This window comes from Platalea leucorodia (genome assembly GCF_965183815.1).
Source record: "Platalea leucorodia genome assembly, chromosome: 2".
Taxonomy (NCBI): Eukaryota; Metazoa; Chordata; class Aves; order Pelecaniformes; family Threskiornithidae; genus Platalea; species Platalea leucorodia.
Window position 1 is genome coordinate 70787199 of NC_138824.1, and position 63854 is coordinate 70851052.

At 43.4% G+C, this 63854-nt stretch overlaps 3 protein-coding genes across 3 annotated transcripts in view; 2 read left to right on the forward strand and 1 right to left on the reverse strand.

Annotated features, from left to right (window-relative positions):
• The window catches only part of LOC309602555 (histone H2A-like), a gene marked incomplete at both ends in the record, with an annotated part of 414 nt that extends 127 nt beyond the window's left edge, over positions 1-287 (forward strand). Inside the window, one exon of the mRNA XM_082336216.1 lies at positions 1-287. This exon is cut by the window's left edge and continues 127 nt beyond it. Within this exon, the coding sequence (XP_082192342.1) occupies positions 1-287 (287 nt within the window).
• A 17279-nt stretch (positions 288-17566) lies between these two features.
• NMS (neuromedin S) lies at positions 17567-23840 on the reverse strand (the record flags this gene model as incomplete). Its single annotated transcript, XM_082336227.1, has 8 exons — positions 17567-17640; positions 17709-17739; positions 18690-18731; positions 19175-19210; positions 21949-22008; positions 23102-23152; positions 23579-23634; positions 23774-23840. The coding sequence occupies 8 exons, from the start codon at positions 23838-23840 to the stop codon at positions 17567-17569; spliced, it is 417 nt and encodes a 138-aa protein (XP_082192353.1).
• Positions 23841-40653: 16813 nt separating this feature from the next.
• On the forward strand, positions 40654-58880 carry CHST10 (carbohydrate sulfotransferase 10). The gene is made up of 6 exons (XM_082337956.1): positions 40654-40732; positions 45927-46061; positions 48875-48972; positions 51658-51892; positions 54539-54644; positions 56531-58880. The coding sequence occupies exons 2-6, from the start codon at positions 45962-45964 to the stop codon at positions 57066-57068; spliced, it is 1077 nt and encodes a 358-aa protein (XP_082194082.1). The 5' UTR covers positions 40654-40732; positions 45927-45961; the 3' UTR covers positions 57069-58880.
• The last annotated feature ends 4974 nt before the right edge of the window (positions 58881-63854 follow it).

Consider the following 63854-nt stretch of genomic DNA (forward strand, 5'->3'; position numbering starts at 1 on the left):
ACAGGATCAGTCCTGGCGCTGCCATCTACCTGGCTGCGGTGCTGGAGTACCTGAGCGCGGAGATCCTGGAGCTGGCAGGGAACGCTGCACGGGCAAACAAGAAAGCCAGGATCCTGCCCAGGCACATCCAGCTAGCCGTGAGAAACGATGAGGAGCTGAACAAGCTCTTCTCTTGCGTGACCATCGCTCAAGGAGGGGTGTTACCTAATGTTCTTCCTGAACTTCTTCCTAAGAAGACCATCTCTCTTAAACCGCCCCACAAATATATCCAGTCGCAGGAGTTCTAGCTACCACCAGGCTCCTGACCTTGTGGTGGTGTTAACGCTGGCTTTCTCAACAGCTCAGAGTTTGTTTGTTTGTTTTTTTCATGCTGGTTGGCATTTTTGGTCTAATTTCATGTGTATACCTGTGCACATGTCTGAAAAGCTGCTAAAGACAGGGTTGCTAGTTAGGTTTCCCTAGCTATGTCCTTCAAAAGCAAAAGTCAGTAGATTACTTCTATGTCCATCTTAATCAATTCTAGAAAATATTTGTTGCACCAAACAGGTTTTTCTTTAGCAGTGCAGTTATCTAAGGAAACCTGATCTATGATCTTTAAAGCTTGTGTCTCCATGTGCATGGCTGGAATCTCCTTATTCAGTATGTGTAGAAGTCTGCTTCATCTGACCACTTCAGACTTCATCATGGGCACAGTTAAATATTCAGGATAAGTAGGTGCACCTGAGAAATTTAACTGGACTGCCTTATAATGATGGTAAAGCTGATTGATTGCATTATCTTCTCTAACATTTGGATACAACAGAGGTAGGGCTGTGCTGTAACTTGAGACTGTCACTGCACACACCTTGGTCCAAAGATGGTGTTGGAGTTGTCCTCTGAGTTTCTGCATTGATGGAGTGCAATCCAAGGAGTCTTCTACAGACAATATATAAACCTTGTTAGTGCTTGAGCCTTAAAGATCTTCTAGAAACTCTTCTTAAGAATGAATCCAAATATAATTTCTACCTTTCTGGTACTGAGAATCTCTTTAGCAGCTTAAAGGCTTGTTCCATTAGGATCCAGATCAAGGAAACCTAAAAGGCAATCCAGGAAGTGGCCTTTTCCAGGACCTTCCAAAACTCTTGTCTTTCACCTATGCAGCTTGAAAGACTACCTAAGCACTGTTAGATTTGCATTCTGGATTGCAACATTACAGTGGACACACATTAGCATTCATCTGTTTGCTGTGCTGCAGAAGATTTTGTTCAACAGCTTCACCAGCAGGATGCCACTGAAATTTCAGAGCCTTATAACTGCCCTATTAGGTGTTTGAATTACTCTATTCATAACAGAACAGGAAGGCCCTGATGTCCACCATCTTCAGATATATTAATCCAGCCAGGTAAAAAGGCTATTTAGAGTACTGCCTCAAGACTTGACCCTACCAGCCCAAGGTTTGGGAGCCTCTGTTTCCCATATCTATCCCATAGTAATCCATGCTATGCCACTGCTTTCTCTAGCATAACTCAAATATCTCCCTGTTTTTCTGGTCTTGTGAGCATTGGGACCTTTTGAAGAATGGGCTGCAGAGAGTTCACCTCTCTGTATAGGCAGGCTAGGGGCATTTAAACAAAGGGCAAGAAGCCAGAAATGAGGTGTTGTGGGACTGCAGCCAGAGGACTTTCTGTATGTGAAGTCTCTAACGTGTGCATAAGCTGCAAACACCTCCTAGAGGCCATGCTGTGAGAAGGCAGAGAGAGAAGAGTGTTGGTATCAGGTCAGTCTTAGTATAACTGGCTCCTATAGGCACTGGAGACAAGTGATTTATAGTGTGGATAGTAGACAAATGTTGTTTTGAGGGCAGCTATAAGATCAGCCATTGCTATCTGTGTAAACATGGCAACTTTTGGCTAGGGATCTGGAGGGTGAAACAGTGCTGAAGTGCTGACCTGCACCATAAACCAAACCTTCCAAGCTGCTGTCTTGGAAAGCAAGAGCAGCTCCTTAGGGGGCTGCTGCATGTTTTTCTACAGCAGTTTCAATCAACACTGACTACATGAGCTGCGTTTGAAGAAAACCAGTCTTGTTTCCCTGTCAAGCTGATGATTACATTTTGTGCTGTGTTGGCTCAGAGGGTTGCTCCTGGCCTGTCTGAGCCAGTTGCCCACAGCATGGGTGCCCTGCAGGAGCATGGGCTTGAGCAGCTCCTGCCATGCTGCACCATTCTCTCTGCTGTGCCTACACAGCTGCTTGCAGTGCCTGCTGCGAACCAGGCTGCTGCTGGGCTCATGTGTTAAACCTTTTTTTCTTTTTAAAAAGCAAAACTCACATCAAAATACTTGTGTGCCTTTCACAGCCGTGCTGGCACAACTCAAGGGTTTGCATGGGGGCAGGAAGAAGATACCGAGGGTGGGATGATGGCTAGAGCTGCTGAGGCAGAGATTTCTTCCAGTGCTTCCACAGCGTGGGCTGTGACTCTGAAGCCGCATGAGAATTTCAAAGGTCTCTGCCTGGAGCGAAGCTGTATCACACCGGGTACATGAGTTGAGATGACTCATGGAACAGGAGGTTTCAGCAAACCCCCGTGCCTATGGAAAAATTACCAAAAAATGGGAAAATTAATGGAGATCTTTTCCCCAAGTCTCAGCTCTTCTGCAGGGGAAGCAAAGCTTGACCCTGGCTTGTGTAAGGGATTGCTCTCCATCTCGAGAAGCTGTGTAGCCTGTGCTGGGACAAGCTGGCCAAGAGGTGCTGCTGCTGCCCAGGGTACAGGACTCAGCCTGAGACCCAGTCAGAGGGAAAGTAGCCATCGGGGTGATGCTGGTTGGTCTCTGTTGCCAAATAACTAATTTAATACATCTTATATTAAACTCACCTAGCTTTACCAGAAAGTTTATGTAGGTTTAAGCGTGACTGCAGGGTGGCTGGCAAGCTCGAGGCATCCCATTGCTCCAGAAGCAGCAAGCTTGGGAAGATGTGGTCTGTCACGGCTGAGTGCCCAATAGGTGCTCTGGGGTCTGCAGCCCACATCTGCTAAACTGCAAGGAGGGGAGAGGCATCACCTTTGGCGGTGAGCTCACTTTCTTGGCAAAACTCAAGAAATGAGAACAAACTGGAGGTATACTGGAATGGGGAGAGGGCACGGGGCACTGACAGGTCCAGGGAGAGTCACAGGGAAAGAGCATCCCTGGAGTATGCAGGAGTCCCAGCAGCTATCATACAGCTCTGCTCTGTCTCTAGTAATTAGAGCTGACCTATAGACATACTGGTTCCTGAAATATGCCTTGCTGTGGCTCTCCTGGTCTCTGTGCTCACTGCTGCAGCTTTTCTGTTGCACTTCTAAATGTAGAACCACCAGTGCATTCATTTCTGCTTTTTTGTGAAGTCTCAAGACAATTGAAAAGATAATGCCCAATATTAAGATATTAATTTTGGGGAACTCATTAATTCTTTTTCTCTCCTGCAGCTGTGAAGCCTTTTTTGTCTTTCTTTTTGAAGATACATATGCTTATAACATTATGCATGCATTTTAATCTTTGATTAAAAAAATCCATTGTCAGTTTAAACATACAATAAAGCATATATTCAGTCTTCTTGCATATCCTCAGCCCTGTTCGTTACCAGGTTGTGCACTACTCTGCCCCAAATAAATACTTTGATAATATGTGAAGCACATGGTTTGTGAGGGCTATCCTAGCAGCTGGCTCAGACTCTGCTCCTGTTTCCACCACCGCTGCCAGCTTTGCTTCTTTCTCAGTCTCTCTTCCTCAGCTCTCCTTGCTGTCACAACCTACGTACTTCCTTGACTTCAGGGGGCAAATTGCTTATTAACTAGCTAATGTTCATTGACTATTTTGAGGCTGTTGAGTGTTAGAACTACTGGGAATTATTGTTTTGTTTATACAAGCAGCTCATTAGACTCCCAAACAAGGGGTTATATGAAGAGAGTGCATGGGAGAGAACAGCACAACCCTATCCAGCATTGTGATGAAAAGTGTATTCTTTCCAGCTTGCTCCAACTATCTGTGTGGCTTTCTTTGCAGTGCTGTGCGTAGCATCTGTGAGAATATTTTTGCCAATAGTATCGTGGTGGTGTTCCTTAATCATTCTACCCAAAAAAAGACAAGTTCACTTAAACTCAGCTAGTAACCACTTTAACATTTATTATGCTTGCAACAACTTGGCAGCTGGGGAGAGGAATCAGTCATGCTCTTAGAAATGGGTAACCAATGAACCAGCAAAATGTGCAAGCTGACCCTGTGTTATCTCTTTGCTCGGATCTCCCTTGAGAGCAGGGAATGGGGGAACATGGTCACTAGGCTGAGTTAGATTTTAAATACATTTGTCAAAGTGGCAGACCCAGAAAGAGCATTCGCTGCATAAACTTGCTAGCTGCATCCTTTGTCAGAGTGCAAGCTCTCTAACTGCCAAACCAAGGAAGGTGCACACACGTTCTCAAACATTGCCTGGTCTGGGTGTACCTGTCTTCTTCCAAAGCACCACAATTTAGGCATCTTTCTATGCATGCCCCTGATCCAGGAGGTTTTCGTGAAGCTGCCTAAGGCTCAATTTGGCTGCTATACTTCCTTTCAGACTTGCTGCTGTCAGCCCAAGGCGTTAGCAAGCTCTGTTGCTAACAGCCTGCCCTGCAGCTGTGTTATCCCAGCACCTTGCTTTGCACCACGTGTTGAATCTAGGGCTCTGAACTGCCATCAAGGACTCATGGTAAGTGAAGGTACCACGCGGAGCCAGCGCAGCGACAGACAGAGGGAGCCCGACTCTGTTACTCAGCGGTTAGGTAAATCAACAGGAACAGTGACATTTCTTTTTTCCTTTCTTTTTTCAATGTCTAGTCCAGATGTGATCTCAGCCCATGAGTACGCTTCTAGGTATCATGCCAGGTAGCGATAAAAGGCAGAGTCAACAGGTCTACCTTGCATAATGCAGAACACAGAAGTGCAACTTAGCAACCTGAAAATAGCTGTTCTTCATCTAGGTCAGAGAAGAAACTTGGCTCTTTCTCTTTGTAGCATGCACTGAATCCAGGGCACTGGTTAAGCTGGAATTAATGACACAAAGGAGCAAACAGTGAGGGGCTATGTCAAGCCGTCACAGCACTTGGCCGACTTTTTCTTCTGAAACTCAGATACAGCTGAGCCTTTCAGACATGCCCAGAAGACAGTGAAGATTGCTGCTTGAACTAGGAAACAGAATTTTTATGAGCTTCTCTATTCATTCAAACATCACGCAGTTGCTCGATGAGGCTTAGATCATACTTCGCTAGCTGATTTCACCCAGGAAGGCACTTGCTGCTGTAAGGGAACTCAAACATAGCCCATGCATCCGTTGGGGAAACATTAAGCATCTGTCACATATCCCAGTCCCTCTCCCTTCCCAAGTTTTAACATCCTTACTTATTTCAGATTTACTTTTCCCTTATTGATCTCTCCTATCAGGGTCATTGTAATGCATCAGATAATGTACCTGGCACCCATCTTGTCTAGAGTTCCCTATACATGTACCCTGCTCACTGGGACACCATTCAGTAGTAGATGGGGGAAGCTTGCTGCAATGTGCTTCCTATTTACCAGTCTGGGAGCTTCTTTCTACATGTTATCACACAGGCCCGATTCTCACTATGACTTAGGTTTAAATCTCTTTGGATTGGTGGAGATACACTGGTGTGAAACTGTTTTGAGATGTGGATCATGGCCTACTTCTCCCTGAGCACTTCCCTTGTGCCCTCCTGATGGGCCTAAGAAGACGATGGCAGCAATACTAAATCCCAGTAAACTAATACCCTTGTAAACAACTGAGTGCTTCACCATCACTTAATATTGCCAATTGAAGCATTCTTCTGAGAAATCCAAAGATGTGCGCATTGGGACTCCTCATGTCTTTAAGCTGTTTCTCTTTGAAGATCACTCTTCAGATAGTCTTCCTTCCTCTGAAATCATGGGAAAAGGTCCAGAAACTGGTGAAGCCGTGTCTTCTCTTTTAACACAGATTACGAATCCAGTACTGGTCCATGGTAGACATGAGTATGCAAGTTATTAAGTACTTAAGAAAGGCTCTACTCCCCCTTCCATCCCCTGTAATCCATCTCTTTTCCTCCATGGATCCATAATTTTTTTTAATAGACATCTTTGTAATTTTTAAAAGAGTAAAATGACTCTTCCACATCCAGGAGGTTTTAACTTATTTTCACTACATTAACAATCTACAGTTTCTCTCAAAGGAAACTTGCTCTGGAACCTGCTTCACAGCACGTTCCTCCTCAGAGCATATCCTTTGCCTCCTTCGTCTGTACCAGGACACTCCATGGCAAGGCAAACGGAGGAGGAAGGGCTAAAGTAGAAGTTGTTGTTGGGAGAAACACTGCTGAAGTGGTGAGAAACTACGAAATGGGAGAATGGAGATGAAAATGCTGTAAAAATAGAGAGACGTAGACAGTGAAGGAAAGAGCAGCATAAATATCAGCAGGAAGTGAACGTAAAATTTATTGTGTGAAGTAGCATTTCATGATCGAATAAAGCAAAACAAAGAATAATTCCCTTCGTGGCAGGAATTACTGGGTGATGTTCTTTCGTTTATGCTATAAAGGTTGTCAAGCAAGATGAATGTCAGGGTACTTTCCAGCCGTTCTGGTGTGCATTTATACCTACTGTCCCATTACCTACTCAACAGGACCACTGATATTTTCCAGACGTATTGTTCCTTCCACAGCACTTGTTAAAAGTGAATGCAGCTCGTTAAGCTTCGTACCAGCCCTGGCAGGGGCCACCAAGAGATCAAACATCTGCTGCTGAAGAGGAAACAAACACAGTTATGACACTTCACTGCTGCCTTATAACACATCAGCAGAGAAATGATACATACTCAGAAACCTGGGGATAGAACAACAAGAGAAGTTTTTTTCATTAGAGGTGTTACCAGCCTGAACGGGACAAAGGCAGAAGTGGGCTTTGGCACCTGGTTTTGCAAAATGTACACTGAGTACTTAAACATTTCATAGAATCATAGAATCATAGAATGCTTTGGGATGGAAGGGACCTTTAAAGGTCATCTAGTCCAGCTCCCCTGCAATTGGCAGGGACATCTTCAACTAGATCAGGTTGCTCAGCGCCCCATCCAGCCTGGCCTTGAATGGTTCCAAGGATGGGGCATCTACCACCTCCCTGGGCAACCTGTTCCAGTGTTTCACCACCGTCATTGTAAAAAATTTCTTCCTTATATCTAGTCTGAATCTACCCTCTTTTAGCTTAAAACCATTACCCCTTGTCCTATCGCTATTGGCCCTGCTAAAAAGTCCGTCCCCATCTTTCTTATAAGCCCCCTTTAAGTATTCAAAGGCCACAATAAGGTCTCCCTGCAGCCTTCTCTTCTCCAGGCTGAACAACCCCAACTCTCTCAGCCTGTCCTCATAGCAGAGGTGTTCCATCCCTCTGATCATTTTTGTGGCCCTCCTCTGGACCCGCTCCAACAGGTCCATGTCCTTCCTGTCCTGAGGACTCCTGAGCTGGATGCAGTACTCCAGGTGGGGTAAATTTACTGGAGTAGGGCTAATTACACTGATAAATAATGATGCATTAAGGTAATAAGAGAACAGCTTTTATTGGAGGATAAATTTAAATGTAAAGATAAATTCTCTCATTTGATTAGAAGGTAAACTCTGTGAACAAATATTACTAGCCTATTACAGTAATTAATGTCATTATTTATTCTAGACATAGTGATTGGGAACAAATTCAGACAAATATCCGTATCATCAACATTTGACTTCCTTGGAAGGTCAGGGTTTTATCCAGATTGATTAATAGACACTCTTGAGGATTTTGAAGCTATTTCTGAACAGAAATGAACTGGGTATCATGCAAAACTTTGAGGCTAAGTAACCACACCCTTGTTTCACAAAGCGGGAAGCTGAGTCAGGTGGAAAGGTGCCATTTCAGTAGTGCACATGCTTAACTTCATACCCACGGGTAAGCCCCTGTTCAACAAAGCGCTTGGTATGTATGGGAATCATGCCCTTAAGTGGTTCAGTGAAATGTAGGGTTACCGTTACATATCAAGAGAGCCAGAACTAGAGCTCAGACATCCAGTTTCCTATTTTATGCCCTCTCTACTCAGCTGCCTTACTCCCTTCAGTTTTTGGCCTTTCTCCTAAGAAAACAACATTTATGGCAGCACACCACTTGCTTGCTAATCCATCTGTCCTCATCTATTAACTTCTGAATCTGCCGAGCTGTTCTAGGCAAGTATGATGGAGACCTGAAACCACAAGCTGATTCCTACCAGTTACATGGAAATGGGTAGCTCTGTAAAGGAAAGAGCTCCAATGTATGCCCTGACAGAAATAAGGGTCACAGCATGAAATTATGCTAATGAAATGGTAATAAAAACTATCTTTCATTAAATACAATATAGGAGATCCTCCTCGAAGTACAAACCTGATTGATAGAAATAACTTTTCTAGTTCTGTTGATCACAGAAGTGCTCATCTACTTTGGTAAAACAAGACATTAATCGCATGGTAGTTTTGCACATGACTAGTTCTCTCATATCCCATGCTACAGATTTCAGCTTAGGTCTAGTCATGTAGCTGAGGCTGGTACGTGACTTAGTTGTAAAGCAAAGCAATGAAAAATTTCAAAGCACAGCTCCTCTGGCACCTCTCTTGTTACCAGTGCTGCAAAACACGTTTATCTTGATGTAGTGTTACTTTCCTAATTCAATTGTGGTATGGTGCAATTGTCTGTCAAGGAAAATGGATGTTTTCAATAACATGCATTAGAAAATGTGTGTACACGGTACTCCACAATTCAATGAAGCTGTGGGCAGATGGAAGCATGGAGATGAAATGATGCCTGGAAAAGCTCTTCTTCTTTTACCTGCCTAGAGGACTGATGTTGCTGATGGATGTCTCAGTTGTGCAGAGCGCCTGCAGTTCACTCTGCACTGAGATTTGTGTGCTTATAAGCTTGCCATCTTCTGTCACCTGCACTTTCTTTGTAAAGAGAGGAAACACCCCAAGTGATGGCCTCGGAGAGCTTTGTCCAGGTGAGCACAAGGGATGCACAAAGTCTGAACTCATTTGTTACCCGAGTGAGGAGCAGACCAAGCACAGCGTACCAGTGGCTGCTGCTCAGCAGAGCGTGGTAGGGCCTGGTGTGCCTCTGCTTTGAGCATCACAAATTTGATATTGGCGTTGCCCTCTGCTGACCGGTCCCAATATTGCAATGCTAAACATCCTTGTCCTCTTGAAAGTCAAGGGCGTGCTCTATTGCAAGTCACAAAATAGTGAATTTGGGTTATCTTAGATTATACATAGTCTGTGGAACTATACAGACTGTACACAGCTGTGGAAATTAAGTTTAAAACGTGGTATAAGACTACCAAGTTATAATCAAAGGCTGTTTTTGGTGTTTATTTACGCAGCGGAGTCTCTGGTGTAGTCCCCAGAGAGGCCACACTGCCCAGCAGGGTGGGTGCCTGTGGCACGGCCTTTCACTCCGGGGTGGTGGGAGGAAACGTGAGTTCGGTCCTACGCTGCATGAGGCTCCTGGGTTTTGCTGCTTTTCTGGTGGGTGACAAATGATTGCCGGTCCTTTGTGCTCTGAGGGCAGTTCATGTGTGTTCTGCATTTTTGCCTTTTCTGTTGGAAGTTCTAGTCCATATTTAGCTCTTTTGCTGGTTGATATTTAGATAGCTATACTCCAGAAGCAGGTATTTATGTGCATGCATCCCCCTCATGCAGTAATTCAGCAGGCATTACCTGAACTGCTGTACAGAAACCCCTGGGTGCAGAGGCTTTGTGGTACAGATATTCAAAACTTTTTTCTTTCAAGTTTGCCACATATTCTCCTTCAGACTTTCTCTATTGATCTCTTAGCAGGTTTAAGGCTAATAGATAGATGATATTTGGTGTACAAGGTTCTTTCTCTGCTCCAGAGAAATGTCAAAATTTTAGATGGTGAATCATAACCAGCTATGAGATCAGTCACATTTTTGTTTCTGCACTGTGGAAAAAGTAGATCCAGAAATGACTGGAGAAGGAGACTTGGCAGCTACTTCTAGTTATTCAGTGCAGAAATCTATCATCAGGGTAATAGATGTTTAGATTAAGACAGTTTATGCAGTCCAGCCCTGTGAAACATATGCTTTTACCCTGTTTAATAAGATAGAGGGGTTGCAATTGCAATGTGTGAGTTGTCTGGAACAGACAAGTAAGACAAGTCTTCAGAGCGATCTCCACATAAGCATCCATCTCAGCTGCCAGTAAAGATCTTGCAGTCACTGCTCAACTATATATCCCAGCAAAGAAAACAACAGTTTATTGCTGTGTTTGGAATAATAAGCATATCCATCTTGTAGCTGAGTTTGTTCGGCAGCCTCACGTGCATTAGGAAAGCTGGAACGGGACGCTGGCAGCTTTTGTCCAGCCTGTCAAGCAGCTGCGTATCATCTGCCAAACTGGCTATGTTAAGCAAATGGTTTTAAATCTCCAGCAGGTAGATTTGCAATTTCTGCAGCTACTTCTGTCTCATTACCTGCTGAGAATTGTGAAGATGAGACAAACAGTCAGCTGACGTGTTTTTAGTTCCCAGATGGTATTTCATGTCATGCATACATGGCAGTTATCTCACTGGGTGTTGGTCAGGCCTCATGGCCAGTCATCTGAATCCTCTCTGCATTTTCAAAGGACTCCAGTTTGTGTGCAGTCTGAGTTCGCAGGTCACAAATGGGCTTTTCCGTGTTTTCTGTAATCCATATGCTTCCTTTTCCAGGCCAGGATGTTTTCTCCCATTTTACACAAGCGTTCCAGAAGCAAAGACAATGTCCTTCCCAGAGCCCTGCAAGCTGCCCTGTGGCTCTGGGGACATACAGCTCAGGGCGTCAGGTGCCACTTGTCACAGAAGTTAGTAACACGAGGTAAAAGCATGTAAAGTGCTGGGCTCTCTAAGGCTGAATCTTCTACTTCTCCAGAAGCGGCCAAAGCAACCTCTATCTGAAGTATGCTAGATATTCAAAAAAACAATGGTACTAATCTTTCATTAAATGAAACAATTAGGAATAAACATTGCACCATGATGAAGAAGAGATTTTCTGAAGAGAGAAAACGCTGCTTGCAGTTATTTCAGAGCTGGGACTTTTGTAACTTAGAGTCCAAGTGAGGTGTCAGTCCCCCTGGAGAATTTTTATGACCAAGAAAAGGTAACTCCGCCTATCAGCCAGTGCTTCATTCTCCTGATTGTCAGATTTAGTGTGAATTTTTCTTCATTTTAAGCTTACCCCTCCGGGCAGTACCCATCCATGGGCATGATGGATATTGCCAGAAGTGGTAAGCTTAAAATGAAGCATTTCATCATTCTCCTCTTCAAACTTTCCTTCTCACAAACCAACCCCACTTCATTCAGGGCACCAGCTTTCCTTAACTTCTGTCTTTCCTCTCTGCTGGGCTCTCTCCTGTTGGTCCCCCTCTTTCTTCCCCAGTGCTACTCTGTTCATGAAGTCTTCCCTACAGCCAGTAGTGTGACACCTCCCACGTCAGAGTCTCTACAGCTTCTTACTCATTCCACATCGTATTTTTGTGTTCTCCCCAGCACTGTGCTATTTGACTGTCTACAGTTACCCATCCCCTTTGCTGCAAAGCTGCAGTTGATTATTCTTCAGTACGTGTAATACCTTCCTTTCATCCTCAGCGAGCCCTACGTATTTTTTCCAGATGTATCTTGGCCAAGACCATTCTGAATGCTGACTCTGTCCTCCAGCACTTGCCGTCCCTCCCAGCTTGCCATCGCCTGGAGATTTAGTAAGTGTGCTCTTCCCTGTGGGAGCCAAGAAGGGAGTGAGGCTATCCAAGGCACCGGAGCACGAAGGGACCGGAGAAAAAGTGAAGTAAAACACCAAGAGGGTTTTCCTCTCATGCTTCATGCTCTGGGTCTTTGGTGAGCGGCACATCGTGAGGCCGGGCAGCATTCACTCCCCCGCCGGCAAGCGCATTTCCAGGTCCCTCGCTGTGCGCTCTGTTGAGCAATGCCTTGCTGAGCCCAGCTCCAGCAGGCCAGGCTTTTAACACAGGAGGTCCTGGGTCAGCCTAAAATGATTTTCGAGGCAAGTTAGGCGGCACGAAGGTATGCACTCCTGAACGTGCCTGCCTTCCCAGGAGCCGGCAGAGCTGTCTCTAACCTCATGCTCTAAGCTGTGGCCACTGGTTTCAGGAGGTGATTAAGTGTTAGAAAAAAAATTCGCCTTTGCAGCTTAAATGTATTGTCTCTCAGTGTAACTGAGTCTCCCTCCTTGCTCCTCTTTATTACAAGACGATGGATAAGGATTGGATTTACTCTTCTAAACACAGTCATTACTTTGTAAACCTTGTCATGTCGCTCTTTATTTGTCTCTTCTCTTGCTGACAATGGGAACTGAGCTTTCACTTCTTTTTCTTGCAGAAATTTTTCTGTGCTTCTAATTGTTTTTGTCACCTGTGGCTGCGCTCCTCAATTTCTGCTGTGGGTTTTGCAGTGGGATGTTCAGAAAGAGTTTCAGGCCAGGGATGACCTTTACATTTCAATATTATTAATCATCTCTCCTGTTCCACAGGTGACATTTGTGTTGCTCCAGGGAGCAAAGGTTTCCACTGAGCAATGAACAAGAGCCCTCCTGTTCATTTTACAGAGGAGCCACAGTTACTACAGAAATATGGCTAAGGAGCCTAAGCTAGTTCCTCACCGGCAAATGACCACCTATTTGTCAGTCTTATTTAACCAGTTTCAAGGTCCAAATAGATGTTGTTCTTGAAACCTGTCATGGGTGGAGGAAGCCACTGCTGACTGTGAGAGCACAGCATGGGTTGCCTATGGTACAGTATTGCTAGGGGTTAACCCCGGTAGGCAGCTCAGCCCCACACAGCCGCTCGCTCACTCTGCCCAGCGGGATGGGGGAGAGAACTGGAAGGGTAAAAGTGAGAAAACTCATGGGTTGAGATAAAGACAGTTTAAGCAGTAAAGCAAAGTAGAACAAGGAATTCATTCACTACTTCCCATGGGCAGGCAGGTGTTCAGCCTTCTCCAGGAAAGCAGGGCTCCATCACACTTAATAGTGACTTGGGAAGACAAATGCCACCACTCCGAATGTCCCCTCTTTCTCCTTCTTCCCCCAGCTTTTAGTGCTGAGCATGATGTTATATGGTACGGAATAGCCCTTTGGTCAGTTGGGGTCAGCTGTCCCAGCTGCGTCCCCTCCCAATCTCTTGTGCATCCCCAGCCTCTTCACTGGTGGGGTGGGCTGGGAAACAGAAAAGGCCTCGAGGCTGTGCGAGCACTGCTCAGCAATAGCTAAAACATCCCTGTGTTATCAACACTGTTGTGGTCACAGATCCAAAACACAGCACCATACAAGCTGCTATGAAGAAAATTAACTCTACCCCAGCCAAAACCAGTACAAATATTTATGCAGAACTGAGTAAAACTTGATACTGTTCAGCTTAGACCTCTGAGATGAAACAGGCCAGAAGTGCCATTGCTGTGCTTTTGTTGAAGAATTTTCACCAGAAAGTGGGTATCTCTAGGTTTGCTTTATTAACAACTCAGAGCTGGGCCATCACCTCAGTGAGTGGCAACTAAGTGTTACAATTGTCAAATTGTAACACTTAATCAAAGTGCACCTAAGGTTTCCACTGTGTTCTCAATACATCATTCTTCTGGTCAGCAGAAAGTTCTTTGTTTTCCATCGGTAAACCGGTTCTTTGCTTTCCGTTTCAGTTCTTGTTTATTGACCACGTAGACCACTTCAACCACTGGTCCGATGCAAGATCATAAAAGTCATTTATTACCCTTCTATGTCTAATTTCACAATGCTCTTTTAAAACTGTCTTTAAATTCTAAGAATCTGACCTGTTAAGTTATATTATGAATGCTTACCTTACCCTTATTCTCATCATCAGTTAAAATGTCTTAATCAGCTGTTCAATTATTCATCTTTTCTTACTACATCTATCTTTATCTACTGATTAGCTCGGCTGGTGATTAATCCAGTCATGGGATAGGGCTATACAGGGACAAAATGAGCAGTGTAGCATGGACTTAGATTAATATAAAACACCTGTAGTTATACAATTCATGTAATTTATCTTTTCTAAATTACCCTATAAAATAACTATTCTTAGATGCACAATAATATTCAAGGCCTCGATTAGCTATATGCTAACACTTTTGTATCATTATCTCGTATTTATTTGCATTAACACGGTGCATCCCCGCCACTTGCATTTGACTTAGCTGGTTCCTCTAGAGGGGCACCCTAGCTGGCTCCAAATACTTGAGGAGCCAGAGGAGCCAGCATCCCTTTGGTAGTCTTTCCATGGGCTAATCATTTCCAACAGGAGCTGACAACACAGTGAACAGCAGCAACAGTGTGCCACAAGGGCACAAATAGGCCTTAATTGCCCTGAGCAGCCTCCCTGGGGACCCCCCACCCCACCAGCACTCTCCACCCAGGTGGAGGCACAGTAGCTACTATTCAGCCAGGGCTTGACCCTGTTAGAGGCTGAAATATGTAGTATGAAATTGTACTCATGTCACAGAATAACTGAGGCTGGCAAGGACCTCAGGAGGTGTCTAGTCTGATCCCAAGCAGGAATTCGGACCAGGTTTTGTCTACTCTGGTCTTGAAAACCTCCAAGGACTGGACGGCACAACCTCTCCAGACAGTCTGTTGCACTGCCTGGATGTCTCAACCCCTCTTGCTTCAACTTATGCCTGTTGCTACTTGTCCTCCCACCCCACACTATGAGAAGCCTGTCCCCTTGATGACCCCTCGTAGGCACTGGAGGGGCTGTTAGGTGGCCCTGAAGGCATCCCTCCTCCAGGCTGAACCAGCCCAGTTGCCCCTGCATATCCCCATGGGGCAAGTGCTCCAGTCCTCACCACCTTGGAGGTCCTCCATGAGCTCGCTCCAGTTTGTCCATGCCCATCCTGTATTGAGGGGCCCAAAACTGGACACTCTTTCCTAGATGTGGTCTAACAATTGCCAAATAACTCATCACTTCTATCTACCAGCCAAACTTCTGTTAATACAGCCCAAATGGGGAAATTATCCAGTCAAAAACCCCTAAAAAAAATCCCACGTTTCTCAGCGTTTGTTTTTAAAGATAGAGGAGTTCCCAAATCCAGTTTACCTGTGGCTGTGCGAGCGTAACTGAGACAGTACCATGCCATGGTACTAGGACTGTGTAGCCAAGGAGGGAAAGGAGCAATAACAAAGGGCTTGAGGAAGCCAATGCTGTGGGACAGTGTGTTGAGGAATCCCAACCTGGTATGTATCCCCAGATCCTGGCTTTTACTATGCTCTTTTCTTCCCAAGGAAGTAACTGCTTAGTACTTTAAGTTTTCCACACATAAACATCTCCACCTAGCAAAACACATCACCCCACTCCATACAGTGCAAGCACAATTGGCTGCACCATAGGTTTAAATGCATGATTTCAGTAAAAAGGGCAGATGTTCAGAATATCTCCCTTCAGAATAAGTGACTTATTTGTGCTTCATGATAGCCAGTAAGGCAAAGCTGAAAAAAAAATACATCATCTGATCAAATAGTGCCTGTGTGTTACCACCGTACTTGTTCCACTTCTTTCAAAGTGCTTTGGATTCATCGATTACCATACTCAACCCCTTAGTTATTCAAAATAAGAATTAAACCATTAAAACGTCCATGACAATTTTAATATCTTATCATGCTGTTTGGTATGCATATTCTGAAATGCTGGCAAAATATATTATCTAGCCAAAGGGGCAAGCTTATCATTCATGACCCCATTAAAGATGATGTTCTAAATATGAAATGCACTGTTGGATTTGAAAAATATAGATATTCAGGTGATTGATTTCCTTTGAATACAGTCAGAACCAGGCAATGCTACACTACAACCCACTGAAATCTAGTACCTGCTTCAATAAAAAAGGACAAGAAGAATTAATGATTGCAAGTTTATTACATGGAACAGCAAACTCCAGACAACTGAGTCACATAACAGACAATCAATGCAACGGGAAGTCTCTTTTCTTTGTATAAACCAAGCCATCAAGCTGGTAAATTGACCCATGAACTTCATATTCCATGGTACTCTGAAACAAATTAACACAGTATTTTATGTTGAGATGTTGATCTGAATATGACTTTGTATTCAGTTATGTATGTCTGGTCCTTCCCAAAGTTAGAAACGAAATATTTCAAATTCTAGCAGATTAAGAATTCTAGCAGATTCAGAAGATTAAGATGGATGAGAGTTTGGAAATTTGGAGAAGTGCCCAGGTCTGTTATTTGCACTCAAACATAAATCCTCCCTCCTCATACAGGTCTCTTTCCACCTTGTCCTAACTCCACTGTCCTTTCAGTGTATGGAGGCATGGTGTGCATCTTGCAGCCGGGTTGGCTGTGGATAAAATTTACTGCTCTATGTAAGGCGAGGGCATCATCATAGAGTAGTGGCTTCTACACTAGCCATTTAATGAGATCTGTTTGATCTGTTCTGCTAACACCAGAGTACTTCACATAGAGTACTGTGAAGCAAGTTTACTCTAATTGGTTTTGAACTGTCTTGCCCAAAAGCTATAGGGACTCTCTTTCTCTCTGTTTGGCTTATCTTAGTGGTTGTCAGCTCATGCTTCCAGTTTTTCTAAACAGCTCTGGGCAGCACTACCTGTCCTTACAGGTTTCATAGCTATGAAACATTTCCCACACACGTGTGTACCTAACAACACAAGAACAGCTGCACTGTCTCAAAGCAGAGATCCATCTAGTTCCTCATCTTCCTTTCATCCATGAGAAGCAATGGACACCAGGGTAGTGCCTAAGACCAGAGCAAGCAAGTAATGATGCTGCTTTACAACACTCTCCCAAGTCTTTGGTTCCTTTCTTTCTCAAACGGTTTAATCCTGAATATACAGCAAAGGTATTCTTTGCTTGAGTTTAATTTGCAGTTTTAGTTTCCTATCCTTCTGTCCTGTCCAAAAAAAAAAACCCCAACCCTTTCAGTCAACAGCTGAAAGCAATTCTTATGTTGCAAACAGAAAATGATGATCTTTTATTGTGGGGTAAAAGATTGGAAAAGGAGAGATGAAGGAGGAGACACATGTACATTGACTGTCTTGTCCATTTCCCATTAAAGCTCACTAAGACCTTTAATAGAGACTTTCAAAGATGCATATGCAAGTGCTAGGTAACATTATTAGATCTCACTGTCTTCCTTCCTTACATCCCCACCCCTGCTCTTTCTAGTTAATGTTTACCTCAAAACAGGTCCTAATTCTGATGTGAGGATGACTCCCACCTGCATGTAGAGATCTGTATTGGTAGGATTAGGTGACTGAAGGTCTCTTGGAACAGAGAGGAATTTAGCTTTTATGTTCCAAGTACAATTTACACCTTCTGTTTTTAAACTTTATAATTTCTGTACCATTTCTATCATTTTGCAGAGGATGAAAACTCCTCCTTACTGAACCTTAAAGAGAGAAGAAAACAATCCTTTTGTCAAGAGCACACTGTAAGTCTCTGAGCATGAAAAAATGCATTTCTGCCCAGACATCTCCTAGTGACCATATGAAACATCCACGTGGGTATCCAGGTTTGTACTAGGTTTGTAATACTTCTCAGTAACTCCTCCTGTCACGAGGATCATCATTACTGATAAAACCAGAACGAATTCTTGTCACTTTTGGATGCCTACTTACCACTGCCTTCGATAGTTCTTCCATTTCGAGGCTGAAAAATATAATAATTAGATGGTTGTGCAGAAGTATTAGATGCCAGATTTATAAGCACACCAAAATACATCTCCCATCATGCAGACAGAGTACATAAGAAGGCTGCAGTAAGATTTTCTTTAAAGGGACAACACATCAAATACTAGGGGATCCATGCAGGGTGGGTTTTGCCTTTGAGAAATATTCATTCAGCCTCTGTCCAAATAGCTAAACAGTCTGGCTTTAATTATGCTCATTAAGGGTCTTGATCCCAATTCATTGGGGTACTATGTAGATGCCTAAGAAAGAGCATATAAATACCAGCACTGAAAGTACCTGGCTGGACACACTTGAAGTGAGCTAAAATGTAAATGACAGCTGAATTGGCACTCTGGTTACTTGCTACGACCTACTTCATAACTTTATTTTTAATGTGTTGAACATATTCTGCATTAGATCATGCAAGCCTGCATTAGATTCAGCAAGCCAATGGGTGAAAAACATGAGAGAAATGATGATGATGTCCAGAATTTTGCTTTGGCTTTTCACCCTGTTATGCAGTGTGCCATCACGTACTGGCAAGACTTTTCAGACCAAGCGGACATTCAGCTCACGCACACGTTTTATCTGGTGAATTTAGTATCAGTGCACCTTGGCAGTCTCAGAGATACACATCACGTACTGCTTCTGTCTTCAGATGATTTCGCTCAAGATAAAAACATTTGCAGAGTCACCTCTTCAAATAAAAAGTGTTTAATCCATTACTACCCCAGATCTCATTACCTTGTCATCTTTTAGTTGAACTAGAGCTTTTTAAGCAAATGGCTCCCTAAGCTTTCAAGCAAGGGATATTTAGCCTCTACTGAAAATAAATGCAGCGAGAATTTGTGAAGGGAAAGAGCTGCTTATCTATGGCTATATAACATTGTCTGTGATTCACAATTTTTAAAAAGTAAGAGATTCAGATACCCTGAAAAGGAAAAAAGGCCGTCCCAGAGTCCCGTGACTATCCTGTAAAATAAAACACAAACAATAAAATACTTTAAACTCAGTTCCATAGATCTGTTGACAAGTTTTGGTGTCATTCCATCAGAGTATCAATAAATTCAGGACCTTTTTCAGCAGCATGCAAATAACAAGACGTTGATAGTCCCCAATGCCCATTCATCTGGAATGCTGATTAAAAATTAATACCCAAAGGGTACTGTCAAGAACTATCCATTCTGTCTAGTGTAAACATATTCAATTACCATAATTAAAGATTCACAGGCTTTAGAAAATGTATAAAAGCTTTACACATGGTGGATTGCTTTGCAGAAGCAGGGTCAGCACAGCTCACTTCCCAACCACTGAAAAAAAAGCAAGCTGACTTTAAAAAAAAAGCAGCAAAAGGAACAGGGAAAGGGCTGTACTTCCCTGTCCAGTGCTACTTGCTTGTCTTCCCATTTACATACCTTCTTTGTAAACTTTGCAGCAGCAATCTGTGATTCCTGCAAGTGGACAGTGTAAGTTAATCAAGATGCTGTCATTTCTTTGGTTTGTTACAGTAATCCTCCATCACTGATGGTGTTGCTCCACTCCACGTGAGAAGGGAGAGTATTACACATATCACAGATACAAGAACAGCAGCAAACGGATCTTTTTAAAGACTGATTTTAATCCTGCCTTAACCAATGTTACCCCACTCATTACCATCATTCAACATGCTTCCCTCGCTGTACAGCAAAGCATAGCCGTGCTCTGGCAGGGGAAGCAGAGCTCCACCTGGAGTGAACGCAGCAGCTCCATTCCTCAGGCGTGAATTGTACTGACAGTCCTTACCTTGTTAAAATGTGCCTGCTCTTCACCTTTCAGACTGCCCTTGGTTTTAACCCAGGCATGATTGCTGGTTTTAAGCCCTCCCCTGCACCCTTTATTCTTCAGGAAATTGCTCATTTTTCTACTCAGCCTTACATCAAGGAATAGAAACTTCCCCATGACTTCACAGGAGCAGACTGAGCTCAGAGTCTAACAAAGTCCTGAACCTGCAGTCTGGTACCTCTAGCTTGGCAGCCCTCCTGCCCGCACGATCCCGGCTAGGGACAGCTCTGAGTGCTGCAGCTGCGGTTACATCAGTGAACTGGTTTAGTTACCCGGGGTGGGCTTGAAAAACCAGCACATATAATGAGCAAGGATGTGAAGAGAGGGGAGGAGAACACAGGGAAAGCATGTGGATGGGAAACTGGAGTGGAGGAATTTAAAAAGACAAAATATACAAGGTAAAAGGAGGGAATCAGGATTCATGGTATGAGATGAGGATTTCCTCTTGTTAAACTGTTCTTGGTTCAAGCCTCAAGGCAATGATTTATGGAACAACTGATATCAACTTACAGGGCTATGAAATACTATAGAAGAAAAAAGTGCTTGCTCAGTCAAGGTGCTTTAAAGGATACAAAGGAGGAGGCTACAACAAAGAGATATTGTGAACACTAGTTTTGTTCCAAGATGATTATCGCATACCAAAGACAGACTGACTCATGACAGCCTGCAGTTTCAAATATCCTAGCTAATTTATAACAGATGAGAGTTTACTACGTGGAAGAAACATGGTAAAAACTGAGCTTCTAGATAGTGTGTTGGCTTGACTTTAGGATAGAAATTTCAAGCTCTCACAGAGGTTGGGTTTAGATATTTAGTTCTTTTTGATTCCTTTGAAAGTGACATCTGCAAGATTTACCCAAAGATTAGACATTGAAACTAAATAGTCTGTTAGCTCTCCCAAAAGTTCCCCAGATGGAGTTCAAGTCCCATTAATGCTAAAATTGCTACCTACTTTGCCTTTCATAGTGCTGAGGCATCAATCCTTCTCTTGAAACACTGTCTACCTTCTCTGCATAATCTATAACTCTGACTGAATCAAATTTTTTTTTTTTATTTTAAATCCACACAAATACGGGGTCATGCAGAAAGTTGAAGTTCAGCTGAAGTCAGTAGGATTTTGTAACTGTTTTATTGGGTGCACTACATGTGCAAACTTATGTTTGCAGTGTCTTCTCAAGATTCTTCATGGGCTGAGAAAGTACAACTTCATGTTATAAGAGATTTGACCAGCTAGGTAAAAATTTGTACTTTTTGCATAGCTTTTTTCCATATCTCACATGTAGATTTGATCTACCACTTAATCAGACCAAACTGAGAAATCATATTGCAGATACGTAGCCAATATTAGTCATATCTCTTGAAAGGATATTGTATGAGATCCAGCTCCCAATCTTGAGGATGCATAACAGAGTGAATTTTTTGCAAAGTTAGCAACTGAAATAGTAACCAGGAATAGGGCTCCATTCAAAGTTACCTGATGACTCTGGATGTCCCCTCATTAACTAAGCTGCAGAAGTATAGGAGTCAATACTGAACTCAAAACATTTATTAGACATTTAAAACTGAAATGCTTGAATTTTTTACACAATCAACTTCTGTAGAGTTTTATGGCTGCTTTAGGAAAGCATGCTTAGAGTTATAATAAGCTAAAGGCACTGGAAAGAAGAGATATTGAAATACATACCAAAATACCTTCTATTACTGTCTTGAAGGCTCTACTCGTGATTTGAAAAAAGAGGACTCAAATTCCAGAAGTAAACTGGCCTTCTTAACACACCCAGGGGCTGAGTGAACTTTATGGGAAAGGCTCTTAATAAACTGCTGATTAATAAAAAAGTGATATAAAGCAGAACTGACATTGAGCTAGGTCCTAGTATGACTACACCAATGAGGAAGAGCTATACTCAATAACTCCTCAACTTAATCTTTTGGATCTGACTCAGAAATACAAAAAACCCAAGCTCAAGTAGGGTATTAAAAATCAGTAAAGCAACTCATATGCCTCCATATGCTGTGGATCCAAAGTTGCATATATTTTTAGCATATGTAACCCTGTATTATTCAAAAGTGAGGGTCGGGCTGGAATACTGACCCCACCTGTAAGTGGATGTTTGGTTCCTGAGCTCTGAATTGGTAAAAAACGCAGCAATTTGATATATAATTTAATGGAGTTAAGAATTACATGCAAACTACTAAGGGAAAGAAAAAAATCTTTTATAGACTCTCCTACATCTCCTAAACCATGATGATATTAGATTATACATTCTTGTTTGGAGAGAAACGTCAAGAAGTTGGTTTTGGAGGAGTTACTTTTTAAGTTTAAGTAGCGAGAGGATGCTTTGAAGTAAAAGAAGCAATTACACCTTACCTCATTTGTATGCATGCTGTTGAATATGGAATAACAAAGATCCAAAACAGTGCTGGAGATCTGCAAAACCAAACAGTACTTTAATACATTTAGTGAGAGGATGTGGTGTACATGGTTTGACAGAGAACAGGCTTGATTCTCATCCCAGCGCAATGTAAATTGAACACAGTTCCACTAAAACCACTCAGAGCTGGGCAAGACTTACTGAAGCTATTATGAGCTGAAAAATTAGTATTTTGTATGAGGAGAATACACACGATACTACTAATGACTACAATATAGTCTTGTGCTATAGAGAGACCTAAATCAGCCTCTTGTATTTAAAATACATTTTCCTATGCTACATGTTCTACAAATAGGTTTGGGCTTTGGTGTATTTAATCTACACTCAATTTCATCTACAAGCATTTCAGTTAATCAGTACTATAATCTTTAACCATATACTGAAATACACTGTCCTGTACTCACTGTCACAGGACAAGGATTTGCTGATGCATGCAGTCACATTAGACAAGAAATAACTACAGCTCCAAAGGAAGTAAAGTGTAAGACATCTGAACAGCTGGCTCTGGGAACTATTTTCCACCAGTCTTGGTTACAAAACTGAAAGATTTCCAAAAGAAAAAAAAAAATCGGCACAAAAATGCTGAAAATTTCCAGGTAATTGTTGATCCTACAAAGACTTTTCTCTCCCCTTTGAAAATGAAAATGACCCTTAGGCTCAGTATCAAATGCAGCAGGGCTGGTCTTTCAAAGTTACTCAAGCAGTCTAAAGCATTTGCAAGCTCTGGGCTACAGACACCAGAGCTGCAATCGCTCCCTTCTCCTCTGAGCACCATCCACCCACCACCGCAGAGCCGGGACCAGGCAGGACCCTGCCTGTAACTCCCACAGCACCGACCGGCGCCTCTTGCTTCAGTGCTACCTACCACTGTGGTGGCAAGAAAAGCACATTCTTTTCTTTCTCTAGGTCTGAGTGGGCTCTGCAGAGAGGAGAGCCCATACACCAGCAAACTTGCTCTGCTCTCCAGAGCCGCTGGCTCTCTGGAGGAGGCTCTGCCACCTGCAGCTACTGATGCCGAGGGTTACACGGGACCATTAGTATGTCTGAAAGAGTCGCAGCAGATCAGACAGATTAGCAAAGTCAGTTTACCTGGGGTTGATTAGACAGTTCCATCCACTGACTGAAACACAGTGCCAGTTGCTTTAAAAAAAGTAAAGATTAGACATTATCAGTGGGGCTTTCATACCTTGGGACCCACGTCTCAGCTCAGGGAGTCAGGACCAGCTGGTCATTAGCCCACCTGGCTTTCGCTGACCCAGGTACCCTATTCCGCACACAGCCGGCATCGCACCCCCGCCCATCCCTGTCGCACCTGCCCCCCCGGGCAGCCAAGGGGTTCAGCCTCCCTGCTCTCCCCGCCGCCCGCCCCCGGTACCACGCCGCACCCACCCCGGGGATTTCCTGCCGCATTTCCAGCCCGTTGCCCATTTCCTACCGCCTTTCCCTGCCGCGGGCGAGCCTCGCTCCCCACCTCCCTCGCCCAGCCCGGGCCGGACCGGCTCAGCCCCACACCTCCAGGGCGCGTCGCTTTCAGGGGGCTGGCGGGGAAGGCACGGGCGGGCATACCTGGCTTTTGGGCAGCTCGGCGCCGTCCCGGTAGCCGGAGAAAGGCTGGGGGAACCCTGCGGGGACACGGCGGTGCGGAGATGCCGCGGAGCCCAGCCCCGACGGCCCCCCTCGATGGGAGACGACCCTTCCCAAAGTTTGGGGGTTCGTTTGTGGGGGTCCCCCCCCTTTCCCCGTGCTGGGGGCGGGACGTACCTGAGCCCCGCGGGAGGGCGCAGAGGCAGCAGACGGCCAGCAGCCAGGGCAGGGCGGGCGGGGCCATGGCGGGGCGGCGGCGGGCGGGCAGGCGGGAGCGCCGCCGTGCCCGGGCCGCCTTTATGGGGCCGCGCCGAGCCCGGGCCGCCGCCGAGCCAATGGGCGCCGGGGCGGCCCCGCTGCCGCCGCCGCTGCCGGGCGCGCCGGCCCCCGCCGCCGCCCCCCGCCGTGACCGAGGGACCCCCGCCGGCGGGAGGGCCCGCGGGGAGGCTGCCGGGGTCCTGCCTTAGGCACCCCGTCCGAGCTGGTTGTCTTGAAGAGGTGACAGAAAGGAAGGAGGGAGGGAAGGGAAGGAGAGGCTGTGCAAGGAGAAGCGACGGAGGTGCTGGGATTTTCATTCTGGCCAGAAAAATTCAGGTTTGTAGAGCAGGGCTTACTGAGTCTTTGGAAAATATTTCTCCTCGCGGCAGCTTGGGAAGTAAAGTTTGCCTTCTGATTAGAAGGGATGTGAACTTTCGTCTCGAACAAGTCCCAGCCCATCTTACTATATTTACCTTCATGTGAAATAAGGAAAGCCATCCACCTCTCATTTCATTTCATAGCGGGTATGGCTGTAGACAAGACATAGATCTGCTCATAACAGAAAGGTGATTCGCTATTCTTCCTCATCTAATCATTGGGTTTGACTTTGGAAAATGCTTCCCAGTTTCCTCCGTGCTAGTTCTAAGGGCAGTGCTTTCTAATCAGATCTGAGATGGAGAAAGGCAGAGTCCTCTCAACCTCTTTTTTATAGACTTTGGGCCTGCTGAAGCAAATACATAGGCAGTTGTCCAACTTCTCACATATGTAGTAGAGATGTTTGGGAGGCAATGGCTGCATGTGGGATAGAAGACATAAAAAGCTGCAGAAGGTATTACTGGCACAGCAGCCCACCTCGTCTCGTAACGTCCCTCAGTGGCTGTGCCGCGCACTAAAAGGATGACGGCACGACTGTTCCCGGTGGGAGCATCTCAGCATCTCAGAGCAGTCAGAGAGGAGACGCACCTGCTTTCCCGCAGAGAAGAAAAGGGGAGCCAGACTTCACGTGACTTCGTCAGCTCCACAGCCGTGTGTCCTGAGTACGTGAAGAGGCGCGGGAGCAGCCGAGTGGCCCCAGCACCATTAGTTCACCCTTTGTTCCTTCCCCTGGGAGAGGCGGCCGGCTTTGCCTCATCACGGCCCTTTGGGTGCAATAATCTGAGCGGGGGGCTGTTGGGAGAGGTCAGACCTTGCTGGAGCAGGCACTCAGCTGTCAGCTCCTCACCCCTCTTGACTGGAAATGGGAGTTTCAAGGCAGGATGGTATTCAAAGAGATTATTCTCTCTGACTGTAGAATTTTTACCCCTTGTGGGAGCTAAAGCAGATTGCAGTGAGTTTTGTGATGATGGTTTCTCATAGCAAATCCTCCCAGGCTTTGCGTAACAAGGAGATGCAGGGTGCCAAGAAGCCCATACCCCTTCTCTGCAGTGACCCTGTTTTCTGTCCAAGCCTGTGCAATCCTGGAGTGAAGAGACTCTCTGTGTTTGTTAAATTTTCTCAGAAAAGGGAGGATGGCATTTTATTTTCGACGGCAGCAAGCAGCAGGTTCCTGCTTGGTATACTGTAATTTATGCCAATGTAGTCACAGAAATGTGAAAACAGAGCCCCACTAGTGTGAGCTGGGCCCATCAGAAGTACACAGGTAAAGACACTCTGAAGGATTACACAATTTCATATTAACTGTCTGCTTTCTGTCTTTTGACACTTACTTTAACTAAACCAAAAATTATTGTTCTTCAACATTGTTTCTGTTACTATGCTTATCACAGATTTTGCACCCAAATCACTCCCACGCTACAGAAACATGGGATCTTAGAGAGCCATTCTAGATTCAGTGTTTGTTACTATCTTTTTGCATACAAGCATATTAGATACTAGTACTTTTAAATACTAACTATTTGCTACATTTTAGAGTTGAATACTATTAAATGGCTACCAAGTTGCTAGTGATTATTCACTGTAATGGGATGTGGTTCTCCAGCTTTCCCTGGCTGGTAAGGACGGCAGAGTCCGCTGCTTTCTTCCTCAGGCTACTCATTATCTGCCTAAAATCCCACTTCTGTCCCACACAGCCTCTTAAATAATAGCCCTTTTCAAAGTATTTACCTATCTCTCAGTTTAGGAGTGTGAATTTTTTGCAATAGCATAGGGAAAGGGGCATGTGATCATGCTGGATGGGTAAAACCTACCCCTTACGAAGTAAAATAGTGGATGCTGCCTGAACCTTTCCTTCCTCCTTCTCATGCCCAGTGCAGGATCCGCTGCTTTACTGCACCCTTTCCCAGTGAGTACCCTAAGTGTACCCCGTGCTCTCCTTCAGCAGATTTTGCCTACATGTTGGTCCTGTGAAGCCTGTGGAGTTATTAATTTGCTTCAAGTGAGGCTTATACTTAAAGATGAGATAAAAATTAAGTCATACAAGTTCCATTAAAAAATATCAGTACAACTTATTACCAAACTGAAAATAGTATTTCATCAGTGACTGTGCAGTATGAGGGAAGAATGGGGAAAAGTGTTTAGAAGTAAAATTTCAAATAGCTGAAATGTGTCATATTATGAATACATTCTCCGTCCTTAAATCAGAACTTTCTTCTGCTGCTGTACTTTTCATTTCATAGGTGTTAGCTAAAGTGCAGCTCCGCCAATGGATATATCAGCACCAAGCCACATAAATGAGCCGTATTTTTACTGCACAAATGAAATTCCTCCTTTAAGATCCTGCACGCAGAGAGAGAAATAAGTTAAGAGTTTCAGTGCCCACAGTTATTCACAAATGAGTTAAAAATGAAGCTTTGGTGGGGGGTCAACGAGAAACAAGAGAATTTTTTATGGTGAGTCAGGAGGCTTGGCATATATTTAGCAACAGCAATATTATGGCACCCATAATTTTAGATTAAAACATGCTGTGATTGATAAATGAAGAATAAGAAGAAAATTTGGCTTCAACAGGCATAAGGGTGAAGGGCTGGCTTCCTTTTTGTAAATGATCTCTGCGATGAAATCAGCGGGTAATCGCAGATAGCGAGGACAGAGTCGGCAAAATGTCAGCACCGTGCAGTCCCTGAGTGTATCCCAGTGGCTGCTTCTGCTCCCGCGTACCTCTCACCCTCTGCAGCTCAGCAGTGCATGGTATGAAGCCTTATCCTGCTCTGAGGGCTTTCTATACCTAACCCACAATCCGTTTGGAAAGCTGACAAAAGCTGCAGAAGTTGGAGGGTATTATTTATTAGGCAAACCTGCCATAAAGCCTGCTCATCTGTATTAAATATGACAGTGCCTGTTAATGCTGAATACAAGGCCGGTTTACTGTGGTTTTAGTTAACACGCATTTACCTTTCCAGCACAGATAAGCAGTCCAAACAGTGAGAGCTCGCCTCATTTTCTGTTTCTACGTGGGCAAGGCTTCACTCAGCACTCAGAGCTGTGGGCCCAAACTTTGCTCTCACCAGCACACACTGGCCATTCAATTTCTGGTGTTAAAAAAGACTGGGGGAAAAAAAAACACACTCTGGTAAAATAGACATCTAGTCTATGTTTTAGTATAGGCATTGATTTGGTTGTCAGAATGTCAAATAAGTACAGAATAGTTAATTTTATTCTTTTTTTGTGGTTGGATTGCTATACCTTACAGACATAAAGCCATAGTCTTAAAAGTTCAGTAGGGCAGCAAGTAAATAATTCAAGGGGATCAGTAAAAGCATGCCTCATACTGCTGGAGTTCAAAGACAAGATGCTAACCAAGAGCGTCAAAATGGAGGACAGGTGCTATTGGGGAAATTAGGGAACTAGAGCAGGAATCTGAACGTTTCCATTCTTTTGGATAGTTTCTTGGCTAATTTCTTGGATAAACGTGATTTTATATCTGCTGTGTTCAGCCAGAGAAGTGGAAATTCCTCTGAAATGAAGCAATTTACACCTACTGGATTGTACTGTATGGAAACAGTACTGTAGCAATGGGCTATATTGGGCTATACTGGGCTGAAAGTTCATTACAATTAGTATGCTTTGAGGCATTTGAAAAGATCTTCAATCTGGAACTTTCACTTGGCTTAATTTTATTTGGTGCTTCCCCAGTTGGACAGGGAAGCAGTATGCTGTTCTGCTCAGGCAACTGGTGGGATAATTCAATCAGTTTCTGTGGTTGAGCTTTCATCAAGGATTTATCCAGAATGATTTGTTCCTGACTCCTTAGCTTGTGCCTTACCAGAAATTTCCAGGTGGTCTTGCAGTCAAATACTGGAGTGGCTGACATATACTTAGCATTGACAGTTGAACAGATCCGACTTTAACAGCTGAATTATAATGCTTACACTCATTCATCCACACCTCCTAGATCTGAATGGTTTACTTTGTAGCTTTAATTTTCTTGGAGTGTAGTTCTATGTAAATAATAATTTTGTGGTTATAGAGGGATTACCACAGTCTGTGGAAATGGATACCTTACAGTGATTACTAAAGGATATAGGCTAATACTTATACCATACATCTCAGATTTCTGGCAAATACCCAAATCCTAAGTCTCCATTAGTATATGTGAAGAGAATATGTAAGGATGTGTTAAAATAAATGTTTGTCTCACCAAGAGCTGGCTACAGGGAGAACCGATCCCAGACCATTTTTACTACCCAACCAAGTTTCCTCAACCGCCACTCACTCTAAACCCACGAGCCAGCGAGAAGAAACTACCAGACGACATCAATCCGTTTCAGTATCATATGAGCCACCAGCCCTCTGTTGGTGATACTGCTCATCATCTGCCTGAGTTTAAGACCATGCACAGAAACAACCCATCTAGGAAGCTGCGCGTGTCAATAACTGGGAGCTCAGGCCTCCGGACACTCCAAGTTACCCATCTGTCACTGAGTGAGGAGCAAGGAGTTTAACCCAAAGCTTTGCTTCCCTTAGCCATATTTAGCAGCGCTTGCTCTGTCAGAGATCTGAGTTGAGTGCCATTCAAAATGAGTAAGTACTTAAACACTGTCACTTACAACTATTGCTGAAGTTATCTGTATTTTTATTGTATAATATGAAAGCAATTAATTTTCTCACTCTATTTCAGGTCAAATGTATTTATATAGAATTTTACTGGCATTGAAAATGAACTGATTGCTTCCCTGACATGTTAAATTTCATTGGAATGAACTCTTGTATGCCTTCTGACTCCTGACAGCTGGAAGACTTGAGCTAACTTTCATTCTCCCCTTTGGCCAAAGTGGTTATGCCTGGACAGTCATTGGCCTGAGTATTTTCTTATCTCATTAGATTATGTTACTCTGCAAATGCTTTACTGTAGCAAAAAGCAAAAGCTTTTCAGCTTTTAAAGCATTTTATTGGCCTGAAAATACTGGAACTGTAAGTTTCATGGAAGTGGCCAATCCTGAGTCTAGCAATCAGACCAGACTGGCAAACAACAAGAAACTAAGAGCCTAAGTGACATACTAAGTCTGTTTATACTATTTGGATTAGGGTCCAAAATAGCCCATCAGTAGTGATGCCTCCCCTACAGCCTCTATTGAGAAGTGCATTTCACCCCTGAGGGGTGTTTCTGTACACATCTAAGTCCCAGAGCACAGCGTATATATGACCTATTCCCTAAGGCGGATCGCAAAAGATCAGCCTGGTCTGCTGGTAAGCAGCTGGCCAGAAGAGTCACGGGCAAACAAAAGGCAGGCTTTCCTTCGGAGGGGACTCTCTGTTTCATAGTTCAAGGTATTCTTAAAGCTTTTAATCTCCTCAAATAAATTTGAATGCAGTTTTTTAAATAGTTGTCCTTTCCCAAGGGTCTGTGTGCAGAAGCACAGTGGCTTTTGTTATAGGCATACAATTAAGGATTCAGTCTTACAGACTTTGGCTCCACTAACACCCTATTTACATGTTCTCTTCTTGAGTTTAGTTGTTCCATGCTGGCCAAACCTTGAATTGAGAGGGCTCTCCCCGCTCAGGGGAGGACTCCATGCCTCCAGGAACTCCAGACCACCTGAACGAGCCCTTCTGCACACTTTGGTCTCTGCTCTGGGGACCATGCGTTGTTGAGCTACTGCTGAACCCAACAGGGACCAAAGCTTCCAGTCAAAGATCCAGAGCCAGTGTTAGACATAAATGTCTAGAAAAAGAGTTCCCCTAATACGATGCAGCGGCCAGGCAAGACAAGTGAGGGAGAACGATAGTGTGGTGGTGGGAACACAGACCTTTTGTAGCTCCTGCTCCACATCTGCCTTTACTTTCTCTTCTTTATAAGTATTTCTTGCCAGCAAAATGTTGTGCGTGTGATGCTCTTGTGGACCACCCTTGGCAAAATGGCCTGGTAGGACAGGAATGTGAGTGTCAACAGCACGCGTGAGCGGAGCGCCAGAAACTGTCTGAGAGGACGTTTGCCCAAAGTGGTCCTGCTAAAGAGGAAGATGACCATCAGCAGGATTTAACAGTAACCAGGGAATTGGAGTCTTTTGAAACAAAGAAGAAGTGAGCTTGAAAAGAAGTACAAAAGGTGCACCAAAATTTGTAACAGAGGGTAGTGCCCTGGGGATGGGAACAGAGCCGGGTTTGGCAGTGCCCGGGGTGGCCCCGCAACACCACGGCCCCTGCCCAGCACAGAGGCTGCAGCACCCATGTGGGACGGGGGACAGAGCCGGCACCCAGCGGGGGTGACCTGGTGGGTGCAGGGCAGAGGGACCCTGTGCCCGTGGCCCAGCGGGGCTTCCTCGGTGGCACGGGGGTTCAGGGGGTGTCGGGAGCAGTGGGGGGGGTCACGCACAGCCAGAGCAGACACATGCCCCAAAGGAGAAGTGGGCAAGGAGAGGAGCCCCGCACCCAGGGGCGGGGGGTGGGCACTTGTCACTCCCAGTGCGGGATTTGAACTTGTGGGGATTAGTTATAGACGGGTGTTCAAAAATTTGCAGAAGTTCAGTAACAGTTTGTGAGTGTCTAGTGTTGTGGTTTATCTGTTGGTATTGATCTTGAATATATTATTCACCAATTGCTGGTTAATTATGTGCTGTTAATAAATCAATAAATCTCTTCAATCTTGATTTGGTTTACACTATGAGCAGTTTTTCCCCGTGATAGTCATGCACCTGAATGTCCCTCAATGTTAGCAATGTTGTGCATGAAGTGCAATAAGGTGAGCTTTCTTTTCCCTGTTATAGTAACACATCTTGAGAATGCATCTTTGTCTTACATGGCAACTGCTGCACTTTCTGCTGGCTCTGAAGGCTCTGAAATAAAGAAGGAATTATTCCAAAGCCAAAAAAGCAGGGGAAAAAATTGAGAATGAGCATGACTTGAGGGAAATAATGACAAAGAATGGAGCAGAGAGTTAGGTCTCCCAGAGTGACTATCCACAGAGAAAACCAAGTTCTGACTCGGCAGAGGAGCGCTCTATCCCTCACATTCTCTCAAACACAGTACCTGCCTCTCTCAGCCCTACAGCCAGAAACAAGCAGAGGCTGGAGCCTCTCTACCATTCTTGTCTGCAAGTAACTGGAGGAGACACACTTTCCTCCACAGTATAACTTGCTTGTGGACACCACACTTAAAAACAAGGAATGCTTATGGTTTTTACCTGGAAAGACTTAATGGATGAAGAAGGAGGAAAAGCCAAAAGTCAAAAAGAAAACAAGCAGCCACACCAATAGTCATGACAGCTGCCTTCTCCTAAGTACATCTTACTGGGGAGAGGTTTTAGCAGAGATGACACATTGGGACTCCATCTCCTCACTTGTTAATATAAAAAGATACAGTGCAATAACTGGTGAATCCTGTTTGGTTTATCACTGCTAACTTCGGAGATTTGAGATGGCTAGAGGTACGCAACTCTCATGAAGCCACATGAATCTGGAGATCACATTGTGCTTATTCAGTTGGATGAATAGCCCTGAGACAGGAGAATTAATTGTATGCAATTTAAATTTTCTTTTTCTTTCTGTTGACAAAGTTATCATATTCCTGGCCAGCAATACAACGTCTAAAGAAGATAGATAGTGTTTAATGGAAGAGTGAGGAGTGCTGTAAAGTTAAAAAACAATTCATCTATGATGAAATGCAGTAAGACATATGAGTACAACATTAAAGAAGCCAATAAAGACTATATTAAAGCTTCATGATGCATAATAAAATTTCAAAATTTTGCATTGGGTTGAGTGCATCAGATACATTTCCAAAATCCAAGCTATCAGTTGAAAAAAATTTTTAAATGTCTTCTGTTCTACCTGAGAAATATATTTGTGAATACAATTTCTTCTGGTTTTACATTAAAAAAAAAAAAAATTACACATTCACTTTACAGTGTAACCTGACATGTTCTAGTCATTTGCTGAGTTTTTTGCACATTGTCATGATGCTGCTACAGTCCATGATCTTCCCTGCAACTCTGAAAGGCAGTGCTGAAGTAACTTCAGTATCAAACTACCATTAACAAGCATTTTTTAAAGCAGCTTTATTTTCACCATGGAATAAATAATGTGCTTCACTTATCCAGCTGTGAAATCCTAGTGAAAAAAAAAGGATTTTTCCTGGGGGAAGAGGAAGTTGGATAAGATGAAACCTGCGTGTGGTGGCTTAACATTAACCTTGTACTGACTACACTGTGACAATAAAACAAAGAAAGAAGCAATCAAGCAGAGCTCCCCGCCTTCTGTTCAGAGAAAATGTAGCCAAAATGAATTTCCCTATTCTAACTCCAGCAACATCATTGAGAGAACAGCAGAAATTGATTTGACCCAATAACTTCTGTAACAGGACTGCATTTAGACAACAATAGTGCTAGGCACAATCTACCACCGTGAGTTATCCAAGAGAATGAAGCCCAGTGCGTTGCTGTTGTTATCGCTCCTGGAGAACAAAATAATCTGCTCTTGCCTGGATCAACGAGTCGCTTCTCAGTGACATGGTTTCCTTAATGAAGTGAGTGCTCAAGGAAGCTGCATGTAAATTAGGAAATAAGGATGTCGCAACAAAGCACATGCTAACTGCTCTGGTGCTTTTTTTCAAACCGGGGAAAGCCTACTAGTTAAATGATGTCAAAAATAACAGGACAGAATGTCTAGAGGGAATTGTAAGTGGGTGGATGGATGGCAGCCTCCTCCTTTTCTGGGGATACAACTTAAAATAAAGACACTGTTGCTGGGGAAACGTGCCTAAATGGTGCGATGCTTCCAAATGCAGGGCTGGGGCGTCCCTTATGCTAAAAAAAGAAATAGTTGTGATTCTGTAAGATTCTTGTGAGCAGGGCCTGAAGATGAACAGAGGACCTAGTGCCCTGCAGCAAGACCTGACAGCCTAAGAAAGGGAAAGGTTTGGCTCCCAACGGTCAAAAAAGATTGTATTCAATAAGAATTTATGATGTTGGATTGCAAGAGGAGGAATGCTTAATACAGCTGATCTGGGCTATCCGCAATATTTATAAAGGAACTGAGAACAGAGTCGTGTCAGCAGGATCTGTGCTCTGAGATGGTATCCTGGACCACCGCAAAATCCACTACTTCTGATAATACTTAGTTCACATTTAAAAACCATGTGTTTGCTTGGCTTGGTAATTTTTTAATTCATTTAATCATTTTGAGCTCCATTGTAGATTTCGCAACATCAGCTGAAAAAACACATCCTGATACTTTTTTGAACACTACAGCAACGGATATAAAGCATCGTCTAATACATTAAACAAGAATGACTTTTTTCTTTGTTTGAAGTATAAAACTGGCACCTCCAATATTGCTATTTATCAAATACCAATTGCAATAGCAACAGTGACTTCTTCATTTAACTGTGTGCTTTGTAACTGAATATCTTATAACGCTTGTGAGAGACTGACTGTGAACACAGATTTCATCTCATTAACCCTCTTTCATTTAAGCTGAGTACATAGCAAGAAGATGTAAAATCATTCTCCCTCTTTTTAGACGAAGAAATTCCTGGGGATAAGCCATCATGCTTCCCATGGCTGATCTATCACGGCCGGTCCTGACATAAGGTTTGATGAATGGTTGGTGGTCACACGGTTCTAAAACACCAACTGCTCTTAGGGTGAGCTGAATAAATGGAGAAGTTGGTTGATGACCATCAGTTATACTTGAGGAGATGTCAAAGCTTTATATTAAATATTGAAATCATCTTATACTCTCAAGTCTTTTCCATGTAGTGAGGCTGAAAGCTGTGTCATAAAACTTTCTGTATTTACCCAGCTCCTCATATTTTCAGGGCTCTCCTTGGTGGTGGTTGCCATAACTCGTTAAAATACACTCATTTTAAAAATGGGACCTTTCAAGTAGACAACTCCAATGTGTTCTCACCTTAGTGAGAGCAAGATTTTATTGCTGCAGCCCAAGACTGGCTGTGCACTAATATCTTGGGAAACATTAAGCTGAAGGAAATAAAAATCTGCCACAGAAAATCAAGGTAAAGCTAGAATATTTTGTGGGCCTGATGTCTCTGGTTTTCAAGGGCAAGAAACTTCAACATAAATTTCAGTGGCTGAAGAATTCTGTTGGCCTCTGTGTTGCAACTCCGAAGGCCACATTCTTCGAAACAATTCAACTTCTCCCTCTTAGATCTTCTTCCTATCCCTATTTCTGTCTACACCTTGACTGGGGAAGTTCCTTTTGGTTTTTTCCCTTTTAATGTTTTAGCATGTGAACATGCACAGTCAGTTCAAGCATGCATAGTAATATCATTAACAGCTCACATTTGGGAAAGCAGCAGAATAATCCCCTGAAAACACAAGACATTTTCACCTTGTGTTTCTCTTCTTCTTTTTAAATAAAGAATCAAGGAAACTATGGAGTAGGCTCCAGATTCTGTAAAAAAAAACAGGCTCTTAATTTCCATTTAAAACAGTCAGACATAAATAGCTCCAAAATTACTCTTGGTTGAGGACCACGCACCGAGGTAAGGCACAGGGGCTGCACCGTGCAGGACACCAGCCCCGGGGGAGTCACTCCCCGTGGACGGAGCACAGACTGCCTTTGCACTGCTTTGGCCGGGAGGACATCCCAAGAGTGGTGAAGTCAAGTCCCAACTCTCAGACTTGCCTTCCTGAGTTCGGATTGTAAAGTGATGCCTGTCATTTTAGGATAACCCTTCTAGACTTACATCCCCTAGAATTTCTGGCATGACCATTTTTTTCTTGCCTTCACAAGAGTGGTGCGGTTCCTAGTTAATTATTGGGCTACTGGGATATGGGAAACAAATGTTCAGATTCCTCCTGATAGATATCACATCTGCCACCTCCCAAGAGCCAGCCCCAACCAGCAAGCTATAAACCATTTGAAGCACTCCACATCCCTGTGAAAGCTGTTCCACTTAATGTAAAACACTCTGATCCTACACACATTCATTAGCAAATGGGACCCAGGTTCTGTGCCTCCCTCCGCCTCTCTTTTTCTCTTCTCACACTCTCATGACCCAAGTCACTCCTCAATCTTCCTTCAGGTATTTCTGCTTGCCCCCAAACTGGTCAGTTTTCTAATGGGGTGATAATCAAGCAAAAGACAACAGCTCTCCCGACCCTTGCTACAGGAGCACTACTGGTATCAGATCGGTCAGGAATTGTGTCTTCTGCTTAGCACGCTGTTCTTATGTGTTTCTTTAACATTTGAGAGTGTGATCTCAAACACTGGCAAGGTAAAGTATTGGCTCAGAGTAGCACAGTCACCTCCACCCAATACTCCCTTTTGAGAAACAACAACAACAACAACAAAAAAAATCTTAAAAACCTGCCTCACTTCTTTATCTGTGCCCAGAGCAGCTCTGGTGCTCTGTGTCTGGGCATTGCCAATCTTGCAACTCCTGGCGAGGCACAGCACGGCAGGGGCACATGCAGCTTGGCCTCGTTGGAGCCTAAGTCACAGATGCAACGGTGAGCACCATATCTGCAGTGTCACAGCAACTTTATCACCTGGCAATAGCCTGGAAGTAATTTGTCCCTTGGTGAATGCAGCAGCTGAATTTAAGGCTCAGCTGCTTGCCAGTTTGTCTCTGCCAGCCACAGAGAGAAATGAAAGTTGGTAAATCCAACTGTCTGATTCAGGCCATGGGGAAAGGGGAGGGTTAAAAGAGGGTAACAGGTTACTTTGAAGTAAAGTAACTTGTTTTGAATACTAATTGATTCAGCCAATTGTCTTAATTTCTCTACTTTGGAAAATACCCATAACTGGGACTTAAAACTCAATTGTTATTTCTGATTTTTGTTTAAGAATTGACTTATCTTGCTACACTGACATGATAATTTGCTTGTTGGCTGCACTCATTTTATGACCTATATAATTAATTTTGAATTATTGGGTTCAATTTTAATTGACATTGATTTGATAATTAAATGTAGTTCTTAGCTACTCTAGCCCAGTTCTGGCAACATGTTCGACTCATTGCTGTTAATAAACCCCACAAACCTGTTTTCCCTTTCAAACTACCAGCTCAGACTAAGTATCTTAAGAATATAAGGTAAACGACATGGTTCAGCTAATGATGTACTTACCTCAGTCTAAACTTTTTGTCTCCTAATCAGAAGGCAATCAAATGGTGTAATGATATACAAAGATTTAACAATTTCCAAGGCACTTATCATGAGATAAAACTTGCTTCTACCCTGAAATAAAAAGTGGACTTAATCTTCAAATGAAAACAAGTCTTATTTGCTGCTTATGGATCTGATCTTGCTCCTACTACAGCCAGTCTGATTTTGCTGCTGATATCAGCCCTAAGCCACCCCCCAACCCCTCCACACACCTCAGTCTTTGCTATACTCCAGCTATTTTAGACATGCACCTTATAGGTCACTCCTTGCTCAAGTTATTTTATATAAAAAATAATCCAGGAATTAATACTTTACTGTATTATATTAGATGTAACACTTCACAGGAATTAATATTTACACCATACTAGTAAATCCTGCATCTGTATGAGGCTGTACACCCCTCTTGGTATTGCTATATTCCTCAGTCTGATTTTTGTGATTGCTGCAGTGTCTCTTAACAACTGTAGAGGCCACAAGATATTCTATATGTTCTATCTTATATCAAACAGATCCACATTTAAACTAGCTTACTCAAGTTCCAGAAAGAGACAGAATCCGGTGATGAAGATCACACCCTAATAAATGTAATAAGTGCCAGAGGTGCCATGTCTAACTAGTTGCAAAGCAAGGTACTTGTACACAAGAGATCTCCTTTGGTGATCAGTCACGCCTCAGAAATGCAGCCATGAAGCAGATCAGTGATTTCACTAATAATAGCACTGCACTAGGAAAAGCATGTGTTCCTGCTCATTTAAATAAGATTTATTCTTCTTGAGTACTTGATGCTGAACAGGTGACTTGTCTTAAGGTCAGCTCTTATGGAGGCAAATCACGACTAAAAGGGCTACCAAGACTAATCCTAGTAACTGGCATTGGATTAAAACCTGAAATAACAACAAAGAGCAAAAAATAAACATAGTGTAAGTTTAACAATATGGGCAAGCCTATGCTTCTGCTGAATAGAATGAGCTTGGAAGGTCAAGGAAAATGAGGGTGCCTTCAGGGTGATTAGGCTGGATGTGTTCAAATGCAAACTGCAGTATGGATGATTACTTAGCTTGTCCAAGACAGGGGCTCATTTAAACATTCTGGTATGCTTAAATGCTATTTAGAATTAACTCAATCGGAGGGCAGCCAAGACCGCCTGCCACTGACAGATAATAATTTCTTAAAATGCTTGAATGTGCTCTTGGAACTTAGATGTCCGGTGTCACACTTGGTCCTCCTGACTGGGCGAGCTGCAAATGTTGATCTTTTGCAAGTAAGACTCTTCCAGGAGAAATGTCAAACCTGGAATAAAGATACACAAGAGTTATTAGGACATGAAAACCTTTTTTAATGGCATAAACATTGAACATGTTATTAAGATGAAGTTTTCCAGTTTAGGCCCATGTCCTTAGAGAAAAATGGGTGCGTCACTTCCACTGGTTTCACCGGCATATCTCTGAGGAAGCCGCAGTCATTCTAGAACGTCCCAGAGAGAGGAGGGTGACTTTTCACCAGCACAATTGTCCTTTATATTGCTCTGGCACTGTAAAAATTCTCTAGTATTAAAAAGAACCCAGACTCAAATGTTGATTTTGCTGCCTACTTAAAGCTCTAAACCCCACTGCAGTTTAGCATTATTAATAGCAAGAATCCTGTTGGCCTGAACTAGCAACTGTATAATCCAACTGTACAGTTGCCTATGCAACACATTCTTCATTAGACACTTTCAGGCCCAAGTACTGACAACAAAGCTTATTAACTGTGCTTAGTTTGGAAAATTGGTTCCTTTTATACTGGATTAATTATTATACATGTCAGTAACAACATACTTGAAAGGTTAAAATAGTTAGGCTGAGCCTGATAATCTGGCAGGAATTGGTTCCACAGCTGGAGACCACTATCAGCACAGCACTGAAAGCGCCGTTGTTAATGCATTTGCATTAGCCTGTTCTGCTCCGCAGGCTGGCCACAGCGTCTGCACCAACGACAGTGTCCTTGGGCTTCCTTGGGCTTCCTTGGTCAGGCTCCAGCATAGCACACCATGGCAGTCAAGTCTGGAAAGGCATGGATCAGAGGGACTAAATCCTCCTCTAACAGGGAGGAGTGCTGCCTCTTGGTAATTCAATGAGGTACCTGATGTTGCACACGGAGTCCTAATACCTGCAACTCAGGACTGGAAACCACGCAAGTTACACGTGCATGTGTGTCAGTGAGTCTCGGACTCGGGATCCATACAATGATGCAGACTATAAAATGAGAGGTTGGCAATTACGCGAGGTGACTCTTTAAGTTAAGGTTGCCTGTTCTAACCTATGTTTCTCCTCCCTTGTTCTAGAAGAGGCCCTAGTTTAAACTTGCTTGTACCAGTTTTGATTTGGACTCTAATAATAATTTACAATATATTTTTTAGCTGTGAAAGCATCTTAAAGTCTACTTCCATTGCATTATTTTCATTAGTTGGTAACTGGACGCACAGAGACAGACAGAAACTTCTACTACAATTCTGTCTCTTCTGAGTTTGTCCTGTCTTGAACGGTTGTCCCTGATCCTGCAGCAAGCTTCCCTGTGCTCCTCACAGACTGTATTAGGGTTTAGGGCATGACTTTATTAGGGCTCAAGTCTTCCGTGGCAAATCAAATTAAAGGGAATGGACGTTATTTAGGTATTTAGTTATTCACACAATCCCATAATTGGCAATTTTGCCTTATGTTCTCCACACAAGACTTCATAGGAAAACCAGGGTGAAGTGCTGTGTAGCATGAACTTCAACAGTCTACTGCAGAGGGGGCCAACCCTGTGTAGCGTGGATATCAGACCACCTGGCCTGGCATTCAGGGATCATTCCCCAAAGCCTAAAAATCCACTTAGATTTCTCAGTCATGTTTTCTTCCTTGTGTGGATTTTGGGACTCCCACCTCTCCCATCACTGGGCTCAAAATTATCCTGTTTGTGTGGGTCTTTCCAAGGACAGAACATACTTGGGAAGAAGAGGCAGAGATGGAAAAAGAGATGAAGGCTGGAAGCAAGGGCTTCTCATGCAGCATGCCTGTATGACTAGTTTGGACTGATCAACAAGACTGTCTGTAGGATGCTGTTTACTCTGATTCTTCACCTGAAAGGTGGGCTTTCCCTGTGCCCCCCGCTCGACCTACCAGTTCCCAGTGGGTGAATCAATTCTGGTGACCAGACACAAGCGGACAGACTACAGGACAGTTTTTGTGCTGGGTCAGGTAACGGCAGCACATCTTTCGGGGGTCAGGTGATAAAGCGTTTGCACCTTTGCGTTGCACCACCCGATTCCATGCAGGAAGACGTCTCCCCAGCGCCTCTCTTCAATGAGCTTTAAAATGGGGTGGCTTTGTTCCACTGTTGCCCCTTCCTCCAGGCACCGTCCACAGGGCCCTGCTCCACCGTGGGAGCTTCATTTCTGCAGAGTTTAGGAAACACCAGCTCAGCACCCTGACACATCCCTACAGCTACGCGCTGCCACACGTCCCCAAAAGGAGCTGTTTAAATAGCCGTTAAAAATAGACCCATCACCAGCACCTGGTTTTGACGGGATTTGTGGGTATTGGAGTCCTGCAAGTGCACAAAAGTCGCATTTTTAACCTTCTTTTTTTGAAACATGAGCGTTAGGGGCCTATGAAAGATATTTTTAACAGGAAAAGAAACAGGAACGCACGCACACACGCGTATATACGTGAGCCCAGCTGAGCGCCGGCTGCGTCCCCACCAAGGAGCACCAGCCACCCTGCGAAAACTGGAAGCCACCGGGGGAGGCGGGGGCCGGGGCCGGGGCCGAGACCTGCGGCGGGGCAGGGCAGGGCAGGGCAGGGCAGGGCGACGAGGTGGGGCTGCGGCGGACCGCGGGCAGCGCCGCGCTGCTCGCCGGGGGTCGCGCCCGTCCGGCCGGCTGAGGCGCCCCGCTCCCGCCGAGGCGAGGCGGGGCGGGGAGAGGCGGGGAGCGCAGCCCGGCCTCCCTCCCTCCCTCCCTCCCTCCCGTCTCCGGGCAGCCGGGCGCGGCGCTGCGTCTCTTCGGAGCCGAGCCGAGCCATCCCCGCGGCGGCCTTCACCTTCCTCTCCTTCCCGGCGGCAGGGCTGGGGGCGCGGCCGAGGCCGAGGCCGAGGCCTGCCCGCGGCGGGAAGAAATGGAGGCGGCGGCGGCAGGGCCGGGCGGCGGCAGCAGCAGCAGGGGCTGAGCGGGGGCGGGGAGGCGCCGCCGCCGCCGTCCGCAGCCGTCCGGGGGGATGCCGCAGCAGCAGCAGCCGCAGCCGGGGCCGCCTGAGCGAGCCGGCCGCGCCGCCGAGTGAGGCGGGCCCCCGGCAGGAGCGGTGCCCCGCCGCGGGGGGCCGAGGCTGCGGGGAGCGGCGCTGGAGGGCCGGCCGGTAAGGCGGGGAGGGGGCGCTGCGAGGGAGGCCCGGTACCCCGGGGCGGGGCCGGGGCTGCGGGGGGAGGCCTGGCGGCCGGCAGCCCCGGGGAGCGGCTGCTCCGGGCGGGCGGGCGGGGAAGGCAGCGGGCGGTGCGGTCTTTCCTGTCATTCCCGCCGTGCTTCCTCCTCGGGAACGGGAAAAGTTTGCGCCTGTTCAGCCCAGGTCCGGAGCCCGGCTTGTGGGCTGTGGGTGCGCTTCGCCTCGGCCGTGCCCCCTCTTCCTGGCGGGGACCCCTCTGTTTTTATCCCCTCCCTTGGGCAGCGAGCGGAGCCCCCGGGAAGCCCCGATGCTGGGGGGGAAGAGCTGCCGTTCCCGGCTGTGAAGAGCAGGGGGTGCCCGGTGGAGCTGGACCCGGCGGCTGTCGGACAGGGCAGGGGTGTGCTGGGCGGGCCGGCAGCGGCCGCTTCCCAGCCCGGGGGCCGGGGGGTGGGCCTGCAGGCTGAGCCTGCCGCGGGCCGAGGCGGTGGGTTACCCGCCTGCTGCGGGGGCTGCCGCCGCCGCTGCTGCCGCCGCTGCTGCCCCGGGGGTTGCTTTTCCTGCTGCCGACAGGTGAGCTGTGCGTGCCCGGGGAGGACTCCGCTCGCCAGCGGTGGCAGAGACGATCGGCCTGTGAATGCCGCCCGGGGTGGAGGAAAGCCTTAGGAAAGAACCAGCTTTCAGAAATGCATGTTGTAATGTACCTTATAACATTTAGCAGCACCACGCTACTTACCAAAGCAGCGTGTGATAGATTTTTAGTCCAAAATCTGTGTTAAAAGTGTAATGAATCGTCCAGATCTCTTAACTTTAAGGTAACGTAAAGGAGGCCTTGATGAAAATGGATTAGGTAGCCCAGCTAGCTGTTGTTTGGCCTTTGTTACCAGTTCCATTTCAAATTACATCATTAGTCATGTGCTGGTGGGCAAGCAGTTGGAAGTTTGAGACTACCGGCGTGCCGCTGTCATTTGCGATGCGTGCAGAGGCTGTCCTGCCAAGGAGCCCCCGTCCAAGCAGCATAAGCTGCAGAGCAGGGGCTGTGCACTGAGTTTTAATCTTCTACACTTTGTCCTGTCGTTCACATGAAGAACAGCAGACATCCCCAAAGTACAAGTGGTTTTTCCAGGCAGCATGTTACTCGCAGGCCATGGGTAAAGCCTGCCACACTTTGTGTCCTAATCTTTGGTTCGTCTTTGTGTGTGTGTTTGCGATCCTGTTTTTGCTCATGCAAAACTGGCATCTGGCTGATCTGAGGGTTATGTGACCATTTGTCTTTGGGGTAAGTAGCCCAGGGAGGGAAGGACAGAGGAATGGATAGAGAGAGGGTTTGGGGGGGATCTTGTGCTCCTGAAAACTGTCAAATCGCAATAAGAGGGAGAAGGAGCAACCTGAAAAATCCCTGTGTATTTCATTGTGAGAAAACGGACTAAACCTTCAGCAGCTTTCTTTTTTTTTCTACTTGTAAAGAAAAAATGTTTTAGGCAAGAAGTGGTGAAAGACACATTTGAAAGCTGAAGGAAACTATTAAAGAGAAAAAACAGAAGCTAGTGCATGTATTCACTAGAAAATAAGTAACAGGAGAGGCAACAGAAATGCAGTAAGATTGGAGATATAACAGGAAGTGCGACTACCCTATGTGAAATGATAAAAATATTAAAGAAGCAGCTAGAGAACGGGAAACGTAAACATGTTATTTTAAAAACATTATTGGTTATTACATTTAAGTGAGCATAATGGCTGAGTTTTGAACAGTCGTGCTTCTTGAGATAGGTAATGAGCTGCTGATATAGATGTTGTTTCGTTTGGGATGGTAGAAGTGAGTGGCAGCCATTGTAATTACGTTATGATAAACCATCTGACAAGACTCTTGTATCGATGAGTATGGTTGCAGATTTGCTGTGCGCATAAAAAAAGGAGTAGACAAAACTGCTTTATATTTTCTCTCAGCTTCAATGTATTGAAGGTTAATAGTCGTTGTTGTTAGGGATGTGACTGCAATTCTGTCCCCTTTCTGGTCTCAGAGTCCAGTCCTTGAGGTAAGTAGTGTACTGCTCGTAGGTGTCTTTGGCTGAAATGTTGTTCTCCTGTCCCTAGAGCACAGGATCTGGCAGCAGGGTCCTGTGTGTGCTAACTGCTTTTCAGGTCAGAGCACGTGGAAGCTGCTTTCCCAATGTCATTAAACACAACTTCTTAGAAATCCAATACATAAATTACATAAGGGGATATAGATCAATAATCCTTACTGAATGGTGTGCATCCATCACCATTATAAAAGCGGGCAGACTAACAGGGATGCTACGAGTGTTGGAGGCCATTTCTATCATTCTTTATGTAGAACAAATGTACTAGGGGTCTGGTCCAGACCGTTCGTCATGCCTCTGAAAAGCCTGCAGCTGATGGTTAGAAGGAGGTTTTCCTCCTGCAGAATGTTCTCTGCAAGCTTCTGTCAGTCTGTTGCCTTGAAGACAGGTTAAATTGTATTTTGAATGTTGAATGGTTCTCATGGTTTTAGCAGAGCTACCCAAAAAGTAAAAATACCATTGCTACATTTTGTGTCCTGACATCTATTTTGCATTTTTCTCATTTGTGAGAGTTGGAAAATTTTCCAAATTATTGTGATGTCTGAAAGCAAAGGTGATACATTTCAGTGCTCTAAATGGCAGATGGTGGATGTTGTGGCAGACTGAAAAATGAGGACCTTTGAGACCTGGTGGTTTTCAGCGTGAATCTTAGGGCAAGCATTGCACTAGTGCAATGGTAGGATGAGAATAACTTTTGAACTACTTAGCTGGAAAGAGATCAGTGCTCTAGAATTCACACGGTATTATTATTTGCCCTTCCTGGCCATCAGTTTTCCATGTTAAAGAAGAACATGTCTTGGACATTGCATGGTCAGTTGGCAGCTAGGGAATTGCAGCAGAAAATGGGAGACGGCAAACATCATCTTTATGAAGGTCACAGTGCCTGTAACTATCCGAAAGACAGTTGATGCATCTTTTTACCTAAATGCAGTGTTTTCAGGAGAAGTACTTAAAAATGAAATTATAAAAAAAGGGAAAAAGTGACCTCTCAGAAGCCAAACTGAAAAATATTGCACTGAGAAAATAAAAATAGGCCTGAACACTGCCATCCTAGCTAAAAATTATAAATTCTATTTTTCAGTTGGAGATATTATGTTCTTTTCCTCCTCTCACCCATTTCACGTACATCCTTAGGGTCCCAAATCTGTTTTGAACTGCTTGCGTGCCTGCACAGGCTTTTGACATACCCTGAAGATGTTTCACTTCTGTCAGCTACAGCGAGAACCCTTCCTGGAAACATTTGCATTGCTGGAAGGCAAAAGCCAGTTGGAAAAGCGATTGGCACCTGTAGCAGTAGTACTGATGTTGCAGGTGGACCTGCTGAAGCAACGTTAAAACCAGGCTCGCTTCTGTTATTGAAGCTTTGTGGGAACAAAAAAGGTGGAATACTGGTATATGACTGAAAAACTTAATACAAAGTTTTCTTAGAAGTATAGCATGTTTTTAGCATCTTAGCTGGGAATGAGGGCATCTCTCTTATTCCCTGGCAATTCACTCAAGTGGCTGTATAGGAAGTGGGATCACAAACCAGGCAAATGTGACTCTCATTAGAGTTGCACGCGGCTACTTTAGGACTGCGTTTGATCCTGTTGCTAGTTACGTGGGTTTTTTTGTTCTTCATGAGGCTACAAGCACAAACCTCACAGGATTGTTGAGAGGATCTCGTTGTATGAGATTTTTGTGTTAGATCCTCTTTGGTTAAGTGTTTTGAAGTTATGTTATATGTATCCTCAAAAGGAAGCATTCACTTTATGTTCCAGCTTTCCAGCACCTGAGTTCAGGCCCTCAGGTGTCTTATCTCTCCAGCAACAACTGAGACAATGGTGCTTTATTTCTGCAAGATCAAGCCTGAGGAGTCTCAGGTTTTGGTAGCTAGGCAGTGATGTTTGCTGTTAGTTTTTTGTTGTTTTTTTAAAAGTTATGGAAGCTTAAATTTTGCAGTGTGGCTTCCACAGATACTTGTTGTCAGCCCCAGTGCTCCCCTGGGTGCATTGCCCATCAGAAGTTGCAAATTCAGTGAAAGATGTACCTTAAAATTATACATTTCTCTTAACAGCTGGCGACTTAATCTTTTTTGTAATTGGTTTCCTTATATTGCGTCTTAACTTTTAACCATAAAAAATAATTTATGAGGATTACAGTTTCTACAATCAAGCTAAGAAGTGCTTGGAGCACTCCAGCAAACTTAGAAACTGCAAGGTAGGGCAGACACCATGTGTTTCTAATACTGTGCAGTATCCTCATCCTCGCTCTGCTTGGATTCAGTCACTACCTCTGGTTTCTTTGCGCATTGAATCTGTGGTCTCGATTGTTTGGGTAGCCCTTCCTGCGGTCCGGGGGAAGTCCTGTTTCTAAGGCTCACCTGCAGGAATGCAGCTACAGGTAGCAGGCACTGCTGCAAGGAAACCCTTTTTACTATTTATGTGGATAGTGCTTAGCATGATGGAAATAAAAAAAATCTTCCAGAACCTATGGTTGATACTTTGCTGGCAATAACAGTGACACGATAAGAAGAGATATATATTTAAATATTTTGTCAGGTTAAGCTTAGTGTTCTGGCTCGGTAGCTTCCAGCCTGTAATTCATGTGGGCTGGGCAGGGGAGGAGTCCGTGTTACATGTCATGAGCTGACTTGGGATAACTAAAAATACTGTTACTGTTACAGCTTGGTTGATCTGCTGACTAGCTGGCACCAAGAGGGGAGCTTTCTTCATTCACCCTTCCTTTCCTACAGTGAGCCATCTTGCAATTGAGAAAGAAACTATACTTTAAAAACATAGGGGGGTTGCTGGTCTGTCTCCCTGAGCAGTCAGACAGATAGTGCTATTGCCGGCACAAGGAGGGGACTGGGAACGTGTACGTGGGGGTGAAGGAGGAGTGAAGCCTCCTTTTGATAGCAGCCAGTGGTTACATTGCCTCAGCCTTAACATGGGTTAAAAACCCAGCCGAAGGACAAAAAGTAAGAAGTGAAATCTACTGCTATGTTTTATGACATGCATACATATTGGAGTTTTGTCATTTTGGTTATGGAAAGTATTTTTCTAAACTGGAACAATAATTATTAATGTGTCAATCTTTCTTCTTTCAAACAGGAGGCAACACCTTTATATGGCTCATTTCTGACAACATGCACCACCAGTGGCTGCTGCTAGCTGCATGCTTTTGGGTGATATTCATGTTCATGGTTGCTAGCAAGTTTATCACGTTGACTTTTAAAGACCCAGATGGTAAGTTCAACTTTGATGTGAAACAGGAAATTGAATAGTGCTTCACACAAATACTCTTTCTGTGCAAAGTAGTTCTTGGCATGTTACCACTTCAGTAGGATTTAGAACAGAACAACTAAATTTCTAGAAGTGACAGTGCTGACGTTCAGTTTCTGCTTTTCTTGGTAGAAGTCTGCAAAACCAACATCATGTCTTTTTTTTTGATGGTTAACAACAGAGGGGATCATGTTTGGCAGTACTGTCTTGTGAGGTCCGTTTTTTCAAATACACTCAGTTTCAGTATCTTGATCTACTAGAAGTAGAAGTCATGTGCAAAACAACAGAGCACAATTACCTATTTAAAGACAAAGGAAATTCACAAGGAATTGAAGGGTTCGTTTCACATACTAGTTTCTGTCCTCTTGTGACTGCTTGTTCTGTGGCTGCAATATTATGCAAAACTTGTGGAAAGTTTTATTTCATTTGCAATGCACTTAGCCTAGCCACCTCTGCCCTGCTTCTTGCATTCAGTTTTATCCTCTGCTGTTTGACTGACAAACAGCTTATAGGCTTTTGCTTAGCTTAAGTAGCCCAGATGGTATTAAGCTGATGAGGAATTTAAGCCATTTGATGACACCACACAGCATGTTACAGTTTTCTGTCTGCTGAGGAGCTGCTGTTACAAAGCCATCCTACAGAGAGTTTAGGTTGAAAGTGATGACCTAACTTACAGTCCTGAGAGATCTGTATTTTTGCATCTTCCTAAGATATGCAAAAAGTTGTGACTTCTGAAGCGCTGACATCACTAGTGCCATTTGTTTCAGTGACTTGATAGTGGATAAATATATTAGGTGTACCTTTTTAAATAGCATACCTCTGTGTGGCAATTTATTCAGCAAGTCTTACAGATGAGAACTGTAGGCTAACTTAGCTTTCCTTGGTCCCAGCTGTTTTTTGAGCCCTAGTACATCCACAAATAAGCTGATCTTATGTTAGGTAGTTAAGTCTTCCAGTATTTCATTCTATGCCAACTCCTGTTTCCCAGCTCATGTATTCTTTGAGTGGTTCTTCCCACCAGAATTTGCCAGGAGGATTAAATGTAGTTTTAAAAAAACTACTAGTGTACACCCTTTGCATTTACTTGCTTTTCATTATCTTGGCTTTCCAGTTTTTCTTTTTTTTTTTTTTCCTATCCTGAATCTTCCTTCCCCTTTAAGTAGTTGTCTGAGCAGAAGCTTGTGTAGTTTCTTAAGCTCCAGTCGTGCAAAGGCATGGCTGTGGTTAAGTGTATGTATGTGTTGGAGATACCAGTGTATGTATTCAGACTAATGAAGGGAAGTAATGTGAATATACCAACAGAATTTTGGAGAAAATCCCAACAGGATGGCCAGTCCTGGAGGAACTCTTCTAGGCTTAATAAAATATGGCTTTATTTTCCTTATTTATTTTCCTAAATTTTCCTTATTTGGATGTGTCTACTTAGCAGCTAGAACAAAACCAGCAGATGCTCAATGAATCAATGTTCTTTTGTTTAAGCCTTTTACTGATGTCTTGGGTGCATGAGCAATAGGAACTTCTTAATGAGAAGAAGCAAGTTTCTGTCCATTATCTCTAGTAGCATCTGCAGGCATGCTTTCACCCAGTAATAATGAAAGATAGTTTAACTGCTCTTGCACTGGGTCAGATTACTTTGATTTTACAAAAGGATGCCATGGAGTAAGTCTGTGCACAACAATATTTACTGTAGCTGATTGCTGGGATGCTTACACTGTTTTCAGTTTTAACTTGTTTTTCCATGCGTGCCCTTTGTTAAAATCCAGTGTAGGCAGAGTAGAGTACTCCCTTAAGAAAAGGTTGTGGCAGTACACACATTTTCTCAACCATAACACAGTAAGCCACTGTGGATGCAGATGGAGGAAGATTATTCATAGAAGAAACTATATGAAGGGAAAAGTAGTCCAATGTGGATGGAAATAAATTTTCAGGGAGAAATCATGTTCTTTTTGCTTTGTGGTTAGGGAAAGCTGCTTCAAATTATTTTTGATCTTTCTGCACCATGTAAAATGAAGCTACAGCCTTGTGTTATTTTTCAGTTTTCCTGTAGCATACCAATGGCAAAAGATGCAAAGGGCTCTTCCCTTACATACTTTAATTTCGTCTCAAACTATTAGCTGCCCTAAAACCATTAAAAAAGGAACAAGAGTGTCAGCTGAGTTTGTTCTTTCATTGTGGGAGTCTCTAAGGAATGCCATCAGTCCAATAATAAAGGAAGAGGGGATCTTGTATTTATTGCTGGTTAGAGGTGTTTACTTAGAGCACCAAAGAAATAAAAGGTGGTCCTTAATGACACTTCTCTTCTGGTAATGTCTAAGAGTTTACAACAGAAGAAACCTATCTACTAATAGGAAGGGAGGGAGAAACCTGATAGATAAAGTTTTTTTTATTTGGACATGCTTTGGGAAGTTTACTGAAAAATGAAAATCTCCTACTGTCAAGTCCATATAGTTATACTCAATTGTCTACCAATCGCGATATTTGGATTTACGATTTCTATGTCTCTTTGCACAGTTTGTTTTAAAAAGACCAAAATAAAAGATAATGGACATGTTTCTTTGATAAAACTCAACTGAAGTTGCATCCAAAATTCCCACAGAGTACATCCTTTAAAATATTCATAGTCTGTCTCATGTCTTCTCTACTACCTTCCCATTTGGAAACAAATCCCAATGTTTTGTAAGCTTAATACAGAAAGTGATGTTTAGTTGTGTTTTAAAGCAAAAATAGTTGCCTTCCCCCCACCTTCTGTAATGCTTTTATCTCTCTTCCTTCTTTAGGCTATGGTGCCAAACAAGAGCCATTGATACTGACAGCTGTGACAAAAGTGGAAGAGGTGCATGTGCCAGAGGAAAAACATTGGCCTGAAGAATTCCAGGTGCATACTGTTGAGATAAGCGTTACATATATTAAAGAGTGGGAGAAAATAAGACATTAAGTAAGGGCTTCCTGTTGTTAAAAGGAATTGCTGGACAGGAATTATTTATTCAGACTGTTCTATTTAGATAGAGCCAACAGAATTAATGTTAGCTTCACAAAACTAGTTTGTTGTGGTAACCTGCTGTCTTGTTTCATCTGAATGATTCAACTTAATGTGTTTCCATTTCTAGGAGAAAATTGTTACAGTACTCCTTTATTGAGTCAGGACAGTAATTTTTGCTAGCCTTTTTAATATAATGGCCCAATTTTGGATTACTGGTATTCTGCCTTGCCATAGCCATCAGGTTTGTGGTTATTGAGGGCAAGCCTGTGTCTTGTCTATTCTCTTTGTTCTCTGCTCAGTCTCTCCGATTCTTTTTATCAGTCTCCATTTCTTTTTCATGTTTTGTGCTCTTTATGCTTCACATCTCAGCGTTTTTCCAAGGCAGAACACGAACACAGTAGTATTCAATACCAGTTGGTCCTTTAGATGCATGGTTCTGTGCTTTCAGAAATAAAGCAGAACAAATGTGGTACCTGCTAATTTATAGGGAGACTCTGAAAATGCCTAATGCAAATGTAAGTTTGAGACTAGTCTCACAGTGGGCTAAGGGCAATATTTTTTTCCGTTGGTTACATAAGTTACCTTATGTTTAGAGTATTTTTGTGATGCAGCATGGAAGGTAGGTTTCTGTATAAACATGACACTTTTTGTTTTCATATGTAAAAAACCTGATATTTAAGTTATCCTCAAAATACTTGGGAGAAACACTTTGTTCAGTGGAAGGCTGGCAGATCTGTGTAGCGAGTTTTAATATTTTCCTTCACTTGTATGGAAGAGGATAATAAGGTTTCTGGATCTAAAACTATACCCTTTTGACTTCCCAACAGCATGAAATGCAGAATTAATATTAATCCTGGTTGCATGCAAAAGGAATTGTTTTGACAGATAAGCAATCTGTCAGGCTGTTCAGATTACATTCTGACCAGGGGATATTGGAGAAGAGTAACAAACAGAAAAAGCAGAATGAGATTTTTTTTTCCTTATGAAGGGTTGGGACAAAAAGTAAAGTCATTTCTTTTTCATGTGTAGCTTGGACACTGTACCTAAAATCATAGAATCACAGAATGGTTTTGGTTGGAAGGGACCTTTGAAGATCATCTAGCTCAACCCCGCTGCAATGAGCAGGGACATCTTCCACTAGATCAGGTTGCTCAAAGCCCCGTCCAACCTGACCTTGAACACTTCCAGGGATGGGGCATCCACAGCTTCTCTGGGCAACCTCTTCCAGTGTCTCACCGCCCTCATTCTAAAGAACTTCTTCCTTATATATAATCTAAACCTATCCTCTTTTAGTTTAAAACCATTACCTGTTGTCCTGTCACTACAGGCCCTGGTAAAGTCTTTCTCTGTCTTTCTTATAAGCCCTCTGTAAGCATTGAAAGGCTGCAATAAGGTCTCTCCAGAGCCTTCTCTTCTCCAGGCTAAACAACCTCAACTCTCTCAGCCTGTCCTCATAGGAGAGGTGTTCCATCCCTCTGATTATTTTCGTGGCCCTCCTCTGGACCCACTCCAACAAGTCCATGTCTTTCCTGTACTGTGGACTCCAGAGCTGGATGCAGTACTCCAGGTGGGGTCTGACGAGAGTGGAGTAGAGGAGCAGAATCACCTCCCTCGACCCGCTGGCCATGTTTGTTTTTTATTTTTTTTTTTTATACAGCGCACGATATGATTGGCTTTCTTGCCTGCGAGCACATATTGCTGGCACATATCCAATTTTTCATTCATCAGTATCCCCAAATCCTTCTCTGCAGGCCTGTTCTCAGTCAGTACATTCCCTAGTCTGTATTGATATTGGGGGTGGCCAGCTGTGTAAATCAATTAGTGGAAGGGGGAAGATTGGTCAGTAGAAATTTAAATTTTCCCATCACCTGTTAATCAGACAAGCTCCTTTTTCCTCTCTCCCCACTAATCGTGAGGCAGAGGTGGTTGTGGTTCCTGTCTTAGTCTCAGAAAAATGAGACATATCGAACAGTTCATCCATTTTTGGGGAGAGGAATCCTGCCTGCTTCTCTCATTTGCCACAGTAAGCACCAATGCACATTGTGTGAATTTTTGTTCACTTAATTTTGTTGCAGCTTGGATAAATGGAAACACTGAAAGCCTACATGTGCTAGAACTTTTACCCTAAATTTTTCTTTCCCAGCCAGATGGGTCAGCATCCCTAAGCCCCATCTTCTCAGAGATTAAAGCTTAATTTCTGTTGAAATTCCTGTCCCAGCCCTTCAGAAGATTTCTTACTTGCTGTTGAAGCTTTGTGGGAGTTCCAATATTTGGTCAAGGAGTGTTGTATCCACACAGATAAGACCCTGCTGCTCTTCAGCAGATTTAAATTATTGTATGGAAAAGCTTTTACTACTGTCTGCTACTATGTAATGACTTAAGAGTCGAACCAACATGTACAACAGCAGCACAGGAAGAAAACTGTGTGCTACTCCTTCAGTTAATACATAGCAAAGCTTTAATCATGAATCTGGGTGTCATTAGGATGCACAGTTTGGGGATTTTTATACTTTAGAATTTGATCTGAAAACTAAACTCTTGCACTTTTGTTTTTTTCTTTCCTCTCTGCATTTCATAAAGCCAACTGGAAAAGCTTTTTCTGGAAATCTGATCCGCCAGCCCCTGGTTCATATGGAAAGACTTGAGCTTCTCAGGAATGTCTGCAGAGACACTGCATTGAGAAATCTCTCTCACACTGCAGTTTCCAAATTCGTCTTGGACCGAATATTTGTGTGTGACAAGCACAAGATCCTGTTTTGTCAGACGCCAAAAGTGGGCAACACTCAGTGGAAAAAAGTCTTGATCGTTTTAAATGGTATCTACTCTGCTGTGGGTGTGTGGGTTTCTTTGAGGAGGAGGAAAGAACAGAATTGGTCCAACTGGGACAACACAAAAATGGATTTTTTTTCTGCTTTTCTGTACACTGATACTTAATTTCAGCCTTTCATTCTTCAGTTGCTTCTAGTCCTTTCAAAACATCTCTTTTAAAGAAAATACACCTGTTCTTTCTGTGAAAACAAATACTGTTATTACTTGGCTCAAAAGTGATTTGAGTCACAAAATAGTACCCATATGCATGTGGTAGGTAGATTTTGTTATCTTTGAAGAGGTGGCACTAACTTATAGAACTTGAAACAAGTAAATTACAAGGTATCACAGTTCCCTAAGAAACAATAATACAAAATTTCTGACTTGAGGCCACTGACTTTTAACTAGGGTTTTTTTGGCATGAAGAAAGCTACTTAAAACTTGGCAGCTGCTGTTGGTCTGTACTGCTGAGATCTTGTGTATATACTATCAGTGAGCCATCACAGGAGTTATGAAGATTCTGAGGTGCTTAAGGCAATAGTTTGGTCAACAAAGGTATGTATAAAAGACTAAAAGGAGGAGTGAAGGGACTAGTGTGTTTGAATAACGATCTACAAGGTGATACCTCTTCTGGTAGCCTGGTATGCTAATAAAAATAACTCATTTCCTCAGGGTTTTCTATTGTACCACTACGTGCACACAATAACTTGATCGTATTTAACATAACACACCTTTGTTTGATATGAGGCCCTCTTGCCTGTCTGTGCATCAGGGCTGTGAATTTGCCACAAATAGTCAGGTCAGTTGAGGTCGTTCTGTGGTTTTGCAGGTGGCATAGCTCACCAAGATGTGCACAAAACCTGAATGTTGTAAACCCAGCTTTCTTGTTAGAAGCACCCTGCGAACAGCCAGCTCTGCACTTGTGTTTTTAGGGTTTTTTTTACCTTGTGTGAGCTAGTTTGCACACCTGGAAGGAAACAGTCACAAATTGGCAAAGGAACTGTGTTCTTCAGCAAAACTTTCGTAGCAAGGAGTATGTCTTTAAAAACTTTAATAATAGTTTCGACTTTGATATATGCGTGGGAGCTGAAAATCCAGGAAAGATACACATGCACATAGGTATGGGCATGTGTCTTAAATACCTATGAAAGCTACACTCCAAGATAGTACTAAATATGAAACTATAAGTGCATTAGAAGTACCTGCTCTTGTCAGAATTTAACAGAGATACCATGCAAAGAATAGCTCAGGACAGGCAGGCATGTATTGGCTGTGTTGAGTGGAGGATAACTCATGTCTTATCAGAGGGAACCTTTCACCTTGAGCTTCCTAGTTGTGGCGTGTTCGATAATGATAGAAAATTGTTGCCATATGAACACTGGTCTCTTCTGCCTTGAGCTGCCCATGTACTAGTATCTGCTGATGAAGACTAAAGACTACTTCTGCAGTTGACCTAACTTTCTCCTCTTTGGGTAGTTTCAGCAGGCAGGGCTTATATTTGAGGGGGAATACTTTACATCCAAATACCTAGGTGGTATTTGGAGGTTCAGGATGGAGAAACGCAGCTGTGGCACTGTGGGGGAGCTAACCCTGCTACTGCTTGTACCGAATCTCTGCTCTGGATGAATGCAAGGTTTCTGTTTCTGAGGCTGTCTAATCTGGCATCTGTTGTCCACATGTAATTCACCTACAGTACCAAAAAACATAATTAGAAAACTGAAATTAATAAAATACAACCACCCCACCCACCCCCCCCCCCCCCCCCAAAAAAAAAAAAAAATACTAGAAAACTGAGAAGCTGAGCGGTGTGGATTATTCCCTGCAGTTCTGCAACAGAGAAGGCCGTAGAGGCTTTCATCTGAAGAGCTTGTTTGGTAGCACCCTGTTCTTGTTGCAGGTTGGTACTCTGAAATGATGCTGTTGAAGGCTTACTCCTAAAGTCCAAGGGGCCCACATGAGATATTTCTCAAGGTCATAAAAACTTCCAGGATCAGGATCTTAAAATAAATGCATCAGAATTTAGTGACATTATTTTTCTTGTCAGCTTATGTGCTTGCAAGAATGAATATCTGGAGGCTTTCTATTGTTAATTTTAGTGCTTTTTAATCTGTGTAGTATTGTATGATTGGAATTTTTGTTTCAGCACAGCATAGTCATTAAAATAACTTCATGTATCCTGACAGCAAAGTGCTTTTGTGTTGAAGCAGTTCCAAAAGCAGCCCACAGCATTTATTTTTTGTTGGTGATAGAGACTCAGCCAAGAAGCTGGTTCCTTCTTTGGAGTTAATCCTCAGTCTTCCTCCATTTGTATGTGTGGGCAGAGGGAAAGAGAATGGGAACGCTGAGGTGGGGAGTTATAGGCTTAGACATAATGGCTGATAAAATTTGCATAATGTGCTTTTCTGAGAGTTTTGAGGCTGTTTGGTCTTGGACCTTGATGTCACATACCCTAAAGAATTTTAACAGTTTTCAGCTTCGCAGTCAGAATCTCTCATCATTTAACAATTTTAAACATAGTAACCGTAAATGCTAAAAATATAGGAAACAGAAAGATAAAACAAAAAGCTGTCAGCCAAAGGCACACATGCTTGCTCGTGCTCACTTTTTTCCCGCCTTGAAAGATTCACTTGCTCTCTCTTTTTGATTTATCTAGGAGCATTTTCTTCCATAGAAGAGATCCCAGAAAATATTGTACATGATCATGAGAAGAATGGCCTTCCACGCTTGTCCTCCTTCAGTGACTCTGAAATTAAAAAACGGTAAGAGGTGGCTTCCCAGGGCTGTGGGAGGGGTTTGGAGTCAGTGGTGTTATGGACAATCAAGAGTATGGTTGAAGTCTACATCTGGAATTGAGGACAGTGAGGTTTCTACTCCAGCACTTGTATTATGGCACTATTCTGCTATCCTCACGGATGTTGCTGTGACTACCTTCCTACTGGCTTTGGAGGAGAACACCTGTGTAATTGGTGATACAACCAGCTCCCTCTGGATATAGGGTTTCTGTAGTTCAATGCGTACGTGCTACATAATTGACCTTCAGAAGGGATGGTTTAGTTGGAAGGTCCACCCTGATGCCTTGTGTGGTAAATCTTACTGCCTGTCATTGCAGGCAGATTTACTTATTGGGATTGAACTGGCTAAGTTTAAAATGTTAGTGCTCCTTAGCCTGAGAGTATTGTCCATTCAGCTGAGCCACTTTATCTTCCTGTTTGGGTGCTTCTGGTTCTTCTCGGAGCAGAAAAAATACTTCCCTGCAGTAGAGCCTTCTAAATTACTTTGGCTAGATTTTTGACTGTGTCTGTTCTCATCTCTGCTAGAGCCTATGCCATTTATAATCCCTGTAAGGGGTGGTAGCATGGAGAGAACAGGACATAAGATGACAGTGGACACCTGTAAGCTTGTGCTTGCGTGGGTTTTGTGTGTATTAAGCCATTCTGAAGAGTCATCCCCTTATACATGTGGTGTTAGCTCTCAGTAGAGCTCAGTCCAAGGTTTGTTGCATTCGGCAGTACAAATACATTTATCACAGCTGTGCCTGTGGAAATGGGATCACTTAATTATGTTGATAGTGTGCAAGAGAAAATACTGTCACCACGAGAACGTGGATCTGTTCTCCCTCACTGGGAACAGCCCTGCATAGAAAGTAACTGTTCACCTGGGGGATGAGCCATAGCTAGGGTATTTGAAGTTGAATGCCATTATGATTTGGGTTGTTGCAGTCAGCCCAACACAGAAGTTGTGCTGGAGATGCATAACGTCAGTTTGGTTGGGAATTCTGAAATATATTATCAGAGAGTTTAGGTGTAGAGAGAGGGATGGTGTGGATCTGCTGATCTAATTTGCTAATCTCTAGCCCTGCCTGGTGAGGGGTAAGTCAGAAGAACCTGAGGACTGGTCCAAGTGCCTGTTGAGGCTGGAAAGAGTCCATCCACTTATTTCAGTGAGGATTGGGCTCTAAATAGCCCTTCTCAGCTTTTTACTGAAATAAACTTTGTTTTCGGTTTCCTCCTACAGATAATCTCTGACTGCAGAATATTACAGTTCCGTGGTGTCACAACAAAATGCAAAATTCTGTTGAAAACTGTCTCATGAAAATAATGTTCTTGGCCATTATTGAAAGCATGACAAAACATCAAATAAAATACCAGAATTTTTTTTTTTTTTTTTTTACTTAAGCAGTGATTTGTCTACCTACCTGCCAGTGAAAAATGCAGTCCTCTGTACACATTCAGCTGTACCAAGCCACTTTTTCCATGTCTTTGTGTATTTTGCTTCTTGAGCTTGATCACATGGCATTAAAAATATCTTTGACTCGGAGCTTTCAGCATCTTTTCAGCATCTTTAGTCTCCTCTTTATATGGATTGAGATAAATTAAGCTCTTCCAGGTTGAATGAAATGTGAAAACTAGGATGAACTATTTCCACTTTGTGCTATATACAAAAACTGTTAGTAAAAAGACAGAAATTGTGTTTCTAGTCCTATTGGTTATAATATTGGTAGACTGTGCAAGTGGTGTAAGATTCATATTGCTGTGTCTGTGGTCAGAGTTTATGTACATTTTGTACGTCTTTGCTAAACATGCTTTAAACACTTTGCTAAATACTTTCCTTCATTATTTAACTTTTTTTTTCTTCCCCTGTTTAGACTGAATTTATACTTCAAGTTTTTTATTGTTAGAGATCCATTTGAAAGACTTATTTCTGCATTTAAAGACAAGTTTGTGCACAATCCTCGGTTTGAACCTTGGTACCGGCATGAAATCGCTCCTGGCATCATTCGGAAATATAGAAAGAATCGCACAGAGACCAAAGGGCTGCAGTTTGAGGATTTTGTACGCTATCTGGGTGACCCTAACCACCGATGGCTGGATGTTCAGTTTGGTGACCACATCATTCATTGGGTAACGTATGTGGAACTTTGCGCCCCCTGTGAAATCACATATAGTGTGATCGGACACCATGAAACCCTGGAGGACGATGCTCCGTATATCTTGAAAGCAGCCGGCATAGACCACCTGGTATCATACCCCACGATTCCACCAGGCATAACAGTGTACAACAAAACAAAAGTAGAGCGGTATTTTTCAGGAATTAGCAAGAGAGACATAAGACGCCTTTATGCACGGTTTGAGGGCGATTTTAAACTCTTTGGTTATCGGGAGCCAGATTTCTTGCTTAACTGACACCTAGGATAAGCTCTGAAGAAGTGTCTCATGGATTAATCTAAAATAGCGTGAATACCAGCTGCAACACTGACAGAGCTGAGAATGACCATTTGTTTTCTAGCTTTTTGATGTTGCTCCATTTTTCAGTGAAATATTTGTCACATGAACAAGTAGGGGCATATAGTTGTTGTTTACTGACCATGTTTTCAATATGTGACATTGCAGTCTGTTAGGAATGAAGTCTCTGTTATCTGAAATACAGAATTCCACTTCTCCCCTCTTCCCTTTGGGAAAAAAAGAGGGAGAATGAATGGGCTGTGATCTTCCCCTCCCTCTCCCAGACAGAATACCTTTTTTAAAATGTTGTGAAGTATTTATAAAGATGGCAATTTCACTGTAGGTTAACTCTGACACATGGGTGAACTTGATGATTCATGCTCATGAGAAAGGCATGTAGTCTTCCATGAGCTTTGAAAATGAGAAGCCAGTACAGGACTAAAAATTGATTAAAATGCTTGACAAGTAAAATCATCTAGGTTCTGTCATGTGGCTGCTATAATAACAGTAATGCTGATCTAATCCCATTTTTGTTTGTCACCTAAATGAACCTAATTAGACAGAAGCTTTAGAGGTGTTAAAAAAGGGACTGGTTCCAGAGCCCAGTTGTCATTGTATTTTTGTCAAGTGTTTACTGTACTTACTACTGGTCTATTGAGCCTCATAATGCTACTTTTGATTTTCAAAATATTATTTAACTCCTGAATATGTAAGTTGTCTGAGAACACCAGATGCAAATGGAGCATAGAAGAAATACGAAACTGCTAGGGAAACTTGAAGGAAAATTAATTTAAAATAAAGTATTAATTGTATTTGGAGGAGCACATATAGAAGTCATGAGATGCTCTTTAGATATCACACAATTTAACTTGTTTTGTCTTCTAACAGTTAAGATTAATAAAGAAGCCACAAAAACGGGATGTCATATAAAAGAGCTGCTAGAGTTACTTGGATTAACGAGCTACGTTTTTCTTATATCCAGCCTTGCTGAATGTTCAGTACATCAGAGAACAGAAAATTTACCCCCCTCTGAAGATTCTCTCCCTACTGCTAAAGGAGACAGGACGAATCTCCGATTTTTCCAGTGATTCACTGCCATGGTGTTCCAACTCAAAAATGCCCAACATTTGTGTTACCAATGGGGTGAGTTGGCAACTTCCCAGGAGTTTGAATGTCACTTGAATTTGTGTACCCATTTTATGCACTAAAAAAAGAAAAACAGAATTGAATGGATGCAGCCATCATATCTGCCTGTGCTCGCCTTGTGTCTCATAAAGAGCAGTCTCTTGTTTGATTTCACCAGCAATAAAAGTCAGTGCGCTGCCACCTCATCCCGCAGGCCACGGGAGAGAGAGACCACATATCTGAAATACAGGAATTGCTCTGTCGCAGTGAGCATGTGAACTGTATTTTTTTTAAATCTTAGTCCTAAAAGATTAGTTTTGAGATCAGCATAATGTTGCTGGCTAGAAATGCTAATGATGGCCAGTGCTACAGAACCTCCTCTTAAATCCAGCCACAGCATGTTTTTGATCGCTTCCTGTATCAACAAAGGGAAGCATCTTGCACTTGTGAAAAAAGAAAGCTGTGCCAAGCTGACATGTGCTGCTACCCACAAAAAGGAAGCCCTCTTGTAGCTGGAAATGATTTCAGAAAGATCTCAACAGACTAGTTGAAATAAGGGAGAATCATCAACCGGGCATTGTTAGCAAGAGAATAGTTCAGGGTGGCAGAGCTGGAAGGTGGTATTTTTTCAATATTTTTTTTTTTAAAAACAACAATTACAGTGCCCTAACTTTTTAGTTCTTAACCAATGATAAAAAGGTGTTAACAGCTCCAGGTTTTTCTGTCGTTTTCTTAATATGGGAACTTAGCAAAATGTACTGTTAAATGCATTTTGGAGCTAATGACCTGATTGATTACCTCTCTGCCAATTTAAAATGTAACAGTGAATAATGTATAGTAAATTCAGGCCTTAAATTTTAATTCTAATAAAGATAAAGTAGAATTGTTTTCCTCTGAAAGCATAAGCTACTGATCACACAGAACTCCAATGTATTTTTTTTATTTTTCTTGGTAAATTACTTAATGTATCAATTGCTTAAAAATTGCCAGGTGGAAAGTGCTACGTAAATATTAAGCAATAGTATTTTTTTCTAATAGCTTTCTCTACGTTGAGTTCTCTCAGGCATCTGACAGCAAATGGGAACAGAGCTATGGACTGACATAGGCAGAGGTGTGTACTGCTCTCCCAGCTCCGTGCTCCCGCACTTTTCAGGCTGGGGCTGGAACACTCCTTATCATTTCTTCAACTCAAACACAAAGTTTCTCCTTTCAATGATACCCTCCTGAGCTCTGTTTTCTTTCTGGAAGTGTGTTTTTTTTCCTCATGTGGCTGAAGTAATGATGGTGCGATTTGGCATGACTCCTGCAGAAACTTGGATGGCATGAAAGCCCTTGGCAAGGTATGGTAGGGTCCAGTGCAGGCAGGGTTGCCAGAGCATATTGTGTTGCGGAGGACACTCTTGCCATGCTAGTTATGGTGAATTAAATGCTTGTGTTTTGTTTTAGCTTAATTGTACACTATACAAGGCTTTTACAAATTTAGTCCCAGTGGCATGCAGGGACTTCATTTGGTTGGTTGGATATCATTTGCATATCATTTTCAAACCGCAGGTGATATTTATGTCATATTTTGGGAACTGCTGGCCCAGGTGTTATTTCTCTTTTCTTATTGTTACAGCTTCAGAAAACAAATTCACATCCTTACTTTGTGCATCTCTGTCTCTTTCTGTTGTCTCTCCTCAGCAGCTTTTGAATCCTTTGGCACATTTTACAGAGGAAAGTCGAGCTCTTACGGATAGTGAGTTGCAGTAATCTTGAAAATAAGAGATAAGATGTTTTTTGTACATCAGAGAGTCCACGCTGTATGTTAGCTTTAGGGAAAGTACAGACAGGAAACTGAGTTTTACTGTTTCTGCTCGTCTTAGAGCTCTTTGTTTCTCATGGACTCCTTTCCCTAGTGCTCCGAGTCTAGCCTCTGATCTTGGCTAACAAAGACAAAAATCACGAATTAAAATGTATTGCATGGGTCTGTTATCTTCACATTCCTTATAAAATTAAGGACGCTTCTAGACATCAGCTGACTGGGGTTTTTTTGAGGTCTTGGGCTTTTTGGGTTTTTTTTGTCTTCCTTGTGGTGAAAATGGATCCAGAATTCACTTGCTTGTGAACCAACTTTAAGGGCAATGCCTGTCCCCTTTTCTTTTAACTTCAGCACACAGTGCGTTATCACCGGTGTGCTTTCTGATCACGTGCCATGAAGATGTTTTTCTGTAGTTAAAAATACATGTGCAGTTTATTATTTTGGGAACTGTTCCTTCAAAGAAGTAGCAATTCAAAATTGTCCTGAAAATACGTATTTTTCACAGATAAGCATGTTGTTTTCCTCTTCATGCTCAGATGCTGCCCTGTTTGCACTGAGGGTAACAGCCCCCTGCTGCTACCGCTTGTCTCTGTCCTCAGATCAAGGAAGCTATCAGACAGCTCTGGCTTTTGTGTAACATTATTTTTCCCTTGAGGTGTTAATAACTTTGTTGGCTGGGAAAGCCACCTTTGATCTTATCTGTGCTCCAGAAAGTTTGCCGAGAAAAGAGTGATTATATAGGGATTGCTTAAGCTTATTTTCTCAGATGAAAAAAGATGTCTCATCAGTGTATCTGCCTGTATCTGATATCCCTTGATTGACAGAGAGAGGGTGAATGATCTTTCTGCTTAATGGCCTTATCGTGATTTACACTAAGCCCCCATCCTATTATTATGGCAATGTGAAGGGACTTGGAAGGAGGTGTAAATTCAACATGCGCTCATTTTAAATGTGAGAGTGTAAAGGAAACCTGACGTGGGAGTTGGGCCCTGAAGATTTATCGTGGCTAATTGCTTGTTACATGTCATCTGCAGAGGCTGGCGCAGTTGCTTTGTGGCCTGCGCTTGAGAAGATTTATGCAAGGTAGAAAGAGGCTTGTGGGTGGTGGAAAATTCCCTTTCAGCCTAAGTTAGCTGTGCGTGTTCCTGGGCCGCTGCCGTGGGGAAGGTTTTAGAAGGAAATGATCCCATGAGCAGGAAGGCCCGCAGTGCTCGGGCTGGCGGGCGCAGAGTGCCTCCCTCCTGGAGGAGGAGTGAGTTCAGCTCGCGCTGATGTGCGCAGCTGGCTTCGGTGCCGCCTTGTATAAATCTCTATTTTTGTGCTTTTAATGCAGTTGTGTGCAGCTGAGCTGTCGTCTTGCTTTGCTGCATGTGGCAGTAGCCTGAGGTGCCTCATCTCGTCGCCACCAGAGCAGCTTTGAAAGGCCTGCAGCCTGTCTTGCTATGCAGTAGGAGACGTTTCCCTTTTGAAGCGAGCAGCATTAGGCCTGCAGCCATGCAGCTGGTGGCAACAGGCTGGTGTAAGCACAGAAATGGTGTTGTTCAGGGCTAGTTACTGTAAAATCATCACTTTCCCTTTTAATCAAGGCAGGAGTGAAAGGGAAAAAAGATGTGGGTTTGCTTTGAGTCATAAAAAGGAACCACGCTGATAGAAATCCCAGGCTGGTAAACCCAGGCAAGGCAATGTCTGGGAGAGCAACGCTGAAAAAAAGCCGTGGGCAGTCGCTTTAAAGTCCCCAGAGATGCTGGACTCCATGTTGAAGGAAAGTCGTTGAAGCTTCATGGGAGGTGTTAGAGGAGCAAGCATGCTCTCCCATATGGTGTATGTGCATGCCAGAGGAGCAGCTGCTGATGGGACAGCATGCACATGGCAGGCTGAAAGCATGAAGCATCTGCTGCGGGTGTCTGTTTGAAATCACAGAATGGAAAAAAACAAGTGGAAAAGAAGTACTGAAAAAATAATCCCGAAGGCTGCACACCTGGCAATGCAGTACCCACCGTAACTGCCAGAAATACATTGCCTGCCTGGATGTGTACAAGTCATTTCTGAGCAGTTTGTGGGACAAAAGCAAATCTGCAAATAGGAGGGTAGACATGGACCATAGGGCATCTGTACATGCTCTGGAAAGCAATTTAATGCTGAGAACCTAGCCAAGGCTCTCGATCATGCCTAAGTAAATGGATCTCATCTAGGAAAAATGTATAGCTATGCTGGAAGCATACAAGGAGAAGAAAAAGCTCTTGTGGAATAACTAGCTCTTTCAACAGCTATGTGTTAGCACCTACTGTGATTCAAGAAGTAGGAACATTCAGTCTTGTAGATGTTTTTTTCCTCCTGTTTACAGCCTTTCTGTTTTATTCAGTTTTTTTCCCCATGTCCCAAGAGGTCTTTGGATGATACACCACAGTATGACCCATTATTCCGCTCTTGTCAGAAGGGCAGAAGAGGCTATAGGAGATACAACATGTTCTCCACAATTTTGAGGAACACAGAGAAAATTCAGGGCATTGTTATCAATCACGAATGACTTGTGACTGTGAAACATCAAGATTGCATCAGCTAGTTCTTAGATGTTTCATGTGTTGGTCAGTAATTCACTGATGGAAAAATTATTGCTGTTCTGTTCTGTATTGGGCATCTTTGTTCTTATGTTTTGAACGGCTTCCAGTAAGGTTTTACAGCAAGTAAAACTTGAAATCTGCCATACTGCAAAGCTTCACTTTGGATCCACCTATTTTACTCTCATTCTCCTTTAAGCATTTTGTAGAGTAAGAATCAACTCTTTGCACTTTCTCAGTTTCCTCGGTTCCTGACTGTTCTTTGCAATGCTGTGCCGTTTGTACTTGTGAAAAGGCAGCAAGCAAGAAGACTCGGCAAAGACTCTGGAGAGAACAGGACTCCAAAGTGGACCTTTGTTTGTATGCCTCTGTCCATTTCACAAGCTTCTTTCATCTGCCAGCATCTGTTTTCCTTTCATTATCTTTTCAGTCTAGCTCTTTGCTGTGAAACCCATCACGATGCATATTTATGATTAAAATTATGGATTGAGAAACGTGTAAGAGGAACGGGATTAGGGACAGAGTTGCAGCAAGAAAGAAAGAAGCAGCACAAGGAAGGGGCTTCCAGACCCCCTTTCACAGTTCCACACCATTTGTTCCATTTTGTATACTCTTGTTTGGCTGCTTTTAGGACCTAGGTTCTCGGCCTTTTGGCTAAGGTCAAGTGTAGCATGTAGTGTAGGTGGGTTTCCTGTTGGTGTCTCAGTTGCATGCACGCACGCACGTGCTCTTCTCTGGTGTCATCAGGATAGGTTCTCGTAGGATAGACCTTTGTCCTGTCAAGCATTATGGGACTGCATAGCAAAGATGGAGCAAAGGTGTTATTTCCTTGCTTTCTAAGCAGTGGCAGTGTGTTGCTTTACTCCTCTTGACTACTAGAGAGTATAAACACAATTTTATTTTTCTGGAAGCTGACCAGTGATAACAACAGTGTTTTAATCAGGTTTTAATCTCAGCACACCATTTAAATACATCTCTGTGTGACAGCAAGGTACTGCAGTAAATTGTAATTGGGTTTTGTGGGTTTAGAGTTGACTTAATAGGTTATTGGGAATGCCATTCCGATGGAAAACAACTTATGTACATTACTACTATCTCCATCTAAGGGTCTATCATATGATTGCTTGCCAGTTAGAGAAAAATCACTTCGTTAGATAGCGATACTTTTTTATTGTAATCTGCTTACTGATGCATTTGGGGCTTAAAGTACAGCATGGTAGATTTGCTTTGTGCACTCCTCTCCTGTGCTGAAGTAGCATTGGC

What these genes read in the sequence shown, in the direction of transcription:
- CHST10 (XM_082337956.1), top strand. Translation starts at nt 45,962, where the DNA reads ATGCACCACCAGTGGCTGCTGCTAGCTGCATGCTTTTGGGTGATATTC. An exon ending in GACTTTTAAAGACCCAGATG is followed by an intron (nt 46,062 to 48,874) that starts GTAAGTTCAACT and finishes TTCCTTCTTTAG; the next exon opens with GCTATGGTGCCAAACAAGAG. An exon ending in AGTCTTGATCGTTTTAAATG is followed by an intron (nt 51,893 to 54,538) that starts GTATCTACTCTG and finishes TGATTTATCTAG; the next exon opens with GAGCATTTTCTTCCATAGAA.